We start from the raw sequence: 72,089 nt of genomic DNA, 5'->3' as shown, positions 1-72,089 counted from the left end.
CTGAAGAGACTGTCTTTATTCCATTGTATATTCTTGCCTCCTTTGTCGAAGATTGTTGACCAAAAGTTTGTGGGTTCATTTCTGGGCTCTCTATTCTGTTCCATTGGTCCATATGTCTGTTTTTGTACCAATACCATGCTGTTTTGATGACTGTAGCTCTATAGTATTGTCTGAAGTCTGGGAGAGTTATTCCTCCAGCCTCTTTCTTTTTCTTCAGTAATTTTTGGCAATTCTAGGTTCTTTTGTGGTTCCTTATAAATTTTATTATGATTAGTTCTACTTCTGTGAAGTATGTCCTGGGTAATTCGATAGGGATTGCATTAAATCTGTAGATTGCCTTGGGCAGTGTGACCATTTTAACAATATTGATTCTTCCAATCCAGGAGCATGCGATATCTTTCCATTTTTTTAAGTCTTCTTTAATTTCCTTAATCAGTGTTTCATAGTTTTCTGTTTATAAGTCTTTCACCTCCTTGGTTAGATTTATTCCCAGGTATTTTATTACTTTGGGTGCTATTTTAAAGGGGATTGTTTCTTTACTTTCTTTTTCTGTTGATTCATCATTAGTGTAAAGAAATGCAACTGTATAGCACAGGGAAATACATACAACTTCTTGTGGTAGCTCACAGCAAAAAAAAATGTGACAATGAATATACATACGTTCATGTATAACTGAAAAATTGTGCTCTACGCTGGAATTTGACACAACATTGTAAAATGACTAAAACTCAATAAAAAATGTTTTAAAACATGTTTAAAAGATTAAAAATAAAATGTCCAAACAAATACTTATAATAACCTTCAAAAGAACAAAAATGAAATTATAAAATATATTTGATTACTCCAAAATAAGACAGGAAAGGGAAAAAGTCAAGAAAAAACAGATCCGACAAGTAGGAAACCAACACCAAAATGATTAAGTCAAATCTTAGCATATCAACAATCACATTAAATGTAGATGATCTCAACACCCCAATTAAAAGTTAGAGATTGTCAGACTGAATGAACAAGTAAGACCACTGTATTCTGCCTACGAGAAACGCACTTTAAATATAAAGACACAAGTAAAAGGATTTGGGGATGGGTATAGCTCAGTGGTAGAGTGCATGCTTAGCAGGCACAAGGTCCTGGGTTCAACCCCCAGTACTTTCCATTTAAAAAAAAAAAGAATTAAAAGTAAAAGGATAGGAAATATGTATTAATACTAATAAAAAGGAAGGTGAGGTAGCTATATTAGAATCAAGGTAGTTTTCAGAACAAAGAATATAATTAGGGACAAAAAATGTAATTTCATAATGACAAAAGGGGTAATTCATCAAGGTGACATAATAATCCTAACTGATTTTGCACTTAAGTGTTTATGTACCTAATATCAGACATTCAAAATTGGTAAAGCAAAAAGTAGAACTGCAAAAAGAACTAAATAAATTCAATAATTATAGTCAGATTTTAATACCCCACTTTCAATAACTGACAGGAAAAGTAGACAGACCATCAGTAAGGAGAACCCTATTGACTAATTTAACCTCAATAACATTCACATAATACTCCACACAACAAAACATATATTGCTTTCAAGTTCTCACAAAACAGTTATTAAGATAGACCAACTTCTAGACCAAAACTCCAATCTCAATATATTTAAAAGAACTCAAGTCATGTGAAATACGTTCTTTAACCATAATGAAATTGTATTAGAAATTAATAGCAAAAAGATCTCTGGAAATTCCTAAATACTTGGAAACTAACACTTCAAAAAAGGGGGGGGGAAAAGTCCATGAGTCAAAGAAAAGGTTAAAAGGCAATACAGAAAATACTTTGAACTAAATAAAAATAAAAGCACAACATATATGAATTTGTGAGATGCCACTAAAATACTACTGGGGCGGGGGCAAGGGGGAAATTATAGCAGTAGCCTACATTAGGAAAAAAGAAAGTTCTCATAGAAACTATCTTAAGTAATCAGAAAAGGTAGAGCAAATTAAACCCAAAGTAAGCAGAAGAAAGAAAATAATAAAAATCACAGTGGAAAGCAATGGAATATAAGACAGAAAGAAATACCAATAGGCAATGGAAACAATTTTACTGAGAAGACCAGTAAAATAAACCTCTAGCCAGACTGACCTGTAAAAAAAGAAAAAGGACACAAATTACCAATATCAGAAAGGGGAGATAATTTCATTACTCATCATACAAATAACAAGAAGATCTGAAGTGAATGTTAACAACAACTTTATGCCCGTAAATATCGAATCTTGAATGAAATGGACACATTTCTAGAAATACACACACTACCAAATATTATTCAAGAAATAAATAACCTAGATAGATCTGAATCTAACTAAGAAATTGGATTTGTAGTAAAAACATTTCCATAAAGAGAAATCTAGGCCAGAATAGCTTCACCAGTGATTCCACCAAATACTTAAGTGAGAAATACAGTTGTCCACTTAAAACCGGTTATTTTTCAACAGTAAATATTATAGTACTACACAGTCCATGGGTGGGTGAATCAGAAGGCTGACTATTAAGTAATCCGTGGATTAACCCTCACATTATTCGAAAGTCAACACTAATATCAATTTTACACATTCTTTCAGGAGGTTGACAAGGTGGAAACATGCCACCAATCATTCTATGAGGACAGCGTTAACTAGGTAGTAATATCAGACTAAGACATTACAACAAAGGAAAACCACATACCAATATACCCCGTGAACACAGATGCAAACATTCTGAACAAAACTTTAGCAAGTAAAATTCAACTCCATGTAAAAAGTGTAATATATCATGACAAAGTAAGACTTATCCGGAGAATGCAGAATTTGTTTAACATTAAAAAGTCAATGTATTGCAATATACTAACAACTTAGAAAAAAATCATCTCAATATGTACAGAAAAGTCATTCAACAAAATCCAGTACTCATTTTTGATTAAAAAAAAAAACTCAGCTACCTATGAACAGAAGGTAATTTCCTTAACCTGATAAATGGTATCTATCAAAAAACAAAAACAAACAAAATCTACAGCTAACATCATACTTTAATGGTGAAAAGCTGAAAGATTTTCCCCAAGACTAAGGTAAAGGCAAGGATATCTCCTCTCACCACTGCTGTTTTCAACACTGCACTCCAAGTGCTGGCCAGTGCAAAGAGGCCAGAAAAATAAATAATACTCAGATTATACATACTGAGATAAAACTGTCTTTGTTCACAAATGACATTGTCATCTACACAGAAAGTCAGCTGGAATCCACAAAAACTACCATAACTAAAAAATTAACTTAGCAAGATTCAAGAGTAATTCACAAAAATCAATTATATTTCTATATATTAGCACAAATTGAAATTATAAAATAAAGCATCAAAAAATATAAAATACTTGGGTAATAAATCTGACAATAAGATGTGAAAGACCTGTGTGTTAAAAACTACAAAACACTGCTGAGAGAAATTAAAGATGACCTCAATAAATGGGGTTATACATGGAGAGAAAATGTTGTCAAGACGTCAATTCCCCCCAAATTGATCTATCAATTCAATGAAATCCCAATTAAAATCTGGCAGAATTTTCTTCGTAAAAATTGTTAAATTTTTAAAATTACACGGAAATAGAAAAAAATACCAGAGACAGTTTTGCAAATTTTTTAAAAAGAATTTAATTGAAAGACTAGTGCTACCTGATTTTAATACTTATAAATCTAGAGTAATCAAAAGAACGTGGTATCTGTGTAAAGATAAATGTTTAAATGGAATAAAGGGTCCAGAAATAGTCTTATGAATATGCAGGAAAGTGATTTTTAACAAATATTTAAAGTTATTTCAGCAGATAGTCTTTTCAATCAATGAATGATACAGGAAAATTTGGTAAGAGGAAGAAAGAAAGAAAAGAAAGAAAAGAAGAAAGAAAGAAAGAAAGAAAAAGAAAGAAAGAAAGGAAGGAAGGAAGAAAGAAAGAGAGAGAAAGAAAAAGAGAAAGAAAGAAAGAGAAAGAAAGAGAGAAAGAAAGAAAGAAAGAAAGAAAGAGAAAGAAAGAAAGAAAGAGAAAGAAAGAAAGAAAGAAAGAGAGAAAGAGAGAAAGAAAGAAAGAAAGAGAGAAAAAGAGAGAAAGAGAGAGAAAGAAAGAAAGACAAAAAAGGAACTATTTATATACTTCACACTATATGGAAAGATTACCTCAAAATGAATCACAGTTCTAAATCCTAAAATCATAAAACTTATAGTAGAACGCACTGGAGAAAATCTCTCTGATCTTGGCCTAGGTTAAGACATCTTAAATATAACATCAGAGGCACAATCTATAAAGATTAAGTTGGTAAACTGGAGTTTCATTTTTAAACTTCCTGCTTTCAAAAGACAATGTTAAGAAAATAAAAAGACAAGCTACAGGCTAGAAGATGGTATTTGCACATCACCTATCTGGCAAAGGACTTGTAACCATAGCATAAAAAGAATTCTCAAGATCCAGTAATTACAAAATAACCTAATTAAAAAATGAGCAAAATATTTGAATAGGTATGTGAGCTGGCCTTGAGACGAGTTAAGGCCATGGGGCCCAAGGCCATGGCCAGAGCCTTGAGATAAGTTAAGGCCGTGGGACCCAAGGCTGCGACTACAGAGCATGTTTGTAGTATGCAGTAAATAACTGCTCCACACATGCATCAATTATATAAGATTTAGAACAAAGAAAATAGAAGTAGCATGTGCTAGAGATATTCTGTAAGCCTAATGAACAAAGAAACTCAGACTGCGCATGTGCTGACAGAAAAACAGATAAAAGCAGGACAGGTTCATCATAGGCGCGCACCTCCCTGTGGCAATAAAGTGTTGTTAACCCCATGGTGTCTCTGGCTGAAGTCTGTCCGGCAGTATGTCAACTCCTCGTGCATTTTTTCGTTTGGGCCACTCACCTCCTAGAACCCCACGTCAGCCTCCCTCGGCTGACAAGGTATTTCATACATGCATACCCAAATATAAATGGCAAGTAAGTACATGAAAACATGCTCAACTTCATCACCAATTAACAAAATGCAAATTAAAACTACAGTGAGATACCACTACACGTGGTTGTGTGCAGAATGGTGAAAATTTTCAAGACTGCCCAAGCCAAGTGCTGGGAAGCATGCAGAGGGACTGAAGCTCTCACACTGCTGGTGGGAAGAGAAAAATGGCTCCACTACTCGGAAAAGAGTTAAATAGTTTCTTACCAAGTTAAACATACACCTACTACATAGTCCAATCATCCCCTCTGAAGAATTTCTCTAAAAATAAAGAAAAAGTCTGCCCATCCAAAGTCTTGTATATGGAAACTCACTGCACCATTATTTGTAATAGCCCCAAACTGGAAACATCCCAAACGTACATCAAACGGTGAATCAATCAACAAGTCTCAGCATATCCATACAATGGATTATTACTCAGCAATGAGAAAGAATAAACTACAATATTTGCAACAACAGGGATGAATCTCAAAGTGCTTAAGCTGAATGAAAGAAACCAGAGCATCTTTGCTTTTTTAAGGGTGTACCCTATGGTTCCATTTATACAAAACTCTAGAATAAAGGTTAATACACTTCCTTGGTAAAGACCCCGATAGCAAATACTGGAAGGTCATAGAGTCTGTGTTGCAAATACTCAGCTCTGATACTGTACAGCAAAAGCAGCTTTAGACAAAGTGTAAATGAATGAGCAGGACTGGGCACCAATAAAACTTTATTCACAAGAACAAGTAATTGACTCACAGGCCATGTGGTTTGCCAACACCTGCTCTAGAGAATGTGAACTGATCTGTAGTGACAGAAAGCAGAGCCGTGCTGGCCAGGGAAGGGGCGAGCACTGAAGAGAAAGAAGAATGGATTCCAAGGGGATAGGAGGAAACGTTTTAGAGTGATTCGTGTATTCACTCTTAAAGGTGGTGCTCGTTTTTGCAGGTGTAAACACATGGCAAACATATCAAATTATACATTTTAAATATGTGCGATTCATCGTATGCCAATTACACCTCAATTAAGTTGTTAACAAAAAGCAACGGACAAAAATCTAAGACCTTTTCACATCCTTTAAAAGGTTTCCAACAGTTGACATTTTTAGTTCAAGAAGCTAACAGCTCTTGTTATTTTTACATTATCCAATGTAACGTTGAAATGAATTCCAAATCCAATCACAGTTCTTCATACCAAGGTTTTGGCTTTTTGAGTTTTTAATGAAGCTCTCATCTGCAGTATGTTAGAGTCATCACCCTGCCACTTGATACATGTAGCACAATGCAACACAATGCCCGGCAAACTGAAGCCCTCTTCTAAAGCTTTGGTCCAGGAAAAGTTCGGCACAAAAAATACATTACTGACTCTTGCTGCATTGGCTGCCTCGGGGATTGTTTTTGCAAAATTCTCCCTAAAACGATTTCATTGTACTTGATTGAGGAGAGCTGTGAGAAACAGAGAGCTCCCTTTTAAATACATGCCAGAGTATATTGTATCAAAGTTTTCAAGAATCTGTGTGATTTGGTAGTTAAAACCATTGCCTGGGGCCCCAAAATAGATCTGGTTTGGAATCCGAGTTCTGCTATTTGCCAGCTGTGTGACCGTAAGCAATTTACTTAACTTCTCTGGGCCTCAATTTTCCCACCTTCAAAATGAGAATAACTCCCAACTGTCTATGAAGACTAAGTGGAGTAATAGAAGCCAAGTACTGAATTAAATGCTAGTGATTAATACTATTATAAGTTATGAGGGCCCCTTGGAAAAATTCATTTCTCATCCCAGTATTGGTAGCAATCAAGATTTTCAAAAGTTTCTTTTTATGTTTTACTTTATGGACTCTATGAATCTTATAATTTGTTTTATTTCCTCCTTCACACTGGTTGCTAATTTGGCTGATTTATAACAGATATGCTTATCTATTTGCTGTTATTTTGTGCATTGTCTTTTCTTTGGCTTCTCTCATGTTCCTAACATATGATCACTTTCCCTCACTTTCTTTCTTTTAAATTTGTTTTATTTGCTGTGTAGTATCTATTTCTGCCAGCAACCTTAAATCTCTCTTGTTTGGTTGCAGCTGTTGTTACTGTTCTGTGGTAGCGGCTGGGGTCTATGTGAACAAACTGAAATAGTGGTTTCTGTAATCAAACGTAAGAACGTCAGTTTAACCTGTCTTTATCTTTACAACGCTTTCTCATCTTTAAAACTGAAATAATGGTTATCACCCACATCATATGACAACTACAAGGGCTAAATACGACCCATGGAGCACTGGGCTGCCTGGCATACGTTGCCTAGCTGTCAGTTAATATCAGCTATTGTTATTATCCTAAAGTATATCCTACATTTTTCTGACTCCATTGTTTATTTTTTCCCACTGAGTTGTCTAAGTCACACACCTCCCAGTAGTCCAAGATCCTCATGACAGCGCCCAGTATCTTAATTTGTGACACCCTTCTTCTTTTTACTCGTCTCTAAGTTACAGATTTCATTTAAAGCAAATGAAGATGATAACTTACTGCAAGCATAAATTCGTCAGAGCCAAACAAATATATTTCATGATGAAAACCCCCAACCTCTTACACATCCCCAGGCATACTGTGAATTAGTTTGAATGTGGGGAGTAAAAACACAATACTGAATAGTATACATTTGTCCTTCATTGATAGGGAGAGATAGTGTTCAAAACATAGTAAGGGATATCTGGGCATCAGGAGATGGGCAATGTATCACTATAACAAACCGGAAAGAAATATGCAATGGAAAAACCCAGGCTGTCCCTCTCATTTCCCTCCCCTTAACTTTGCTCATTAATCCAGGTGTTTCACCTCTCTCAAGACTTGGTTTCTTTGTATGTAAATTGGAGGTTGGCCGACCTCTAAGGTTACTTTTACAAACTCAAAAATCTCTGGATTTCCTGGAGCAGAGCTTCTAAACCTTCAGTGTGTAGAAGAATACACGAGGAGCTTGTTAAAACAGACCCGTGGGCACTGGACCCATATATTCCCTTTTAGCGGGTGTGAAACACGCCACTGAAACTTGCCTTTACAGCAAGCTCTCTGGCGATGCGAGTGCTGCCTGTCCAAGAACCGCACTTTGAGCAGCCCTGTCCTACAGCTGACGCCTCCCACTGCTCCATCTCCCCTTGCTGGAACTTCTCTTCTCTCCATGTTGGTTTCCAGAGGGAAACCACCAATACAATTCTCCCCTCTTAATTATCGTCTTCTTACTCAGGCAGTAACACAAATAACTTATGCAGTGGATTGAAGGAAAAAACCTCCTTTATTGCCATTTTAATCACATTTAGAAGGAAGGTTTACATGTTCTGTTTCTCTTTAACGTCGAGTAAGCCTGCTTTACTTCCAGATGGATGTGTCGGGATTGGGACAACTATGGTTCCCAACTTGCCCATAGTGCTGATTTATGCCTGGTGTCTCAGTGCAAGTATGAATAGTTTTTACTTCCATTCTCCAAAGTCTCCTGGCTTGGATGATCAATTACATGGTCACCCTAACCATAAAGGACCACAGAAACTTATTAGGATACTAGCTCACCAGTTCTTATGCATTTAGAAATTGGGCTGAAACACTTTTGTCAAATCCTATGTCTTAGTACCTACTGATCAAACCCTGAAAGCTAAGTGTCATTATGACCATTTTCACATGAGGAAACATTTTGAGAGCTGACAGTAACTGCAAAGCTAGGTCTCTCCGACACCAAACCCCATCAGTGTATCTCGTGCATTAGAGTTAGAATGTGGTAAACAAGTATTTCCACCTATTAACTGACTTGACTTTAAGAAAATATCAAGGTTCATGATTGACAATGAAAAAGGAAGAGGTCTGGGAATAAGCTGACTGTGGAAAAAAATGAAAGTCTTAATGACTTTTTGTATTTATTATGGACACTGAACTTTAGATGCCATCAATTTCAGCATTCTTCTGTTTATTTCTAAATTCTCAATACTGAAGTAGATATTCAAGAACTGTTCCTAAGTTTGCTATGACAGGAAATCACCTTGAGTTTACTGTACTGGCTCTACATTGATCTTCCCAATACATTTTATTTGTTAAGAGAAAAAAGATTAAGTAACGTAACCATAAAGAGATGAAAATACCGTATTATTGGGTTAAAAGCCTCCCTGTTAATTACCAGGATAGTTTCCCACTGCTTTTATTGTGCATTTTTCCTTCTGTGCTTCACTCATTCCAAAACCATTATTGAGTGTCTATTATATACCAGGTAAAGTACTTCTTAAAGCACTTAACAGGGTGTAAGCCTTTCCATTAACATTGCTGCTACTATTAAAATCTACCCAGTTCTAGGTCAGAGATGGCTCTCCTTCACAATAGAGAAATCTGGAGTCATTTTGAAGGTGGAAAAGCTGTTTCCAATTTTCTTCAGAAACACCAGTACCATCCTTAATAAAATGTATGCTAAGACAAAAGATAAAATTCAGTAATATTTGGGCCAATATTTAACTGTTTCCTATCATCAGAAGTATTTTGGAGAAGGACCATGTTTCTCACTGCATAACACACAAAACGTCACCAAAAGAGAAGATGGCGTTGGCCAGCACAAATTTAGATTCTAGGTAAAAAGGCAGTTCTGTGAGCATCCCTCTGCTAACACCGATTCCCTTAAAACATCTAGCTACTTCTTTTTAATTGAAAGTTGTAACAGAAAATGATATCTGATTTACATTTCAAATTTCCATGTAACTATAAACTTTTACAGTGGTAACAGATGTTGATGTGAATTTTACAAAGCTGAGAAATACTTTTCCAATTCGTGTCAGAACAATGTCAAATTGAAACCAGGAAAAGAAATACTGAAACATGGGCAAAACCGTGATGTTTACCAGGATTTGCTTAGTATGACGTGTCTTTTTGCAACTCAAATCCTAAGTGAATGATAGTTCAAAGAAGTCTTCAAGACTGTAAACCCAAGTTTACAGATACAAGCTTGGAACCAAGCTTGTAGCTGTACAATTAGTAAGCACACACATGCATTTACACACACACATAAATCAAGACAATTCCTTGTACACACACGTTTTTGAAATTCAAAAAAAAATTTAAGTGTTAATTACAAAGTTGTCATGGATCGAGCTTTAATAAATCTTGACAACCTTGAGAGCAATTTTTCAAAAAGAAACCAGCAGCAACTAGCCTGTTCCAGAACAAACACTGCCGGATCTCGCCTCTTGATCAGATATATCTGATCAAGTTAAAAAAAAAAAATGTGGACACGATAGAGCTGCTGTGAACTCAGAATTGACCTCTCAGACTCCTTCCCACCCCTCTGGCTGCATTCATTTGAATTAATTTTAAATTCATAAGAGACAACTCTTAAGAAGATAGGAGCCGGGTAAAGAGATAAACAAGGAGTCTATCTGAAGAGCATTCTATAAATAGAAGAATAGTCTCTGCTAAAACTGCCAAGGCTTTAAAGTCATTTTACAGGCTGTGTTCAACACACCAAAAGGAAATTGAGGACAAAAGCAGCACCCAGTTTCCTGAACTTCCTTTAAGATGATGAATATATTAGCCCTTGACCTCTGAAGTCTGAGAACGTTCACTTGGATAACAGACCAAATTCAGAATTTTCTGCTATTTCTTCCAAAGCTCAGATTTACTCTGCTGTATTAGGTAGGAGTATACTGCTGATATTTAAAGAAACAGATAAGGACACAGGATATTGCCTGCAGAATATCATCCGTTAATTCATAGATCAGTAAGATCTAGTAACAGGCTAGACTCAATTATGTCCGTCACAGTCTGGTAAGACATGTTTTGTACCAAAATGTTTCCTACAGAGGAGCAGAAACATTCACAGGGGTCCTCGCTGAGGGCTGGATCTTCCACCTCAAATCTCCACAGAAAAATTCCTAATAAGCGAAATAATTAAGTCAGGCTTGAACCAACTTCACACTTTAATGCCATTTTGTTGGGCGTTCTGTTTTATTTCCACTTGTGGTTTAATCATTTCCTGTTCTCTCCGCTCACATCCAGAGAATCATCTCCAGTATTCACCGGGCACTCACTGGTCCTGAAGGGTTGCCATAGTCCTGACACGCAAGTCATAAAGCATCTATGCGGAAGCAAATGGGACTCCAACTGCTGCTATTTTACATACAGCAAGAATCGCCCAAGGGGCTTAGAACAAACACAGCATTGTGCACCGCAGGGCAGCTGGTTGGCTAAATGTGGCCCCCAGCTGTCAATGAGACAACTGATGATAATTAATTACTAGAGATTCAGAAAGAATCTGCCTGTGTTTAAGTCCTTGGTCCTACGACATGCTCTCTAGGAAGGTCTGTTTTCATTTCTTGAGACCACCAGGGGAAGTTCTGGGCACAGAGGCAAAACAGCAGGCGCATCAGTAATTCATATTTATCTAAATCTGGTGGTAAAATAAAGCTGTAAAAAGTGAATTACAGATTTCTTTACATTTAGAAAGAGTTCCTTTTTTCCTAATGGAGACCTGAGTGAACTCATTTGTCGAAGCTGATGTTTAACTATATTCATTTCCCATGCATAGACTTGCTTTTATAAAAGTTTCTAAGCCCAAGAAGTTGCTCATGGAATGTGGGGGAAATTGTGGTTAGTTTCTAAAGCAGTTGTGTAATAATGAAAAATTCCTGGAAAGAAACTTAGCAAGTCTCCAACAGTAGGTAAAAATTTATACCACTCTCAGCAGGAAACTGTAATAGTGTGTGTCTAAAGAATGGCTTCTCCTTTGTGAGAGAGAGTTCTGCCCTGTATTGACTTTGAGACGCTGCACTTTTCTATCTCGCGGCCAAGGTTTTTCGTTTCCTGTGGCCTGTCCAGGAATCTATGACACCTCTGGGAACTTTTAAATAGGGCTGCAGGACCGCTGAGACTGTCACTGGGATTTTGAGCCATCATTTGTAAACGATGCAGGGAAGTATTCTTTTCAGTGATCTATTTGACATGTGTATTGTGTGTGCGCATGTGTGCTCTGGGTACCCTTCCTATGTGAATTATTCCTGGCCTCAGCACAGATAACGCAAGCCCATTTTTCAATTTATAGGAAGCATGCTTGCCCCAAGTGCTTTGACACATGACTACGTATCATCTTGTAAGCCAAATTATATTGATTGTGGGCATCTTTTGATTACCAGCCTCAACTGTAAGAAACAAGCCCTTTGCAAATGAATGATTAATTAGAATCTAATAATATTAAAAGAAAAAGAATAACCTCTAATTTTTTCAACCACATAACAAAAATGGGTTAGACTTTTGTTCTATTTTGCTTCGCTTCTGAGCTTACCTAGCTAGGATTTTGTCAAGTCAGAACAGGAAAGAAAAAAATCAGAAGGAACAAGTCTTTATAGCTGACTCCCACGTTATTGTAAACTGTGTTGAGCACATATTCTATCTCCCCCTTCTCATCTCTCTCACTATGCCCTATATAAAATTGGCTGTGAAATATCAGACTAAGTACAGAACAATCTCTTTATGAAAGTTTCTATAAATTCAGGAAAGGCTAAATATCCTGCAGACACAGTCAATGCTCTCACTCCACCACCAAAAGCACCATCACAGGTATCACCCCAGCAGTGTTATTTGGTTCAGTTCCTACTTCCCTTCCTCATTTAGAAAGAGTAGGCAAAATCATTTATACTTGTGTTTTGTTCTGAAGTTTGCCTTGCCTTATACTATGTTCATTTTGTTTGTTTTTCTTTCAAGATACATCTGTCTTTACCATACCTTAGCAGAGAGGCACACTGATATGAAACCATTTAGGAATTGAAAAGCCAATTGGGTTTTGTTGGCAACTAAGATGCTACTTGCAGATAAAACAGTATTCTTATTTCTTTGTTAAATGGGCATTATATATAAAAAAAAAAAATAGGCCCAGTGCTAATCAAAGAAGAGTCTTAGGATGTAATCCTTACCAAAATAACCAACATTCAAATGAGGTTGAAAAGAAAAAAAAGGTAAGGCATTCAGTTTTATTTAGATTTGCTGGAAAACCAGAAAGCTTAATTTTTCAGGACAATTTTACATTGGTATCAGAAAACATAGAGAATTCATATTCCTTCAGTTTCCAACAAATTAACTGAGATCCATGACATTTTGGAATTACTTGAGGGAAATTTTTGCCTGGAGTGGAGATTTCATAAAGATTTTTTTTTCCACAATATAAAAAAGTACCCTTAGAAATGTTTTGTTGGAAGAATTTCTTTTCGTATTTGCTGTGAGATAAAGATCCATCAAAGTAGGTGCTCCTGAGAGCTTCTGCGCTAACTTGTTTTGTTCGGATTCTGTTTCTAGAAAGAGCCTCAGCAATACTTATTTTGTACTTAGAGTGATCACGATATAGCCTAGACAAAGAAAGCATAGAGATTCTAGTAACTTTCATTCCTGTCTATGTCTTAGGGACTGGTAAAAACCTGTATAGTCCAATAGAGTTCAATGATAATAGTATTTAACTCAAGAAACGGGGATGGATGCTACCAAGGGAGAAGTGTGATGGGATAAGGACAAAAAGAAAGCCACAAGGGGGTAAAAAGGAAAAAGAAGAATTAGAGGGAGAAAGGTGGAGGAGGAAAGAAGAGAGACAAGTCAGGAGATGCTGGAGCCAAATTCAAAACTTGTGGAGTTGTACTTCATCAATTAGGAAGATCAAACAGCCCAAGGAGTGGCCCTAAACATCTGAAGCAAAGCAGAGCACAAATACACACCTGCACACACACGTACGTAGAGACCTTCCTGGAATCAGGATGGGAACTTGGGTGTGGAGGATGCTGTACTGCCGCTGCCTGCCTTCCTAATGGGTTTGAAATATTTTATTTCAATGTGATCACAAGGAATTTTACTGAACGACTTCCCCAAATTCAGCCTTTCACTTTCATTGCATGGCCTGGTGGCAGGGTGAGGATGATACTTTTCCAGTTAAATCTTAGTGCATTTTGTCTGTAGATTCCTATCCCTGGGCTCTGAATTGTTACGTACATGAAGATATACCCTGCACCAGGATATATGGCAAAAATTCTATTTACATTTAAAAACCAACATACAGTTGAGAGAAATGAGATCTCTCGTGCTTCCCAAATGCAGGGAGCACTTGTGAGGGAGGTCTTTGAAAGGATCAAAGGATTGGTCGGATGGAATAGCAAAGGGCATAGGAAACAGCAGGTAGGAATGTGCAGAGGGAAAATCATCTCATAATCATCTCTGCGTTACTGACTAGAGCAGAAGGCCCAGGGAGGGTAATAATGTGAAAACGACAGTGGACATCTGTTGTTTGTGACTGTCCAGGATTCCATTTCTCTTCTTTTCTAATAGCATCCTGATTCTCCTTTAGACAAATACCCTTCCTTCCACTTATAATGGACATGGTTTGGATGAAGCTAAGGCTCCAAAATTTGGCATGTGACTCAGACCTGGCCAGGAAGGACAACACCCCCCCTCCACCACCCCTGAGCTTAGTTCAGGGATGAGTACGTGACTGAAACCAACCTCTAAGAGTAATACTAGGAAGACCTGGGCAGCTCTGGGGTACACGCACTCTGTCACCTGGGTCTTCTAAGCTAGTACAGCATAAAGCTGGAGCTACCAGAGGTGATCTCTGTCCCTACACAGGGTCAGTCGGCCCCAAAAAGAGGTCAGTACAAATCACAATAATGACCATGCTTCGAAAGAGACAGTTTCCTGACAACTTTCTTTGAACACTCTGGATTCGACCATGCCTGAATTCCAATATCCCGCAGATCTTTCAATTATGTGAGCCAATAAACTGCCTCTTCTGCTTAAGCCAATTTGAATTGAGTGTCTGTTACTTCCAACCCAAAGAATTTTGACTGATACAATGAAATACATGAGATGGGGGAAAACTGATGGCAGAGGACTCTGAGCTCTCATCTGAGGCACTGGGCCATAAAACCCATGAATGTAGAAAAAGCTCACATGCTGGTAGGAATTGGATCAACCTAGGGATTTGCAAATACAAGGTTTTGGGGGGGAAAAATGCATTCTAATTCTGGAGCAAATAATTCAACTTTTGAAGGCCTCAATGTTCTCATCTGTAAGTAAGACAGATAGTACAGACTGACTATGACTACAGAATGAGATAATACGTATAGAAGCACATTAGGTACTCAGCAAAAAGTGTTTCCCTTTCTCATTCCCTATTGGAAATGTCATTGCCCGTATCCTGGCACAGTCTCTGGAAATTCAAGTTAAATTCTCAACATCCCAGCACAGCCCATCCTGCGACGCTCAAGCTCAAAAAATATACCCTTCCCATCACAACTTTCCCTGTCCCTTCTCAATACAGTTCTATTCACAGCAAGACATCACATCTACCATGGAAGGTTGTATTTTAAGGAGGGTCACTTGAAATAGAAGTATTTAAACCTGTAAGAATGATTTCCTCAAGTTGACATTTTAAGCATAACTGAGGGAAGTCTGCTGAGACAGGGAAATAAGCTCACTTAGATGCTAAGACAGAAAAGAAGAGAAATAAGTCACAAACTAAGCCACATACACATAATAACTTCAGGTTTAGAGAAAAATCATGAGCAGGAAATAATTCGGCTGGATGAAATCACTAAAGCTGCAGGTCATGGAATTACGGAATAGAATACGTTGTACACTCAGACACAAAAGGAGCGCCAAGAAAGTGAATGTGTGCTAAAACACTAAGGTGAATAGTGAAAAGAACTAATCCTTTGGAAATGGTATCTCCTGCCTCACCTTTCCCTCACCCTCTCAACACAAGAGTGACCACCCTTGGCAGAGGTAACCACACTGAAGTGATCTAACTTGCCTAACCAACCAATCTGGAGTGGCTACATCACTCACTACTCCCATCCTGCAACTGGATCCATCCCCTGTTCCTCTGTTTCACTCCTGCCTGGTTCTCTTCCTTGCTCCCGGTCTTAATTGCTCTATCTTCTTGAATACCTTGAGTATTACAAGAGCTAATTGATCTCATGCGTTCAGTTGCTAGCTAATTGCTAATAAATCCCAAGTCATTATGCCCAGCTTAAGATTTTGGAATGGAGTCAGGGCAGCTCCACCTGGATTTCCTATAGATGTTTTAAAAGCAGACTCCTCTGACCCTGCTCTTTCTGCTTCATTCTTTGGTGACTGGCACTTCCATCCACTATGCACTCTAGCCAGACACTCAGGAGTCATTCTAGACTTCCTCTTTCTCAGCCTAACAGCCAAGCGGACAGTGAACACATCTTATAAATTCTACCTCTCAACATTTTTCATACCTAGCCTCAAACCTCCATTCCTGGGCATGCTTTTTATTTTTAATAGAGGCCATTAGCTCTTACCAAGAAAGGGACTCTAACATGATCTACTGCCTCTAATCTCATATTCCTCCAACTCATTCTGTCACTGCCATGGTATTTTGTTTTTCTAAAATGCAAAGAGGTTCATGTCCCCTATGTCCACCTGTTTCATGTCACCGTGATTTTTTTCCCCTGTATCTCAAATACCCTTCCACATGTTAGCCATTGAATACTCTCACTTATTTCCAAGCCTCATCTCCTGTCATTTCCACTGTTAACCTTTTGGTGACCACACCCCCTGCTTGATTTGGTACCAAACCACCCGGAAATGACTGTGATTGCTTGCCCTAAAGAATACGGCAGAGGTGATGCTGGGCCGATTCTGGGTATAGCCCTTAACTGGCCTGGAAATTCCTGCTTCCTGCTTCTCAGAAGCTAGCTACCTTGCATTAAGTACATTCACTAGACCACCATCTTTAAAAAGCCCAATACGCATGAAGAGGAAATAAATAGTGTGAAGGCAAGGAGCACCGAGGCCCTGGACGTGTGAATAAAGGAGTCATCTTAGACACCAGTCCAGTTGAACTACCAGACAGATGAAGCCCTGGGTACCGTCTACCTAGGCAGCATGAACGATCCCAAGTGATAATGGCCCACCAGTGCCCAGTCAACCCCCTGCACCAAAGAAAGACTAAGAATTTATCATTCAAGTACGTGCATTTGGGGGGTGGGGGTGGTATATCCCAATAGGTAACTGAAATACTTAACTCGGTTTTCAATTTTCCCCAACATTGTTAGAATTTCTAAATCTGATAAATAATCATAGAGGCTACCTTTCATGTACTAAGCCATCTACCAACTTCATGAAAATAAAACAAGAATGCAAAGGCAACAGCAATAAAAGTAGAGGAATATCTAAAGATCTTTTTAACTGAAAATACTGTTTTAAATAACAAAAACATGGAAAAAATCAATATCCACTTATGCTGAACTGGTCAAAATAAAATTACAATATATCCCCCCAGTGGAACATTATATACTATAGAAGGAATGTTTTAGCTTCTATAAATTGATTTGAAATGATGCCAATGTAATAAATTAAATTGCAAAACAGTATGCACAATACAGGTCTCATTTTTTTAAGGAATATGTGTTTATAAATTCAGAGAAAAAGTCTAAACATGTTCCTAACAAGGACAGGTTACCTCTAAGAAATTGATTGAATAAACTTAAAATGAACATGTATCGTAACTTTTGTAAGAAAAATTCGAATCTGGAAAAAAAAAAGTAGATGTTTAATAAATTTCTGACTTTATCTCTTTCTACCCTCCCCTCATTATGGCCGCTATCTTTAAAGCAACTTATGGACACTTTTGTTCACCTTCAGATTAACAAGACCATAGCATTCCAGAGTCTACACTATGTTTTTATTATTAGGAGTCAAATTATTTAGCAAATTCAAACTTCTTAACCTGGAGCTAGAGCTAGCCACAGTTTTATTACAAACTATCAACACATATTTTTCCCAGTTTCTTATACACTTGATTCCAACTGAGCAAAACTGTATCTGTTCCCAAAACTGTAGCCTATTTTTTTCAGCATCTGGACACCTCATGCTGTTCTCTTCACAAATGCTTTTCCTCCAGCATCCCTCCCACCCCCCCGCACACCACCCATCCTTCAAGGCTAATGACACTGCCATGTTTTCTTTCACCAAGAATCATACAATACTTTGTCTCCTTTCTTCTTGACATTTGGCACTTTCTGCTCAGTATTCTTTGGAATTACTTTAATAGTAACTAACATTTTGAACAACTCATTCACGGAGCTCAAAGTTGAAATGTACTTTTAAAGATACAATGAACAATCTCTCCCTCTGGCCACCTGCTCCTCATTCCTCCATCAACCAATAAATGTTTTCTTATGATCTCTTTTGGGAATGTTTTAAGTACATACAAGGACATCATGATTACTTTCCCCACCTTTCACACCAATAATGATATACTGTACACACTGCTCTGATTTGTGTTTTTTACTTAATACATCTACCCCTCAACTACAAATCCTGACGGAGCACACACAGTTTATCAGGAACTGTTCTAGGCACTGGAGAAACCAGTGAAAAGAGTTCCACTCTCATGGAGGTAATATTCTAATGAGGGAGACAAGGAACAAGACATGTACAATGTACACTATGTGAGATAACTGCTGACTGTAACCCAACAGTAGAAATAAAGCAGGTAAGAAAATGCAAGTATTATACGAATAACATTTTACATGAGGTGACAAATAAAGGCCTCACAGAAAAGGTACATTTTAAATAACATCCTAGAGGCAGTTAGGGTATCAAGGATGTGCTCTCTGGGGAAACAGCAATTCAGATGGAGGGAACACGTGCAAAGGGTCCAAAGTACGACTGTGTCTGGTCGGTTCTCGGAATACCCAAGAGCTTGCTGCAGTTGCTGCAGAGTAAACAAGTAACCTCCTAGTATTTAAACTACTTTTTTCCACATGTTGCTTATTTTCAAGACCAAAAGTTCACATCATTCAGTAAGATTAATATGCATGGTCCACCTTAGTTTCTTCTAGAACTTAAATCTTTACAAATAATCAAGCACTCAAAAGGTGCCTAAAGATAAGTGGATATGTGAATGAACGAATGAATGAATAAATGATGCATCATATAAGGCTGAGGATGTTCACTAGATCCAGGGCCTTTGCACTTGCCACTTTCTCAGCCTGGAATGCTGTTCTACATACACACGTGATCAGTGCCCTGAGGTGCTTAAGGTTCTCACTCACTCATCACATCTCAATGGGGCCTCACTGAATATCTTATCTATAATTAACCAAGTAACAGAAGTAAGCAAAGGAAGACCATAAGGCTGACTCATAGCTCTACTGATGCTTCTGAACCAGAGAACCTTGACATTGCTGCACTACTGTCTACCAAGCTCATGTGGAGGAAGAAGGAACAGGAGAAAACTGACACGGCACAAACAATCCCGTCGTTCCACCATGAAGGTCATGTAGATGTGCCTCACAGATATGAGGATTTAGAATATTTATCAGATGGTGGGTTTATGTCTGTAATACATGGACAGGCATGATCCAATTTTCTCAAATGCAAACCTGTCATCTCATGACAAATCAATAGGCTTGGGGTATTTTTCGTGGTGACTTCACAAAATCTAAAGACAAAATTTTCCATTTGTCTCTTACAGGCCACGTCCATTTATCTTCAGCCTCTTTAATGAGACTTGTATCTATTAAATTGAGATCAAGTAGGCCTCTCTCTACATGAAATTTCAGAAAGAGCAACAACTCCTGGATTTAACAACCAACAAGATGATGGGCAACGAATGTAAAATTCTTAGTAAGACATCAATTCCAGTGTTCCTCTGCTAGCTTCTTGTTGAAAGCAAAGTTAGCTCTGGTTTGCTGAATCACCACCAAATCTGACTGTTTTTCTCTCATTGGAATGGATGCTTCCTGACAGAAAGATCTAAATTCTGAAAATTGTTTTCCTTGCAGCGTGCATTAAGGAAACTTGTTTCATAAGCACATCTGGTCCCATCTCAGCACGCAGTGAGGAGAGTCTATACATTATCTCAATGCCCCAACATTAAAACCTCTAAGATGCTCTTGCTTCGCTCAACACATTCAAGGACAGCTCATGTCAAGATTTCTAAACCCTTTAAACCATCATGCTGTCCTAGCAAGTACATTAGATTGTTGTTCTTGTGGTTTCTCATCAAAGCATGCAAGAAGGTAGAAACACTGATCCACTCTCTTCTTATGTCTCAAGGAGAGCAGACCACTACATTAACAGATGCTACAGAAGCATTCATTGATGGCTAAGGTATTTAATCCACAGTGCAAAGCCAAAGTGTTGCCTGCACTTAGAGACTTTTAAAGCCCGAATTGACATAGTTGTTTACAGGTTCCTCCATTTCACTGCCCTGAAAGGTGTATTTCTCAACTGGAAATCTACAAGAAAAGTCACAGGGTAGAAACTTACACATAACAGTTCTCTATACAGTCTAATACTGTAGCATATTCCTGCCTTTTTGCCATCTTTTTTGTGGCTGAAAGTTATTTCCAATTTCTTCTGTATTTATGTTAAGATAAATATACACAGCATGTGCTAAAATTATATACCTTTTATTTTTATTCATTGCAAATATTAAGTCCTAAAAGACTCAACGAAGTGTTGTAAATGTGAAAGAACTATCTTAAGTGACTTTATAGGTGTACAAGTTATTTAAAACAGATAATTTCTCTTGGAAAGAACGCTGAAATGATCAGACACATAAGGAAATGAAATCTATGACTTTATGGAGGGATAAATTAAAATTTTTGAAAAGAGGCAACTAGAATTTTAGACTCACTGGATAGATAATTAAAAGTTATAATAGCAAGAAACATTAAAAAGTATTTAAAATTCTTTCTACATGTTCATTTAGCTACACTTTTGAAAATATTTCTACATCTTTCCTCCTTATTCTTCAAACTTTAGAAGAAGTTTCAGTTATCAAAACTGATTTTGTCAATTATTTATCATGTAATTATCAAATATTCATTCAGAATGCAAAAATAATAATTGAATCACATGGGACTCTTCATAACATTTCTCCTAATACATCCAGTTGCAGAATGTGGTTTTCTGATACACTCTCTTTTTATAAAACATCATTAAAATGTGAATTACTAAATGAAATACAACTTAGTAAACTTAGGGTAAGTAGTCTATGTTCGATTTCTTCAGAATAAAGGAAGTGCATTTTTTCCAATTACAGTACAAGACTGTACCCTCATGAAGATTCAGGTTGAAATAACTTAGTTATTTACAATCTAAAGCTACTTCACATGAGCTTCTCCACTGCACATCAACCAGCATCATTCAATACACAGGGGTTTAACCCAGGTTTAAGGACCTGAGCAACTTTCTTCTCTTTTCACTCATTTGAGTGATGTTCTTTAAATACCTCTCAGCACCAGTCACTGTGCTGGCTCTACGAGGTAGCAGTCAACAACACGGACAAGGCCGCCTCTCGCCAAGAGTTTACCTGCTAGTGAGGAAGGGAAGAGAATCAACAAGGACATACATAAAGAAACGAGGTAATTGCAGGTGGTAGTAAAGGCCATAAAGAAATAAAACAGTATACTGAAGTAGAGACTTAACTAGAACAGATAAAGGACTTCAAAAAACAAATGGAAATTAGTTTTTTTTAAAAGAAACAAATATAAATTCTAAAACTGACATTTTAAGGAGTAAATTCACTTCAGAGCAGATGAAGACGCCAGAAGAAAGGATCAGTGAACTTGAAGCCAGATCAATAAAGTACAGAAAGAGATTTCAAAAAAAAAAATGTGCAGAGTGTCAGTGTCATGAAGAACATCAAGTAGTTTAACACATGAAATTGGGATCCTGAAGGAGAGAGAAGAAAATGAAGTAGAAAAAAGTTTGAGGAAAAAAAAATCAAAAAACATTCTCAAATATGATTTTTAAAAACAACAATGCAGATATACAAGAAGCCCAATAAATCCACAACACACACATACACAGAAAACCATATGGAACTGCTTAATTTGCTGTTGCATAATTTCAATTTTTTTTATTTTTGGTTGCTGGATTTTCTTGTATTACTTTAATTAGTGTTAGAGTTTTTCTGAGAGGCAGTTGCTTGAAATAATTTGGATCCTTTCTAGGCTTCCTTTTATTCTTTGTTTTGAGAGGACCTGGGGCAGTCTGTTGTCTAGAGCTAATACACTCCTCTTTGTTAGAATTAGTCTCTGACACATGTTTAAATAATGAAGGTTAACTGTTGTTACATCACTAATTATTCCTTCAAATTAAAATGGTATGGTCCTTAGAAATTCCCTACTCAAATTCAAATAAAGTTCATTATCTGCTTCTGACACACTAAGAGATAATAGGCTATAGTCACATTTTCGAGATGTGCAGGGATAAGGCTGAAGTCCTAAAGAGAATGTGAGAAAAATTTAAAAGCACATTATAAATAAGTTCATTTGTCTTTTTTTTTTTTTAATTCCACATATAAGTGATACCATATGGTATTTTTCATTCTCGTTCTGGCTTACTTCACTCATAATGACAATCAGTAACCTACGGTGAAAAAGAATATGAAAATGAATATATGTATGTTCACATATGACTGAAGCATGCTGTACACCAGAAATTGACACAACATTGTAAACTGGCTATACTTCAATTAAAAAATATACATATAAAAAAGCATATTAGAACTTCAGCTGAAATTTAAAATTTTATATTTAGAACAAATGTTCTTCAAGTGTTTAGTCTGCTTGCATTCTATAAAGTATTGTTAATTGATTTATGATTTAAACCCCCAATGAATTCCAAAAATATATAGCTACTTATAGTTTCAAAGTGCATAACAAACTGGACAGTAAAAGCTCAACTATGTGCATAAAATCTGTAGACTTGTATAAAAATCTCTTAAAATCTATCATTGTCATAGGTTTAGTTTTTTTTTTTTTTTGGTAGTTAGAAAATAGACTAAAACTGTTTTGAATAAAAATTAATATATGCTGATTACATTCAGAAAATTCAGAAAAGAATTTTGAAATACAGCTCACCCTTGAACAAAACAGGTTTTAACTGCATAAGTCCACTTACATGTGGATTTTTTTGAACGGTAAACACTTCAGTACTACAGGACCCACAGTTGACTGAATCCACAGAAGCAGAGATGCAATCTGACTGTACATTACATATGGACTGTTAACTAGGCAGAGGAGACCCTAACCATCCCCCACTGTTGAAGCCTCAGCTGTCCATCTACCCAAGTGTTTTTCTTCTTTTGTCTGTCTCTGTCTTTCCCTCATCTCCCACCCTTATTCTCTCTTTTCCCTCTATGTGTACTTCTAAAACTAAATTTGGACTATGCTGCACAGAATCAATCTTTTTTCTTTTAAGTTAAGCCAAGCTCTGCGGAATTAATAAAGCCTCAATAATGAAACTCTGCCATGAGCAGATAAATGGATAAACAAATTGTGGTATATCCATGAAATGGAGTATTACTTAACTGTGAAAAGAAATGAAGTACTGATATATGCTATACATGGATGAACCTTGAAAATGTTATCCTAAGAGAAAGAAGCCAGACAGAAAGGTCACATATATGATTCCTTTTATATGAAATATCTAGAATAAGCAAATGCACGGAGACAGAAGGCAAATTAGTGTTGTCAGGAGCTGGGGAGGAGGGACATAGGGATTAATTACTCAAAGGGTAGGAGGTGTGTTCTGTGGTGATGAAAAGCTTTGCAACTAGAGAGAGGTGGTAGTCACACAACACAGCAAAGGTACTAAATGCCACTGAACCACACACTTTAAAATGGTTAACTGTATGTTATTTGAATTGCACCTCAATTAAAGAAAATGAATCTATCACAGCTATGGTTATTCTCCAGTACTACTATAACACATTAATGAATAGAGGTGTATTTTCAAAAAAAAATGGAGCTGTGCACAGTCACTGAGAATTAAGTCAATGAGAATTAAATCCTTAATCCTGGTCATCTCACTGGGCAATTTCAGTTCCCACGAGTTGACTGTTGCACCTGCAGCAGCCTCAATGAACTATAGAGCTTCCAAAAGGGATGTTGTCGCTCACGAGGTATACAGACCAGTTTGAGGTTTTTAATACAACAAAAGGCAACGTCTAAAACATTCATCTGAAAATATTTACTGTTAATGTTGGAGACTGTTTTATTTTCAGGATTTATTTGAAAATTGCTTTTGATGTGGTAACTTTTTTTTACCACTATTTCACTCTTGAGAAACTAACTCAACCCAGTAGAGTCAGACCTTTTTTACATCCTTAGTATTCCAGTGCCAGACCTCCCAGGGCTGGCCAGTTCCTGAGATGTACTTGCGGATCTTAACATGCCCTGTCACATGTAATATGAGATCAGTGGGCATACTGGTTTATTAGACCTGAAACAAATTTAATGCTAGGCCTGCTAATTGAATCACATTCTGTTTTTGGTTTTCTCTTCCTCTATTTACACATATCCGGACCCATTCAGAGGTTTTCAGAGCATTTATTTCCATTAGCACCTTGCTCAGTGCTAAAGACCTAATAGTTTCTTAATTAAAAAAAAAACCTAATAATTAATTGTTGATGACACTGGTTCCACGTGCAATAAAAATCAAGTTCGTGTTGCACATCTAGTTTTTTAATTCCTTCAAATACATGATTCTATGGGTTTTTCTTAGAGAAAATGTTCAGATTGGCACAAAAAAATGTGAAGAGAGTAAAACTACAAATACAGACATCTTGGATTTAGTATCTTTGTGGTAACTTTTATCCAGATGTTAAATTAGATCATAATTCTGAAAGGAATCAGATCATTTCCCAAAAGAAACCTCTGAACTGTACCCAAGTATGAACACAGAAAAACCCTACTGACTTTCTACTAGATGTATAGGACAAAAGGACTATTCTCCAGAGGTATGTCTAATTACTTTTTTTTAAAAGGCAAAACCCATAGAAACGTAACACAGCCCTCAGTTTCCTCCTCCCATATTTGTAGGACTGTGTTGGGGCACATAGCCGGACTACATTTCCCAGTGTCCCTTGCAGTAAGGTGGGTCAAAATGACTTTGTTTTCTTCCAAGGGAAAGTAAGCGTGAATGATGAGCACAGCTTCTGGGTAAGGGCATTTAAGAGTGAAATCACTATGCTGTACACCAGAAATTAACACAACATTGCCAGTCAGCTTCAATTAAAAAAATACAGATTAAGAAGTCGTGTGAAAGGACTTTTCAACTAGTTGCCTACTTTAATCAGGCTCATGCAGGCGACAGTTGGAAGAAACTGAGATTCTTAAGTCATCTACTAACTAACCAGCAACACCAGCCTTGGACAGGACCAAGAATGAAACTTCTACTGTGCTGAGCCAGTATATAGTTGGGGATGTATTTGTTATAGCAGTTTAGCTGGCAAGATTTTTTTTTTAATAGCTAAGAAGCAGTAACAGCAGGAATGACAAATTAGAGCAATTGGGACAGACCTAAAAACTTGAGTCAACACGCAAGCCATTACAAAATACCATTCAGTAATAAAAATTACAACTCCGTGGTTTCCTCCGGCCTGAACAATGAACTAACAGTTCAGAAAAGCGGATTTATCATTCCGTTAGCAGCAATACTGGGGACCCGGCTTCTGCCGGCTTGGCGTGCGTGTTCACGCTACAGCACACATGACTGCGGTGTCTCGCTGCCCAGCGCTGAAGTGTTCTTGACTCGGGGCAAGTAAACACCGTAAAATAAAGCACGCTGTTCTTGTTAACTTACATGTGGTGATTTTCTTTCCTTAACTGCTTTGCGAAAACACTGAAGTTTTATTTTCCGTTCCCTTAATAAGAAAAGATAGACAAAACAAATCTGTTTTCAGCAAGTGCCCATTCAGAGGCAAAGTTATTCATTCTGATGAAATCTACATTTATCTGAAGTGATCTTCATGGGAAGAGAAAATTCTAGGAAGACCTTTTGAGTAGCCCAAGCTTCGTCTCAAGTAGTGCCACTTTAGTTAAGTGATGTGCTTTGATAACTCACTAGTCCTCATTTCCTTCTTTGCCCTTTTCCTTCTCGTGTCTCTCCTTGTAGCTATCAGTTCTTCCCTTTTTTACTCCCTTCTGTCTGCTTGCTGAGCACTTAATTGGGTGCAAATGTTAAGTACCAAGACACAGGAAAGTACTCAGACCTCGCACATTCTCCAGAGAAAAACGAGTAAAGACGCTAAAACTGCAGTCTGCCAAAACAAGGGACAGGCAGAGGGGAAGCATGGCTTCTACAGTATTCTGCCATTGTCAAGGCTATTGTATCTGGAGTTAGCGAACTGGGGGGATATTGGGCAGGAAGCCTATTATGACGCTCCAAACTCTAGGCTAACAAACTCAGAGAAGCAGAATTGTTGTGTCCATTAAAGAAAAAGGGTTTTCAGTTGTAAAGAAGTTAAGTTTTTCTGGACTGGAAGAAACAGTTAAAGACCCTGGAATTAAGAAGAGAAGATGTATTTTTAAAAAACTGCTCTGGGAGGGGTAGTAATTTGCAGAGACACCAGAAGTAGAATGAGCAGGAGTAAGAGAATTAACAGGAAATACGTGTTAGTAAGTATGAAAGCACAAGCTCATTAAAATAAAGTAAAGACCACCGTCACCAGGAGGGGATCCTGGTTTATGATAACAAAAGACAGCAGAAAGGAGAGAGATGGATATTGAAGGGGATGGGAAAGTCTTGAAGGAAAGGGTGAGGTTGGAGGAGGTCAGACAGGGATTAAGTTATCTTCAGAGAAAAGCAACCCGCAGATAAGAGATTTTAGTATTTCTGTTTCAGATCTTATAAGAACAGGCAAGTAATCTATGTCAGAATAATTCACAGGCTAAGTATATGCTTGAGGACCCCCAAGGGCAGATAATGATGCCCACATCTGCCACCTGCGGAGAAACAAGAAAACCAGGAAAACTACAACAGAAAGCACAGGGGGGAAAAAAATCTAGGAGGAAGTCGTACCAGAAACACTTCTTCGCTACCTTTAGTGACTAGGTTGTTTCAGTGACTGGAATGTTGCCAGCAAGAGGCTTTTTCAGCTTCCGTATGTCATAACCTGACTTAAAATTGTGCATTATTTTATGATAATTTTTCCCAGTTAATCTTTTGGTGAGAGATCTAAAAAAATTCTGCAGACCTTGTCTTCTCCATGTTGTCATACTGTCCCAAGATTGCTTGGGTATAGCAGAGGGTGAGGGTTAGAGGTTTTGAAAAGCCATCCCACCAAAAATAGTGCCTGGTGCCTATCACTATTGCTATGGTCATTACATTGTTGTAACCAGGTTTTCTTTGGCTTTTGGTTCTTAAGTATTTCTTGTTCTCCTACTAGACTCTGAGCTCCGTGAGGTCGGGAAGGCATCTCATTTACTCTCACTCTGTCACCTAGCCTGATGCCTGGAACAGACTCGCAACTCCTTCAATGCTTGTTAATTGGTGAATGAAGAAATCAAGGTAATGACCTGAGGCTCTTACAGAAAGTTGAACTAGCATTTGTGTTAAAGGTGTAAGAGGATTTTCACTCCTAGTAAAATGGAGTAGATGTGTTTTCCCCTATGCCTCTCACCAAGCACACCTAGAATACCTAAGCCTTTGTTGGAGAACAAACACTGGAAAAGGTTTTCTTCCCCTGCAGATATTTCAGACTTGAAGCTGATGAAGCCAGGCGGCTGGTAAGCGCAGCAGGCACAGACTAAACAAGTCCCCACAGAAGCTTGCCCTTTACACGCCAAGGACCAGGAAGGGACAGCCTAGCAACAGAGAAAACGTTTAGACAGTACCAGCCCTCCCCGAGTCGTGCACCACAGGAACCCTTGTCCTGATCCACACCCAGACCAGAGAAGGCTGCGTGGGGCGCTCAGAGTCCACTCTGGCCAGGTTATAATTAAAACCGTGCCCCACTGACTTAACAGAAGCTGATGGCTCACAGGAATTCTTTGAATTTGTCTTGCGGAGCAACAGATAGCTTGTTAAACCCCTCTGATTGAAAACTGCCTTCATTGATTACACTCCCTCTAGTTTTTTCTTTTTTTTCCTTCTTCAGTGGTATACCTTCCTAGCTTCATGTAGCCCAATTATTTAACAGGAACTTACAGCCAACTCTTGTTCGGAGCAAGCTGGCTAAAGCTGGTTGGGGCCACCAACCTTCAAATGGGGCTGACGCAGGGGTCTGACAAACAGCCTGCTGATGCTGAAGGGCCAGAAAACTCCACCCTCAGATCATGCTAAATGCCTCCATTTTTTAATATGCAGAAGCATGTAACCCAGATGTGCCTATGCAGAACACCAATTACCTTACCTCTTCCCCCCGCAGCCTCCAATGACCGTTCCTCACACCTAAGACCACTTTCCCTCCTTATCCCATAAGTAGCCCAACAGCCTCAACTTCAGGGAGGCAGATCCAAGGCTTATTCTCCCCTCTTCACTTGGCTGCCTTGGGAATAAACTTCTGGGTTACCAGCCTAGACATCTTAGCATGTGGCTTTGCTGTGCATGGGGTAAATGGAGCTGGTTTGGTAACATAATGAAGCACTCACTCCCCTGGCCAGAGTGGTATTAAGGTTGCGTAGAGAGCCTGGACTTCCATCCCCTCCCAGCAGCAATGAAGTGTCCTCCTCTCTCCCCGCGTGCATGGTATCAGAGAAGAATAAGGATTTTCATCACAGTCTAGTAGTAATGAGGTCACCTTCACCCCACTGCTGCCCCCTGTGGTCAGTGGAGGCCATGTGGGGAGCTTTAACAAGGCACTCCTGGCCCTACCTGCAAGGAGTCTACGCTCCTAACTCCACCCAGAAGTTAAGAGAAAGCGGGCCACTCAGATATTGCTGGTGGGCTGTAAAATGGTACAGCCACTGTGGAGAAGAGCTTGACTGTTTCTTTAAAAACTAAACATGCAGCTATCATACGATGAAGCAATGGCACTCCTGGTTATTTAGCTCACAGAAATTAAAGCTTATATGCACACAGATTTTTTAATTTTTTGAGTATTTTAGCAGGTTCCTACCATAGCTAAAAACCTGAAAACCATCCAGATATCCTTTGGTCGGTGAACTAAACATTGTGGATTATGTCCATACCATGGAATAGGACAGTAATAAAAGAGAATTAATTATTGATGCAGAGAACAACCTGGGTGAGTTTCCAAAAAAAAAAAAAAAAAAAGCGTTTAGTAAGAAAAGCCTATTCCAAAAAGTTATCTATTGCATGATTCCATTTACAAAGCATTCTTGAAATGACAAAGTTATAGAAATAGACAAAGATTAGTGATTTCTTGTGGTTAAGGAGGGGTGAGGGCAAGAGGAAAATTGGTATGTCTAAATGAGGGCAATGTGAGGGGTCTGTAAGGTGGTGACGGTTTGTATTTTAAATGGCTCCAAGTTACCATCTGATCGTGATATTGTGCTACAGGTTTACAAGATGTCTCAGGGTGGGAAACTGGGAAAAAGACACACACGAGCTCTTTGTATTATTTCTTACACCTGTACATGAATCTACGATTATCTCAATGCAAAAACTATACTTTCCTATATAGCAGAAACATTACATAAGGCTAAGTTAACTAGAAATGTCATGGTCAGTTTTTCATAGAGTCACATACTTTTTTATATTCAGTGTGACTTGCACGAATCTGGGGATTTCTCCTAATACTGTTTTGTCCTTCACCACACAGGATATGTCATTAGGATCACTTTTGATATTTTTGCTTTACAGAAACTTCAGTATTAGTTTTAATATGTTCTCATTTTTCAGAAGAAAGAAGATGAAGATTCCATGTACAAAGTCCATATTAACTGGAAATGGAGCTATGATCGAGATTTACAGCTGTGTCAGTAGAGAAAAGTGACAAACAGTAGGATATAAAATGCCAAAAATCTCTTGCTGGGAGCATTAAAATCTACTGTAAATCAATTTTTCAATCCAGGATACAACAGTTTTCAACTATCAAAATCTCTGGTCTATACCGCTGTTAAATGGTCTTCTGAATGAGAACTAGAGTCTCTATTGAATTCTCTCATTGAGTTCAGAGGGTCATGCGAATATTTTTGACAGCTGAAGCCCTGGTTTGGGAAGTAAAAGTTGCTGCAATTTCTACTCTAAGATCTGAGTCAGACTTGATGGCTAACTTGGAACAAGATACAGTACCTCTTTAGGATTTACTTTTCCCGCCAGGTTTATAAGCATCACATGTGCAAAGTTTCCTTCGTGTCTCTTTTTATCTTTTCGCCCTCCTCTTGGCCAGTCTTACGAAGAACAAAACTGGGGGACAAAAGCCAAAACCGAGAGCTTGGATGATGCAGCAAACAGCACAACACACGCCCACTGGGAAAATCAAGCCACAGCCACTATTCCAATGGAGGATACCTGCCTCCCTTCTGTAAAATCAACTTCAGTTTCTCCCGTCTCCCCTTCCTCCAGCTTCCCTCACTTACAAGCAGCTCCTGAGGACTGTGAGGTCCCAGAGAACCTGTTCACACAAAAGGACGGACAGTGCTCATTTCTGCTGGCACTTTAGAAGGACATACAAGATGTCCCTGGACTAACCGCTTCATCAGTTTACTTTCTCTTTGACAAGAGGAATGAAGAGAAACAGGGACAGGAAAGGCCTCTCAAGTATCTACTTTAACCCACTGTTCGCTGTCTGACAAGAACATTGCTAAGATCATCAGAACAGGAACTGCATACTCAGTGAAGACATGTTCCACCTTACAAATCTCAAGAAGTCTCAGACAACTGCCTGTCCGGGACTGTTAGGAACCAGTTTCGCAGCTCCCTGGGAGCTACAGATGTGTATTTAGGACTTTCCATGTTCACGCCACACTTGGCTGAAGGAAGCGTCAGAATATTTCTGACCGTGAACGACCCAAGGCTCTGGTAATCATGGCCTCAGCTTGGCTTTCCTTCTGCAGTTCCAGGAAGCAGAACTTCCAAATGTTGGGCGCTCAAGGTTCTACCTGGATGCCTACAAAGGTAGTCATTTTTAAAATTAGGAGGCTTAATTTACAGTCAGGTCAAAGAACCAAACTAGACTTGGTAAGAAATAAAGCTTGTAAGGAAATCGACCCACAGTTTGCAGGGGCTTACCAGCTCCAGAAGGTCACCATGCATCACTGTCTACGGGACGGGACGAGGTCACTCCACCTCACATGCGCTACTCCTGGGATGGACACTGGCTACATTAATGAGACTATAAAAGGGGCTAAAGTCCTTTAATGTCTACATTTGTTCCTTCAGTGGGCATATACATACATATATGAGGGGCTGGCTAGAGAGCACACACCTGGCATGTGTCTTTACATTTAGTCAGGAAAATTGCAGTGCAAATTATCATTGTCTTAGAAGGGTGTTTCTAAAGAGTATTCAAGGAATAATCCCATCAAAATCGCCTGGGAGACAGATTAGACGTCTAAGTTCCTGGGCCCCAGCCCAGGTTTACTGAATAAGAGCCCCTGAGACCAAAACCCAGAAATCTGCACTTTAGAGAAGCTGCTGCAGTGCTAGCCACGTGCACTAAAGCTTGACAAACAATGTCTGCGAGGTTTTCCCTTTTTTTTATTGATTGCACTCAAGTCTCATCTGTCAATCTTTGAAGGTAAATGTCGTCTCTGCCATCTACGGAGACAGAACTCTTCACTCACATTCCTCTACTAATACTGATTTCAAGAATATTTAAAACCAGTAGACCTACATTAAAATATATTAAATTACATGATTCATACTCAGATCTTCCATAGCCCGCTGCATGATTACTGAGAAAGCTTTGATGAAAATCTGGCAGAAAATTCCACTTTCTAGAGAACATTTGTCTATAAACATCCTTTAAAGAAAACTCGGTTTTCCCTTCACCTATGCTTTGTGAGCTACACTAACGGTCTAGTTGAAGTTGAAAAGTGGTATACCAATTTGTTTCTTTCAATCACAAGACTTCTCAGACAACCTGACCATGTGTAGCTAGCCAAAGTCTTCATACATGGAATAAGGAAGCACATTTGGGTCAGGACATTTTAGGAGACCCAGGTTTGGTGGGGGGCAGGGGGGGACAGTACTTTTGTGAACACCACACTGTTCCTTCCACAGCTTATAATTAAGACAGGTGGCAATGCCACAGACACACAACATGCAGGTTAAGTTTCTCTTTAAATCAACAGGATTTCTAATGACAAAAAGGCCACGCGGGGATTATAGGACCTCGTGTGCCCTACACAACCTGCAACAGTTTAAGTTGTTTGTGTTTACACTATAGTAGAAGTTCAAATTTTTAACATTCAGTCTTCATCAGTCTTCTGTTTGGAGAGAAAGGAGGGCACTCTTGAAAATCTCTCACTAGTGGCAGAGATTAAGCAGAGACAACACCTCTGCTAACATCTTAGATGAGAAAAATCAAAGATACAAATCACCAATGAACCCATAAGGATTTGCATCTAAAGGATTTAAATCCAAAGTTTTGCATCTCGGAAATTGTTCTCATCTAAAATGTTAGTAGGGGTATGGTAGGTTCTGTAAAATAAGAAATCTATAAAATTAAAAAAACCCTATGCACACAATAAGCAAGCAGAGGTGAGAAAACAGGTAAGGGGGCACTCTGGGATCATGAAGATCCTCTCTGCTCTTGGAAGACAGAGGCATGTAGGCATTTGTCCCATTTCTGATAAACAGTGCAGAGGTTACATTTTCCCCTGAACAATGTCTAGCTCTTCGCCACAAAGAGTAAATAACTCAGTTTTGAAAACAAGTTGAATTTATAGCCCAGTCAGGCTGTCTTTATGAGTGTAAGAAAGTTTTCAAGCTCCAGAAATTAATGACAGACTGAACTGTGGCTTCTGTAAACATAAAAATGCCTTTTTCATGAGTGACGCTGTGAAGGCAGTTGCTGCATATATGTGAGGTGGTCTGATTTACTCCCTGTGTCACTCTACAAAGGAGCTTGGTAGACTTTTGCTTTTCAGCTTCATCAGTTAGGAACAGAGCAAGTAAACCTCAGTTACTGAGTCTTGAGTAAGTGAGAATTTCACCCATGATCACCAAAAGTTATTTCAATAATTATATTCAGACGAGAAAAGACAAACTTAAATGTCACAAATACAAAGTAATTACCTTCTTAACCACAGCCAACCAAGTAAAGCTGCCAATCCTTGTAGATAATATCTTTTCTCTCATCACTTAACATGATGAACAAAGAATTTCATTTTTATAAACAAATGGGGCCATCATGAGAAAGATCCATATCATTCCAGGGCCTTCAATAGTGAAAAAAAAAAAAACAAAAACAAAAGCCCTCCCATGGCTGGTGAGTGTTGTAAAAGCCGCCCAGAGGCTGAGTGAAGTCTGACCCACTTTCTAGGGCAGTCGCAATGCTACTGTCCAGCATTTAGTAAGATAGTGATTGTGGGTCCATCAGTGGTCAAGTGATTTGCACAGTCAGTCAATTTTAACCCTGAGAATCTGTTGTGGTTTTCAATTTGCCAACACGCTCTCTCACGGGTTTCTGATTTCACTTCTCCCCCAGGGAGCTTATAAGCAGAGCAGTATGTATGCAGAAGAATTCAGGAGTGAAGCTTCTAGGGAATGAAATATACACACTGGCCAGTGAAAAGGAAACTGTCTTCCAAAGACTCATGAATAATCTTTGTTTACCCCCATAATTGCTATGAATTTATCAAATGCAAGTGCACGCACACACACACACACACACACACACACCAGAATTTGCAGAGATCATGACTGAGGAACCCAGGACTGCCATCTTGCTGGAAAAATTAAATAAATATGATTTGTGTTTCGAAACACTGTTTGATAGCCTAGAATTATCAAAATTAAGCATGGTAATAATCTGGTAATTAACAGCAATTTCTTTTATCACCGCGGAAATGGCATGATACAAACAGCAGTGACCTATAATTTCTCTCACATGAGCTTCGCATATATTATCACTGCATTTGTAATTACCCCAGCAGTCACCCAAAATATCGCTTTATCGTTTGCTCATAAGATGTCAGGGACGTTCAAGTCGACTGGATCCCTTTACTTTCCAGAGCTATTGAACAAAAGGTCACTGCAAAAGGGAAAGCCACACATGATGTGACAAGTGCAGCAAAAAGGTAATTAGTGCCATTATCTCTTTCTCACTAACTCTTGGGTAACAGAAAAGTGTGCGCGTTTATCTATGTATACGCATATAATTTTTAAAAGCTAATTTATTTTGCCTTTTGTTGTTTCTACTGTAATTAAAACTGGAATTAAATAGCAGAGGGTTAAGAAGTTACACAAAATCAACAGTAATTGAGTTCTAAAGGAGGTTGATTCCTCTCTGGATCTAAGCCTGAATCTTCCATCAGTGTGGAGGCGATTTGGGAATGAAGACCTTGTTGCCGGGGAACTCGTTATTTGAGCCTCCAGCAGTCAGATTTCTAACTCTTCTAAGGACCCTGCATTCCCTGGTTTCCTGTTAAGTAGCCATTCAATCTCTCTTCCTATGGAATAACCAAGCACAGGGCTATGGTATCTTGAGGCACAAGTCCACATCCATATTCCATGCACATCTCTAGAGCATCCATTCTACTGCCCTTAATGGAGTATCAGGACCACCTCCCTCAGTCGAAACTGAACACCACGGCGTGTAAAGCCCCTTCCCGTATCTTATCACATTTAACAAGATAGCACACCTGAATCCAGCAAGGGAGCATGGCTGTCACCTGCCCACTGTGGGGGCAAGAGAGCCTGAATCTCAACCTCCATGATTAGCCCAACCTAACAGAGCCAGCAAGGGGCGGGCCTTGGACACAAGTGGCCTCACTGGGTCTCCGTAACAGCTACTTGCACCGCATCATGGTCTTGCTTTGTCTATAGCATTTGCTATCAGACAACTGAGGGTAAAGGAAGGAAAAAAAAAAAAAAAGAAATTCAATTGGATAAGATTTGTTCTCATGATGAAGATAATATGACTTCCCGCACAATAAAAACACACATATCACTATTTACAGAAAGTTAATGAAAGACAAGTTTTCAAAAACCAAGGTGTTATTTACCTTAATTTTGTTTGCTCATATGCCTAAGGTAATAAATGTAGAACATAATCTGTTTCTTTGATTGCCTGGTTGGTTCACGTTCTTAAAAAGAAATATTTTACATGGCAAAACAAATCAAACAAGATGAAAAAGCAAAACAAAGGAAAGTAAGTCTATGCTCATGCCACTGTCATTAAAGCACCTCCTCTCACTAGTTACTTACGTATGCCTGCAGCATGAGACTACGCACACATCCTTCCTGCATGCGTGGACGGCATGATTTTATTTCAAACAAAAGGTAGCACACTACACAGTATTTTCTTCACCTTGTTTTTCACAAAGCAATACAGCCCTGATAGTTTTCATTTTAGGACGTAAGCTGCTTCTTTCTCTTAAGCTCTACAAGGTTTCTATTTTATGTCTGTACCATGCTTTATTTAACCTGTACCTAACAAAGGAACATATGTGATATTTCTGCAGTTGTGCTACTACAAATAATTTATCAGTAAATATCTTTATGTAGACATCTTTTTGTAAATATGCAGATACCTTGGAATTACGGTTAATTTATTTATTTTTTTAAATCAGGATTCATAAAGATATAAACTCAAAAAATTCTGACCCTGAAATATAGCCTTTCTTCATTGAGACTTCTTGAAATTGATAGGAAATGTAATATAAAAGAAAAAAAGGTTAAATTCATAGAAACAGAAAGTAGAATAGGTAGATGCCAGGTGCTGGAGATGAGGGAATCAGGAGATACTGGTCAAAGGTCTTAAGTATTCAGTTATAAGATGAGAAAGTTGTGGGGATCTAATGTACAACATGGTGACTACAGTTAATAATACCCTATTGTTCACTTCAAATTTGCTAAGAGAGTAGATCTTACGGGTTCCCACCACACACACAAAAAAACACAGTAACCACGTGAGGTGACGGATGTGTTAATTAACTTCATGGTGGTAATCATTTCACAATGTATACTATATGTATGTCAGACCATCACGTTGTACACCTGAAATGTATACAATTTTATGTGTCAATTATATAGCAATAAAGCTGGAAAATAAGAGAAAGGGAAAAAAAATTCTCAGGGAGTAATGAGATTAAGGGTTTTAATAGTTTAAGTGTAACCTGTCATTTTCTAATTTCAGTGTTTACTTTCTTCCTATCTCTATTTAATATGAGAAAAGCAATAATGTTGGAGAAGAAGTTTTTAATTGGTTGTTTCATATACATATAAAATTTTTTATTGTTTGTTAAATATTAAGAAATACAAATTAAAGCTACCACATTTTCATTAAACTTTGCTTTGATGTAAAAAATGTGTATTTGATTAGTAAATCCAATTTTTAAAATAAAGTAAAACCCTCCTCTCCCACAGACACAGCCCTATAGGACTTTCTCAAAAAAAACAAAACAAAACATTCAACAAAACAAACAAAAATAATAGAATTAACTGAAAGAATCTTACAGTGCTAAGTAAATTGGGGCCAAATACACATAGATAAATAATCTATGTGTGTATGTATATGTGTATTTTCACACACACATAAAACATATATATATTATTCACTACTTTCAGTACCTTATGTTTTTGTTTAATAATGTACTTTGAAGATATTTACATACCAACACTACCTACTTCCTGTTTAAAAGTATCTGGTCTACCTTTACATGAACAGTAAAGCATAATTCATTCATCCAGTTTCTACTGAAGGACATTTTAAATGTTCTCTGTCTCCTTGATACTCTAAACAATTCAGTGAGCACTGTTCACTGGGATAATTTGTGCAAGTATATCTACAGGGTAAATTCCTAACAATTGTACCAAAATGTTTTGTTATTTAACAAAAATAAAAAATATTTTTACCAATGTATACTCCTGACAGTGAATTGTGAACATGTTCATTTCTCCAAATACTCCCTAGTACTTGGTATCATCAAATTTTGTGTTATTTGCAATTAATTATGAAAGAGTTTGAGATTAATCTGCCCCCCCCCCCCCCACACCACCAAATTGCCAGTTCAAACCTCTCACCATTTTCTATTGGGTTGAATTTGATATCATGCTTAGAAAGTTCCTTGCCCCTTCTTCCTTCTAGAAATTCATCTTTTCAAACTTCTTCCCATTTGGAATTTGTTAGTACAGGTCTGAGGCAGGAATGCTGTTTGATTTCCCTCCTCCCACACCAGCACTTAATGCTTTCCAAACAAACCATTTAGTAATATCCTTCTTCCCTGAAGATGTAAAGTGGCAGCTATTTGCAAACTGTATTCCCATTAAGTATCTGGAACTATTTCTGGCTCTCCATCATAGACATTTCTAGTATTTCCTGGGTGCATAGAAGCCAGTGTTTCTCAACTCCTTGTAGTTAGGCCAGGTCATGTCTGACCCACAGACTACATTCCCAGGCTGAGACGGCGTAGTAACAATGTGTCATGCTTCAGATCTTATGCTGCTATGGAGACTGCAGACAAGTTCTGTGTTGCCAAGGATGCTACTAGAACCTGCAGAAGTGACGTGTGATTGGGTCTCTGAGAGATGACCTAGCTCTGAGCCACGTACCACTCCACTGACCCACAATAAGGTTGGATCATGCACAAGAAAGAAACCTCACTGCATTAAGTCCCTAGGATTACAGGGTTATTTTGTTACTACCTAGCCTGTTCCAGTTAATACACTGATTTTCTGTGATCTGTTTGTTTCTTCCACACATTGAAATATATTGGTAGTCACTACTTCTTACAGTATCTTTTAGGGTTATTCTCCTCTGACTGTTTTTTTCTCTCTGAATTTTTTCTTGCTGGTCTTCATATTATACTTTTCACGATTAATTTTAGCACTGTTTCAGCTTCTGGAAAAAAAACTGTAGGTATTGTCATAGGGATTGGATGAATGTATAAATTAATTTAGACAAAGTTGATATTCTTAATGGAGTTTAAAGCAGTTCTTCCACATAGTTCTTCACAATTTTTAAGTTTAAATCATAATATTTTAACTTTTAGGTTGCTTTTAGAAATGAAATTTTTCTTTGTTTTATTTCCTATTGTTTATATGTAGGAAAGCTACTGATTTTACAGATTGATTTTCGTAACTGCTAATTTACTGAATTCTCTTAATCTTTTAAATTGTTCCCTACTCAATTATTTGGAGTGTTCTATGGAAAAATACTATCTCTGCAAATAATCATTTCTTTTCATTATAAATATTTTACAACCTATTTCTTTGCCTTCTCTAACAATATTAGCTACTATTTTCCAGAACAGTGGTGAAAAATAGTGTCACTGGAAATAAACTCAAAGGAAAGACACACAAAATTGGGAAACAGGGAAAGAAGCAACAAAGGAAATCCACAAACAAAAAATGTTAGCATGGAAATCTGTAGCAGAGACAAGGATTTGATTTAAAACTGGAAGGAAACAGCCTTCAGGACCATGAATTCTTCAGATAATAGTTGACTTTTAATTGATGCACAATGAAAAAGAAGAGGTAAAAAGGTACCAAAAGCTACAGTCAGTATAAAGCAAAAGGGTAAAAATCAGTGCTAATACTGTTAAAGCATTGCTAAGAAATCTTTTATTTTTTCTGTTTAACTCATGTGACCCTAGTTATTTAATAACGTCTGTGACTTCTCTCCTTAGCTCCCGAATCTCCTGGCCTGTGTCCCCTTCCTTCTCTGTCCATCTCCCTCTCCTTTTGCTTTGTCTATGAATTTTGGTGCTATTTCTACTTGCCTCCAATGAGCAGCTGGCACTTTAACATTATGCTTTTTGGGGGTGGGGCAAAAGGAGCCCATGCTTTTATTTTTTTTCTAATGCTTCCATTTTGAAACTTCCAATAATGTGGTTTTCGGCTGACTATACTCCCAGGTTTGCCCTTGCATCGTGATAGAGAGCATTTCAGACCCAGCCAGTGGTGTGCCCATGGAAACTGGGAGTCATTGTATCCTAGGAAACTATGGCAACCAACAGAGACAAACTGAAAACAGGCCCATTGTCATCATTTTTAATGAGTAAAAGATGTGAGTATCCTCTACAATGAATCCAACTGTCAGTTGCCAAAAAGAAGATGCTGTTCAAGTCAGCCCCAATAATTAGAACAAGTATTTGAAAGCACACATATATGATTTTATCCCTAATGCTTTATAATAATCCGCACGTCTTAAGTTAGTTCCTAAAATAACCAAGAAAATTACATAGATATGATCAGCTGTTATGAGCAACGTCTAACGCCGTATTATTAAACACATTGTACCCTCCGATGTTTTAGCAATTTTTCGACATACATAGATAAGTGGTTGTTATTGTAGCACAAAGATGCCCAGGGATAATTCTCATTTCTTCTGTGGCTCTACACATCTGAAATTATTTGAATAGTGAATTTACATTCTTACCACTCAGTTTTGGTCTCTTCACATTGCATACAACAGTTAGCCCCCTATTTTATTTATAATCTTCCTCAGACTTGACTCAATAGTTTAGCTGTCCAATCAAACCAGGTTAATGAGAAGCCATATAGGTCATCGACGTAGACATAGCATCTATTATTTTGACAAATGAGTTTACAGCATGAAAGCAGAACTCCCACTGCATTGCAGCTTGTTTGAGTTCATTTATTTTGCATATCACACAAAGTTCGCCTCCAAAACTTTCCTCCCCAAGAAAATCTGGGTCATAGCTTTCATTTTTCCTTACAGAGCTGGGAAAAATAACGCTTGCAAGAAGCCTCCCTCTGTGTGTGTGTGTGTGTGTGTGTGTGTGTGTGTGTGTGTGTGTGTGTGTGTGTGTGTACACATGTGTAGTTATCATTTTACCCTAACCTTTTTTTCTTTACAGCATGTCATATGACATTTAAGATCTAGTAGCTCAAAAAAAAAAACCAAAAACAAAAACAAAGGGGAGAGAAGACAGTAGAATATTGGTGGCAGCGCTGTGTAAAATGAAGGGTACACCTCCACGAGCAGTGCCTCAGAGAGGGGAAAAACAGTGAGATCCTTAGTACAAGCCATGAACAGGAAACAGCTATGATGTGCACAAGCTCATGGATTTGATAAAATCTGGTCTATTCCTTGGTTAAAGCAGAAAATCAGAAACATTGAACATATGAGCATTTTAACTTAAACATTAAAAAAAAACCAGTAATTCACAAATAATGATACAAGACCAAGGCCTTTCCTTTGATAATAAGCCTGAATTAGACTTTTCTATTTTCTTTCTCAGAATAATTACACTATCATCTCAAGTTTTAGTTCCTTAAGGAACACTGAAAAACTTAATGTCCTTGTAAAACAATCTAAGTATAAAATCTTTATAGATTTTCACTGGTTTCAACCTTTCACAATTTTCTTGCCAATACCTATTTTAGCAGCATTATTTATTAGCAATTTACCTTTTCAAGAACATTTTTCATAGAAAATATTTTATTTCCAAACATATGTATTAGGTTTATGTAATGTTCCATTAGATTACATAAGTTTAATCATAAACAAGAACAAACAGGCATGGGAAAACTGCAAAACTGATTATTAGTAAGTATAATTAGCAGGAGGAAGGAGAATTATGCAAGCTAGGAGGTAGCCTATTGTCCAAAAACACTCAGGGTGGAATGAATTAAAAACCAAATGAATGAGAAACAGTGTTTATGTTTCAGAGTTTAAATCAAAGGTGAGTTGTGTTGACACAAATAAAAAGAATTTCTACTGCACTCACCCAATTTTGGAGTGGGAGGCTAGATAGGTGGTACCCAGGTTCCCATGTAAACGCAGGGACGGGACCAGAAGTTGTGCACATCAAACTGTCCTCCAATTAATGCCTAGTAAGTTTAGGAGACCATCGTAAACAGAAGGTAGGTAGTTTACACATGCTGCGTGTTGACAAACATCAAGATCTACATTTTGTTCAAGTGTAGATAAAGGAAGACAAAGAATTAGATCCAAATACAGTACAAGCCACAAAAGAGGAAATAATATGCTGGTGATCAGAAGAAGTTATCTTTGGAAAATGGTTGGCAGCATGGAGATAAAAATTTCAAGAAACCTGATGTGCTCACAATAATGCAAAATAAATAAAATAAATCTGAGGATAAAACTGTAAGAAATGTAACAGATAAATGACGAAAGAATGCTTTCCTAAGGAACTGATGTCTTAAGAGAAAAATATTAAAATTCATTTTGGCATTAAACAGAAAAATAACATGTAAAAAATCCAACCCAAGCATAAAGGGACAACTCCAAGTGTATTTCCCAAATGCAGAAGAAAATAATGAGAAAAGAAGTTTATAGATATGAAAGAGCAATAAAATTAACTGTATAATTTGGGTTCCTGGAGAAGGGAACAGGTAGAGTAAAAACAATATTCATAGATATAATGGAAGACAATTTCCTGAGCTGACTAAAAGACTTGTATGTGTAGAGTGAATGCCTCACTACATCTTTGGGGAAGTTTATGTTAATACATACTGGTTTTTTCCTTCTCCGCTTTATTCTATTCCTTTAAGGCTAGGATTGTTTCATACTCCACTGTTCATACTCTTTTGTGAAAATGTTTACTGATAATACTCCTTACCTCATTCCAGTCAGACTTAATTATTCTCTCACCTATCAGAATCTAAAATCCTCTCCTCAGCTTTAGGGAATAGGGACATTTTCAATTATTCATTTGTTATTATCAATATATATGATACTTGATACCATTCAAACAGAGAGTAAAGATTTTTTTCCATCATCTTAAGATAGAACAAGATAAAAACCTCACTGAATCCCTGGCAGCAAAAATAGAATAAATGATATGCAAAAAAATAAAATGCAATAAAATTTGAATAACCAAGAAAATCATGTTAAATGGATTCAGAACTATGATGAAACTCAAATCTCTCAAAACCATTATTTCAAATAATTATTAAGCCAGAAAGTAAATTAAAGCTTTAATTACATACTGTTCAAAAACTTTCACATTAATCCTCAAAGATAAACTTAAGGGATGGGTGAACTCAGAAAAAAAATAAACAGCTTTAAATTAGCATGAATCTCAAGGTTCTTGAAGAATTGTAATAGAAATCCAAGAAAAGAGGAAAAGGGCAATTAATATGTTTAAAACAAATTCTAATAATAATCATTGGTATTTTTTGAGTGCTAACCATGAGACCAACACTGAGCAAAGCTACTTGTATTTACTGTCTCATCCAAACCTCAAGACAATATTGTGAGGTCAATGCTATTACCTTCAACTTAAGGCTAAGAAAGCCAAGACTCAGTAAAGTTACAACAGTGAAATTAATAAATAAAATTCAGTGTTAGATCTTTGAAAAATGTATACTTGAAAAAGACAAATTTTAGCAAGATTTATCAAGGGAAATTAGAGAAATGAGAAAATGTCACCAGAGAAGTACAGAAGATTTTTAAATTCTATGGAGATTTTATAAAATTGAAAATTAAATATCAGTATATCTGAAAAGGTTAATAATTTATCATAATTTATACTTCCAGGAAAATCACATTTAACCCAAGAAGAATTTGAATATCTGAGTATATATATATAATAAACTTTCAAGAAGTTGAGAACCGTGACAGAGAGCTATTCCTCAGTGGACTCCCAGTCTTAGTATTTCTGACAGATAATATCTATAGTAACTAATTAGTTCCAGAACAGAAAAAATTGTGTACAACTTTTCAATGTATTTTAAAATGCAGAATAACTGACACTAAGCCTGCCACATTAGCAAAAATGACACAAATTATATTCACCTATGAATCAGAGTGGAAATGAAACTAAAAAGAAGTATCAAGTCCAACAGTAAACTTTTTTAAATGGAGGTTAACCAAATGGAATTATTAACAAGATGCAAATTTTTTTCAATATTAAGAAATCCAGTGTAGTATTATTTTTTAAAAAATCTCAAAAAAGAAAGAATATTATTTAGTAGACACAAGATTAGTGTCTTATCCTTAAATTTAAGATCCACTCTTGATTTCTCAAAAATCATGATAAATTAAAATATATTTTTAAAAATACATTGAAAACCAATAACTAGTATTATATATAATGATGAAATGCTAAGAACATGGACAAAAAGAAAAAAAGCAACACTGCCTATTATTACTACTATTATTTTATGTGATGCTGAAAGTACTACCAGCCAATGAAAGTAGGAACTAAGGTAGAGAATTGTAACATTCATAATAATAGCATAAAATTAGTGTCACGTTACGTATCCTTGAAAAACTCAGAAAATTAACCACCATCATCGTAGTAAAATATTAGAACAAGTGAGTGATTAAAAATGTAACAGTAAAGTCAGACTGCTTTTTCAAATCCAAAGACTCATTTCCTTATCTCTAACATCAGACAATTTAATCTTTTTAAACTCTGGTTTCTTCATATGTAAAGTAGATTTAATATGTAAAATAGATTTAAACTTGCACCTAACCCAAAAGAATATTGACAGAATTAAATGATAGAATTGTGCAAAATTCCTTGTCGTAGGTCTTGGCATTTGAGTAGAGTTAAATATGTTAGCTCATATTAATATTAGTAATTTCTAACATAGCAACAATAATTAAGTGGAAAATATGAGGGAATTTAATTTATAAGGAAGAAAAAATTACATATATAGAAATATTAACAAAATTTTGCTCAATATCATAAAAGAAAGTGGAATAAATGTACCACATTCCAGAATAGAAAGATAGTGTTTTAAGTGTTTGTTCTTCCTTAAACTGCCCTAAAGTTTAACGAAATCACAATCAAAATTCCAATGGACACGTCAAAAACTTCAAAGATTTTTCTAGATGATTATCTAGAAAAAAGATGTCAAAGAATAAATCAGATCTTTTTTTAAAAGATGAGAAATGAGGGGGAAATTATCACATCAGTTAACACATTATAAAGCTACAGTAATTAAAACTTAGGGACACAGTGAAAAAATACATCAATAGATTGGAATGGAAAACCAATAAACAAACAAAAGTACGTATGTGACAAAGGTACTATTTCAAGTTAAAAAAAAAAAAAGAAGAAATAGATGGGTTATTTAATAAATTATGTTACAAAAAAAATTCTAATCATTTGTGGAGGTAAAGGGGAATTACCCACTTTAAATTTTATCCTAGAGTAAATTCTAGATACATTAAATATCTAAACATGAAAAGAAAAACAACTATTTTAAAACATATAGACAAATATTTGTGTAACATTTGGTGAGAATTTCCTTTCCTAAAAATGTGACCATAAGCAGAAAGCTTAGGGAAAAAAAAGGATTGATTTGACTATTTACAAACTATACACACACACATACAGAGTTCTATTTCCACTTATAATGTAGAAAGCTGTATGTGACCATCACTCCCCACCTAACAATTAAAAAAAAAAGACACATAATCTACAAAATCCTAACTTTTCTGGAGCTGAACATGCTAAGAAAACAAGGGAACAAAATTTCCAAAGAGTGACAAGCCCTTCCAAGGAGACACAAGACGTAACTTTCAGCTGTGACAAAACATGGGAGGAAGAAGTAGCCACCATACAAGCCGGTAAGAAGACATCAGCTGAAATTTTTCAAAGTTCATAAAGGTCAAGGATAGGGAAGAGTTCAGTGTGAAAGAGTCACAAACTGCAGACTCATGGGAAGTATGCACCCCCTGGCTGGCTCCTTGCCCACAAGAAAGCCTGGAGGCAGGGCAGGGCGGGGCGGACAAAAGAACTCCCACCACCATGACAAGGCCAGCCTATAGGAGGTGATCAACAGCTGCTGGAGGGAAGGCATGAAACATGCCCACTTCCCCAGACCCTACTCTCCTGTGAACTGAGTGCTGGCAGAGGGCACAGAGCCTCCTCACCCACCTCTGCTCAGGGCCCAGGCAATCAGTCATCCATGGAGGAGTAGAAGACACACTGGAGAAAGGGTAGGAAGCCCTCCTTCCCACAGGATAGAGCCAAGGATCTACTGCCGCTGGACAAGGGGTCAAACTAAAATGCTCTGACCCGAGGCAGGCACAGAAAACTCAACTCTCTCCCTACCATTTTCACATATACCCACCATGACTCATTATGTTTACATAACATACATTGGGATGTACACAATCCGGTGGCATTTAGGACACTGACAATGTTCTGCAATAATACCCTTATCTAGTTTCAAAATATTTTCATCAAAAGAAAGCTCCAAGGAAAGCTCTATGCCCATTAAGCAGTCAGTCTCCATCACCCATATTCTGGGTATTCTACATGAATGGAATCATACAATACATAGTCTTTTGTGTCTGTCTCCTTTTACTTAGACTCATGTTTTCAAGGGTCAACCATACTGCAGCATATAACAGGACTTCATTTCTTTTTCACGGCTGAATAATATTCCACTGTAGGGATATACCACATTCTGTTTATCCATTCATCAACTTATGAACAAATGGGTTGCTTCCACCATTTAGCTATTGCATGCGAATAGTGCCACTATGAACGCTGACCTCAGCCACTTAGCCCTAGCTGTTCCCCCCATCTGGAACACTCATCTCCAAGATCACTGCAAGGTCAGCACCTTGTCATTCAGGTCTCATCCTAAATGTTCTCTCCTCAAATGGGCCTTTCATGACCACCTTTCCAATGCAGCTTCCCGATCACCTGCTGCCCAATGTCAACATAGCACTTCTCATTATTTAAGATGACTCTGGATGCATTTTGGTTCCCCCCTCCCACTAGAATCCTACCTTTCCTCACTCGAAGGGAACTTTTGTCTGTGTTGTCTTACTCTGTACCCCTCCAGCATCCCTTGAACAGTTTCTGGTACATAGTAAGCATCTGATAAGTATCTATTAAATGAGTGAATACATAAACACAATAAAATACACAATGTGTTTTTGCCTGTCAGCTTAACAAAAATTTAAAAGCACTCTATTAATCTAAAGATCTACATGGAACATAAAGGAAAGAGTAGTACCATATACTGCTGGAGACAAATTAAAATGACCAATTTCTTGTGGGCAATTTGGCAGTAGATATCTAAAAGCTGAAAACTCCGTGCTAGCTGTCTACTTCTATTTATATTAAAGAACAAGATTGCAAAGGTGTAGGCTGAAGTATACTTTTTCAGCATTTTAAAAATAACAAAAAGTTGAGTATCTACAATATCCAATCATAGGAAACTAGTCTTGTTACAGGGCATTAATACAAGAATCCTACTGGCCATTAAAAGAGATGACATGTGTACATATTTATTGGTGTGAAAATATATTGATTGTTGTCAATTTTCAAAGAGGGCTACAAAAAAAGTATACACATAAGCATCTAATTTTGGTAAAAATGATGTATATGGTGATGAGTAAGGGAGACCAAAGTGATAACAAAAACTATCATTAGGTGAGGTGACAATACATATTTTTAAAATTTTTGCTCATAGCTTTTGTTGTTAAGTCTTCTAAAAGGTCTATTTTATTATAATTGTAAAAACCAAATGGAAATAAATGGAAATAACCTCAGGTTTGTAATATGGTTCTCTTGAAGACATGAAGCAGGAATAATGCATTTATTTGGGCAGGTATGTAATTTAAGCATATACCAAATTGTATAGGAATTTTCTGAATTTCAGAATACTTACAGAGTTTCTGTATTGACTCACCATTATTAGCACCCTAAGCAAGACCGATAATGGTTTTCCTCTCAAAATTTTTCAACACTAACAACAGCACATTACAGCAGATTTTCCCAGATTATACAAAATTCCCTTACTGTAGAAGATTTTTGAACGTTATCAAGTCTGCTAATGACTTGACATCTCAGGGATCCGTTTGGAATCGGTCACTAAGTCAGAGATACACAGGGCATCTTCAAGGCAATCTGTCTATCTTGTCTCTAGGCCAAACTAAATTTAAAACTTCTTAGGGAGACGATAGACTTACCTTCTGCTAAAGGCTATACAGGAGGAAAGTACGTGAATACCCTTGGAAACTAAACTCTAGAAGCCTGAGAGAGTTAAGTGGCTTGCAAAGACTCATGTTCAAATCAGGACGCAGCTTCAAAGGAAGCAGAGCAGCTCCAAACACTGTGTCCCACCTGACCAAGTTTAGACAAGACTTGATATTCACAAGTTCAAAGAGTTTTTACAAGGTGAGATGTGTGGGGGTGGGGTGGGTGGCAGCAGGTCAAGGTACCTAAGGATCTAGGTGATTCTGAGCCACCAGGTGATTCATTAGGACACTGGGAAAAAACCAAGATGGAAGACACAGGTACCAAGTGCAAATCAACACACTGGGACAGGAAAGGTCTGTGGCCTGGGACTCACCTGAGGCTCACTACCTGCCTGATGGAGGAGAGTTTAATTTGTAGCCCTGACTCAGGTAGGCCTGTAGGTGATGCCCTGCTCCAGATTAGCAAGGAGGGGGATGGGCTTGATCTTTGGTCAACAGAGGGAGGCGGGCCTAAGTGATTCTCAAGGTTGCGGGGTGGGGAGCAAAGGAAGGCAAACGCTGATACTGTAAATGATATAAAGGTGGACATAACATCCCTGACAAGGTCATCACAACCTAACTGGGAAAGAATGACACACAGAGCAGAAATGTAAAACCTTACATGTAGTGAAGACAGGGTGACATGCACTTTGATTTGGAGATGAGGAATAGTTAGGGCAAGTCTGGAAGGTCTGAAGGCACTGTTCACAGTTCATCCTGTGCCTGCGGGCAGCCACGACAGTTTCTGAGCAAGGGAGTGACTTCACAAATGGGATGTCTTAAAGGGATGGATCTGACTGCACTGAGTATGGAGAGAGGAACCTGTTTTCTCAAAGACACATTTTTCAAGCCTATTTTCCCTTCTCCATTTTGGGGTTTTTCTATCTTTCCCTTGGTGTTTTCTGTGAGAGTCTAGGCTCTGCCCTGTCATATGCACTGTAGGACCTTGATGTTCCAGAAAGGAAAACAGTAACAAGAGCTTGCAGTCTGATGACAGCAGTTACGATAACTCTTTTTGTAGCCAAGTAGAGCCATGGTTGAAAACAAAGTTCAAATTTATTGAGGGGTTTTATTTTACTAGAGGTAGACAGAATCTGTCATTCTTCCTATATTCAGGGACCCTACCACTAATAAGCCAATACCCAGAAGTGACTTTAAAACATTTTATCCCTTGTTGTAAGAACAAGAGATAAATTTGGGAGTTTGAGATTTGCAAATGTCAGCCACTATATATATATATATATAAATAGATTAAAAAAACCAAATTTATTCTGTATAGCACAGGGAACTATATTTAATATCTTATAATAACCCTTAATGAAAAATATGAAAATATATGTATATGTATGCATGACTGGGACATTGTGCTGTACACCAGAAATTGACACACTGTAACTGACTATACTTAAAATAAAAAAAAAAAAAAAAAAAAAGGAAGTCAGAGGCCCAGGAGAAAGATTCTCTGCAGTGAAGCTAACCCAAGTATGAGTTAATTACATCTCACTAGGTTTATTCCCTAAGAGAACCAAGCAAGAGACCTCACAAAACAGAACTGTCATTGGCCACACACTTTCCCACCTGAGTCTCCTGAGAGTTTTTTGCTTTTAAAGATCCGCTTCCTCCCCTCTGCACTGTATGGTGCAGCTGAGGATCACCAGCTGGAATCCCCACCCAGTCCTGATGTCTTTCTCTCACTTGAGGATTATGTCCATCTTCTCTTTTCTTTGAAATATCTTAGATTCCTAGGCTTGTTCTGTCCTATGCCTATGATACTTGAGGGTCTCAATGTTCTATAAGTAGTAACAATACTGTCAGGATGACAAAAGAAACAGTCATCAGTCATGACAACATTCTAGACCCATTCTATCACTCCATCACTAATTGCAACATGACTGCAAAGCTCTGGGGCTTGAAGGAGAAGAGCGATGATGAGGTCATCCGGGCAGTCCTCCATCTCTTTAATTGCTAGCATGCAGTTCCAAGGCTTCCAACAGACACCCTATTTTCAGGATTTTATAACTTAGCACTTGTGAGCTACTGTCAACTTAAAACTTGACATGAAAGGCCCCAGGCATAGGAACATAATCAGCTTATTCTGAGTTATATACCAAAAAGAAAAAAGAAAAGAAAGAGAAGCAACAAACATAAACTCCAATCACTCACACGTGGCTCTGTCTAAAACTGACATTTTACAAGTGGCCATTCCTCAGGTGACCATTCTGCCATCAGTGTCACAGCCATCACTATCCATCACCCACAGAGAATTCTGGGAGGCAGAAGACACACACACTGTCCAATAACCTCTTGGGTCATTGGGGAGGATAGTACTTTAGGCCAGATCTCTGTCTATTGTTTCAAGCACATGAAAATTGTCTACGTATGAAGGAGTTTATTACTATTTAATTTTTCAAACTGTGTATTTGCACCAGAAATCTGATTTAAAATCCATTTTGCTGTGGTTTCAGCACTTTTCTTCCCTCAATAGCGCTGGTCTCCTGGTGATGACTGGAGGCCACAATTAACCAACCAGCTGCCCTTGGCTCGCCTCTGCTCCGGGGATTCAAAGCCCATCAGATGATTCTCCACATGTCATTATTATTGCTAAGCAACAGCTGACTAGAACAGACCCTGCCTGAGTGAAGCAAATCGCATGTCAGAAATTTCAGAAGAGGACTGTTGTGCAAAGACCTAGCTGACCACCTGAGGAAAGGAAAGAATAATAAAGCAAGGCTGATGAAAATAATAATGACAGTGGGCTTTATTTTAGGATGTACATATGAAAAGGCAAGTCTGCAACTCCCCCCCTACCATGTGCCAGTCAAGCTGCCATGGACAGATTTTCTTAGGCTACATAAGTTTCTTTGTCATTTTACACACATTCAGAATTGTGAAAAGTCAGGACAGAATTTCCATCTCAAGGAGTTTGTGATGGAGTTTGTGATGTAGTTATCCTACTATGCAGGAAGCCATCTGCAGGAAACACTGAGTCAGCTATTAAACGTTAATTCGAGAGAGTAGAGAGAAGATGGGTGAGGCTGGAACACCGAGGGAGGCCTCTGTGAACAGTGGGGTTCTGATCCTGGGAGAGAGGAGGAGACACATGTCACATGAGAGTATCTGTGTTAGGTAAGGTAAGAGACTTATAGGGAGGCAGTGGGCAGGGAGGGTGTTACATCTTCCAGTCTAAGCAGCATCTCAGTGAAGCACCTGGATGTTACTGTCACTACAAAGGGCTGCTACATTCTAACATCTGAAATGGAGACTCTTGGACCCCGTCCCAGACCTCATAAATCAGAATCTGCATTTTCACAAAATCCGCAAGGCCTTCTTACATGCATTCAAGTCTGCTAAGGGCCACTACAGACCATTAAAAATGACTTGGGGAGGGGAGAGAAAAGCTTCCTTCACCTCCCAGTTCATTCCCGTATTTGCAAAGAGAACTTGGCAAGTATTTAATCTGATAGGGTTTCAGTATCCTCATCTATAGAGGAAGACAGACTAGAAATGTTCATCAAAAGTCCCCAACAGAAGAAGGCTTACTGTCAATCAGAATTTTACATGAATCCTGAATACTTAAGAAAAAGATCCAAGTTAAGGGCCCATTCATCCCTTATGAAACGCATCATAAGGCCAAAAGGAAAGGGCTGTGTACTATGCTGGAAAGTACTATTCTTGCAGATTTGGGGGAAGCCATCTTAGAATTCCTTCGTTAGCCAGAGAGAAGCAGACGTACGAGAAAATAGTAGGGGAGATGCCAGGAGCTACCCCTCTTCTCTGGGTATTAGGGTCCCTCCAGCCCCAGTTTCCACCTAAGGGTGGACATCAGCTTCATTATCCACTGCAGAGCAACAAATGTGTATTGAGTTTTCATTCTGCCTCGAGCAAACCCATGTCCCAGAAGGGAGTTAACATAAATATCAAATGCAGATATACACACAAACACACCTATGTATGTCCCAGAATGACAGGGGAGAAGGACATTAGGAAGCCCACATATTTGAGCATGTCAAGTACCAGGTCTGGTGCTTAGCACTTCTCATGAATTGTTTCATTTAGTTCATCGGCAACCGTATAGGGAAGAGCTATTATCATCATTTTCAAAGTAAGACACCAAAGCACAGAGGTTGCTTTTCCCAAAATCAGAGACAGAGTGATGGAGACAGCTTTGGATCTTAAGTCTCCCTCCCTAAGCCTTCTGCTTAGTTTCCAACACATGCTGATGTCAATATACCTCACCATGCAAGGGGAGAGGATTACAAATTTCCCCACCAACAGGGCAGAATCATTGCCTCCAAGAATTCTTTCTAAATCAGTGGCTCTCAAATCTGGCTGTACCTAAGAACTACTTGGGGAGCCTTTTAAAATCTAGGTGGCTGGACTAAACCCCAGACCAATTAAATAGAACTCCTCCTTCCTTCGTCTGTTTGAATGGAGCCCAGGTTTAGCTCTCCAAGCCCCAGGTGAAGGGATGTGGAAACTGAGGATCGAAAAGATCAGCTTACATTCTAACTAGGAAAACTTCCGTAGGAAAAGCTCTACCAGGGTCAGTGGCTACAAAGACAATTACATATGCCTCGGGGACGAGGCATGCTAGGAAAGCCCTCCCTTTTAAATCTATTTCTTCAGATCAAAACATCCCATGTTAAAACATTTCTTAAGAGTTTCTAATTCAAGTATAAATTTCTTGTACTTTTAACTAACCAAAGGAAAACACATGAATAGGTCTGCAGTGCTGTTTGGCTGAGCCTCACTTGAAAAGCTGTTTCAAAATGAATGAAGTCCATTCCAGCTGTTGTCACATCTGCTATGTCCTGTTTACTTCCCTTGGCAGCTGCCACCAATACACACATTCTGGGTCTGAGATCAAGAGGACGCCCTCTGGCTTCTGAAATACCAAGAGGAGGAATGAGAAGATGGAGAGCAGAGAAGATGATACACTGTAAACCTGAGCACCTTCAAAGTATGATCTCTGTTTATCCATCAATGCCGAATGATGCTGTAATTGGGACAAAGAAAATGTCAGACTGAGACTGTGGGCAACCCTGCAAAATAGGCATTTATCCTACTGCTTTGGGTTCCGTTAAAAGCACTGGTTCCACCTCCACCACAATGAGACGTGGGGTTGCCAAGTCAGCCTGGGGGTTCTCCTGAGCTGCTCTGATCACCACTCATTAAGCAGCCTTTTTTCCAATTCCAAGTTCTTAATTTAGGGTTATAGATCCGGTTTATTTTTATACAGCATTTCGTCATCAGTTGTATCTACATTTTCAACAATAGTTCTAAGATTTCTCACTGAATTCTGTGGTTAGATGCACAATGTTTAATTCTCTCCATTTCCACTGGTCTCAGTGGGCCCTGCTAGGCTTTGCAACTGTACACTTCTTGTGTGCTTGTGTATTCCTTTTCTTTTGGTCATTCCCAGGGTTAGGGCTGAGGACTGAGTACCAACACACTCAAGAACTGACCTTGAATGTCAGTGGCACGACCTGGAAAACAACTCACTTAGTACTCGAATCAGGCCTGATGTGAGCAGCCAGGTCAGGTGCATCTCAGTGCCCTGATGCTGGAGACCGTCAGAAGAATGGGCACTTTAGGTGAGAGGCTAATACAGCTGGAGTTCAGCGATTATAAAGGTAGTAACCCTCAAGGATGGAAGTCACAGCCCTTAACACTGTGCTTCAGACAACTGACATGACTCCACCTACAGGATAGCAGGACTAAGTAAATTCCTAATAATTCAGGTTCGGCAGGATCTTGGGTCCAAACTCCTAACAGAAGCTCTAGGTACTACTCTAGAAAATCTGTGTACTGTACAGATCCAAGAGGCTGGGACGTGTAGCAGAACACATGGTTTTCAAAGATTTGCTTCTCTTTCTGGGAAGGTCGTGTCAAAAATTGAACAATTCAAACAAAGGGTCTGTATGTGCTCCTCCAAGGTATGATCAAAAATGTCATCAGCACAGTCTGATTTGCAGGTGTGGCATTTCATGAGGGAGATCCTCTTTCAAGTCCCCTTCCAGGGAAGGACATGCCGTGCTGCCTCCTTTGACCCCTGTCTGACTGAGAGGCACACCACCCCCCATCTAGATTCTAGGCAGCCTAGTCTTTAGGTTCTCCCAGCCCCTTGCTAGACTTATTCAAGCAGCATCAGACACTAACTTCAAAAACACTTACCAATTCCCAACAAGAGGCTCCAGAGCAGGGGAGGGAAAAGTACATCTCAGGTGAACTCTGAGGGTGGCATTGCCCCATTCAGAGCGAAGGGAAATTTTCCCAACATCAGACAAGAGAATGGGCACTGTGTCCTCAGAGAGTCACCGATTACTCCTCTTAGAACCCCACCAGTTCAAGTCCTCGCTCCAACACTTACCAATGACACGGCCCTTGCAAGTTAACAGTCTCTGAACCTTTGTTTAAGATGGGGTTGCAGTAGTTCCGACCTCATAGGGTTGATATGAGGTAATGCTTACAACAGGGCCTGGCATATAGGACATTCCAGGTAAATTGGAGCTTATTAGCCATCAGTATGCCCCAGCTAGCTCATCTCTGAGTCTAATTGATGTAAATATGAGAAGTTAAAGTACAGCTGGTCTACATGTTCCCGATTGTCCTTGGATGCTAATGAGGCAGTCATTTTCTTTAGAACACTAAAAAAAAAATCTTAAAATAAAACTTGGAAAGCCAGTTGTGTGTGCATAGGTCTCTGGGACAGCCTCTAATGTGTGTTCCTACACAAGCACAAGGAATCTCGAGCAAGCCTCACTCCTGCCACTGGTCTATGCTCTCCCCTCACCCTCCCCACTGAAAGCTGCATTCTCCAGGCCGAACTGCCCAACTTGATGGGTATATTCAAACATGAGCATCAAGGAAAGGTTAAAACCCAGCACAGATATGTTTTCAACCAGCAGCATTCATGCATTTGAGCCTTCAGAGCTTAATTAAAAAGAAATTTTTTAATAATAAGTGTTTGATGAAAAAATGGACACAGGTGCTGGGTCAGATGCCCCCAGTGATAAAGCAAAGCCCCGATTCTGTTTTGCTTATCCAAGTATTCACAGCAATGAAAATCAATTTACTTGCTGCATTGAAGTATGAGGTAATAATGGTATAAAAATAGCCGAATAGACTGACTGATAAATATTTTGCCCAAGTAACATTTTTGTCATTGTTTTTCAAGAGCACTCACAGGTAATATACCAAGGAAGCAACAGTGGGTGTAATCTTTTATAAAACACTTAGATAAACCCATTGCATTTTAATGAGAGGCAGTAATACACTGGTTAGCCATCGTGATCTGGGTTCAAATCCTGGCACTTCCACTCACTGCTATGTGGCCTTAGGCAAGGTCATGGCTCTCGCTGGGGCTTCTCTCTAAAACTGGAATAATGATACTATTACTACCACATAGAATCATTTTAATATTAAGTAAATTATCTTTAAATGAATTAATAGATTTGAAGCTCTCCAACTGGTACTTGTTAATATTATTTTCTTTCTCTTTCGGGCTTACTTCACTTTGAATGATGATCTCTAGGTCTATCCATGTTGCTGCAAATGGCATTATTTTATTCTTTTTTATGGCTGAGTAGTTTTCCATTGTATAAATATACCACAACTTCTTTATCCAGTCCTCATATACACTTATTTTTAAAACAGTTTACGCTGTAACTGAAATACTTAAACTCTTTCACTATAAGCTCCTTTATTTAATACTGTAAGCACCTAGTACTGTGCTGGGTGCAAATTAGATACCAAGCACATGTAAATTAATGAAATTAACAAACCTGGGAGAAACATTTTAGAAGAGAGATTCAGCATTCAGAAATCTTCAGAGATTGGTATAGACCAAAACTTATTTTAAATTATAGTTCTAGAAAACTGTGTGCAGTTCTGGTAACAATGAAGTGTTGAAGACCTGTGGTAGACAAATATAAATAGAAGTATTTATAAAAGTTATTTATTTATATACATCATGGAGAAATACCACTGACTACTTTCCCTCTCAGATACCACATTTAATGTGTTCAATGCATTTCCCTCAATTTCTCCTGACCCATATAACATTTCTATGCTTGCCTGACCAGACATTCAACAGTCAGCCTCTCCATCTCTAAAGCAGGGTGGTACCTAAGGACTGCCAGTGCAAGGTAGTCCTTGCCAGTGACTGACAGTGATATAAATACCCCAGCCTCTTTTCTCCTTGCCAGGGTAATTCTGTGTTTCACACTATTTTCCAGCATTTCTCAATGCAGTTAAGTTACCCCACTATGGGAGATGGTTTAATCCTCCATATGTATTTTCTGTCTTTCCTTCCCTGCATCAATTCCCCTTCCCCATGCCAGTGCTTTTTGACCTCCCCATCATTTCTTAACCTCACATCATTCACTCAGTTCTGCTCTAAGAAAACTGAAACTGAGATAACCAGTGAATAAACTCTTCAGAAAGCAACATGTATTATCTGGGACCAAAATCTTAAAATCTCAGTAAGATGTTAAGCTTAATATGACCCAAGTCTGTCCCTGTGATAGATTTAGAAACAAAATATCCTACAAATAGGGCACTACTTGTTACTTACTAGTGTCAATATTTAGAAGTAACAAGAATTTTTACCCTGTCATTGAATCTTGCAGGCACACAGGCTGGAGTAATCACCTGAAAATCAACATAGACGAACCCAGGACAAAAGTTTTTGTCTATTTCTTAATATTACAAAATCAAGTACTTGAAAATGGCCCCTTGGGGCTCCTAGTGTTCCCTTTACTGTCTCTACTAAGACAGCATCACGTGGACCTGCCCAAGACAATGTATCCGTATGGGACGGTCAGGGACCCTCCGAAGATGGTCAGACTTAATGAACAGTGTTAAACCGGTTGATTTATACACACCAAGCAGTCAGTTTAGTCAGTTCTCAGGTCTGTAAGGGTATCAGGACTGAAAACTCAGAATAGAGCAGTGAGTCTATCAGACGGGATCTGTTTCTTTAGCTAGTTCAAGGTGACAGTCCTGTTTTCTTCCGTCTCAGACTTCCTGGAGAAAGGCTGGATGTTCTGGTTTCAAGTGGAAGAGGAGAATGAACATGAGGGTCAGGATGGGGCCTTGTACGCCTACTGGCCTCCTCAGCACTCCACGTGCCTGCAGCCAGGCCACTCGGCCTCTTCAGGCAACTGTCCTCCACCTCCAGCTTGACCTCCTGTATTCAGGATGCTCCATGGGCAAGATGAGGAGCAAGGGGAACCGTGGAAGAGACCATCCTACCTGGCTTTGCCCTGCCCTAGACCCCAAGTGACCTGGCTAGCAAAGGGCCTCATCCCATCTTCCACCCACACTGGGCCTGTCACCAGCCCTAGAACTGACCCTCAACGCCTGACGGCCACCATTTCTATTTTCTGCCCCTTACTCCCTGAGGACCAGGTGTGCTGGCACAGCCAGGTGATCAAGAGGGTGGTTAGTTCAAAGGCCAAAGAACCTAGTGGAAGCTCCTTGTCTCTTTGTTCCTGGCAGTATCACCTTAACCCTGTCACTTAGTTACTTTGTGGCTCAAGTTCTACCAAGTTTTATATTTAAGTCAATGCATACTTAGCTTGATGCCAGGCACTGAGTAAGCATTTGATAAACGGTAAATAGCATCTTTTCCTGAAGTGCTCAATAGGCTTTCTCAAGACTCAGCTAGGCCTGGTTATATACTTTCGAGCTAGCTGTGTCCTGTTATCAGGTGAGCACACCACCTCTCTTCCCACACATGAAGGGCCCTAAAATAACTGCTATTTTATGTAAAATGATTAATCATCTTTTATATTGCTCTGAGGTGTAGAAATTACAGGTATGCAGATTTAATCTCAAAGACTGCTAATAATTTCCCCACAGAGAAGGATCCTCTGAAACATAATGAGTTTCTAATCACTGTGAATGTGGAAGGGAGACCCAGTGATTATCTTCAGGAAGAGATTAGACTCATGATCTCAAAGGCTGCTTTCCAATCTAAGATATTATGAATTAGGATTAAGTCTTTTGCATTTATTCCCTTTTGGAATGGAAAGCCCCCCTCCCACCACGCACCATGGTCAAAGGAATACTTTCAAATGAAGCAGAGGGTTTCCAAAAGCCATTTGAAATAATTGAATAATAAGTAGAACAAAAGTAAAAAGTGTTTCTTTAGCTTGACTTTAGTACTCAGATTCCCAAGAGTTGGTTGAAAATAATAAATGGCCCGATGGGGCTTTTTCTGTGGACCTGCATCGTTGGGTGCACCTTACAAGTAACTATCTGGCTTCTTTTACTCACAGAACTCCATGTCAGGTCTGTGGGGAAGAACTACAAGACAGCGCTGCTAAATCAACTACGAAAACCTTGACGGTCAAACTTTTTTATCTTACATATTGGCATATCCCATGTATCAGTACTGTTCTAGGGTGTGATAAGCTTAGGGGCAAATATGATTTAAATTAATTCATGTTTAGAGACTGTCTAAAACTCAGAACCAGGCAGGTCCATCTTCCCTGACTCCAAATATGTAACAGTCCTCAAGTAAACTGCTTGAGGAACTTGGATCCCAAAGATTCCAGGTGAGCAGTTTTTGCAATGTATCCGTGTTCCACTGGAGATCAAAGAAGCCCAACTAGAATTATGAACTGACATGGCAACTGTTGATTGAGCAAAAATTCTTTTTGAAAGGGCTGCCTTGGAGATTATGACTCAAACATTGGAGGAACGAAGGTGATGGGCAGCGGAAGGAATCAGAACATGTGAAACTCTTGAAAAAATGTATCGACTTAAATAATTTTGCCTATGTTACACAGTAATACAATTTTTTAAAAACCTTTACAAAAAAATAAATGATACATTCTTGTTTTAAAAAGATCAGCCTTATCTCTATGCCCGGGCTGTACAGTTGTGGATTTTATGGAAACATGTGGCCACAAAAATCCTCTGCAACCTTGTCTTTGTGAGCTAATTCTCGTATCACAGACTTAACTGATAGCATCTTTCTATTCAGAAGCTCACACAAAGTAGACAAATGCAGGGTCAAAACCCTAGATTCACAGGAAGTTATTTAGAGGGAGAGGATTAGGAAGTCCCTGTCAGATTTCATTCAATTCAGAGAAGCCTTCATTTCCAGTTCTTCCAAGGGAAGTAAGTCAGATGCTTTTCATTATTTATTACTGTGCAAAAAAAAACGCTAGATATCCGATATGATTCCTACCAAAGTAGCTCTCCAACGTGGTATGTTAGATGCCAAAACGTTTTTAGTAAGTTCCCCTCGGAGGTCACTTTGCTACCCAGGGGCATTTTGGGTCATGTCTCCATTGGAAGGAGCATCATTCTTGTCATCAATAGCCAATCACTATTTTATTCCTCTTTGATAAAGAGAAAATAAAATATTTCCAAAATAAACAACCACTACTCTGAAAGCTTGATGCTAAGATACAAAACAATCATTTGCAGTCTCAAGAAAACACTTCAAAAGCATCACAAATGACATGCACTGAGTTTCTTCCCGTGCATTTGACTTTATACTTAGAGAAAAAGATAAACATGAAATGCATTTTCTCTCTTCCAGAGGCCTAGCTTTACTTATTCATGTGGATTAACTTTGATGAATGGATTAAATTCTTCTCTGAGTTGTAGCTTGTCTCTTATTTTTGCTTAGCGCTTACTTCAGTCCAAGAGTTTAGAGACAGAGATTCTGATCATCCTCAGCACCAGAACAAATTATATTAGCTACTTATGAATAGTCAGAGAAATCACAGAAACCTGGCTTTTCACTGTTCATTTGCTGTTCCCTCATCCACTCTGTTATGAGTGTGTCGGTCTGGTTTTTGCCCTTTCTGTAGCAATTTTATAGGAAGCCCTCCTCATTGTGATTAAACCTCTTTGGCAATGTATACGTATAAGAAAAAACGCAGCATCAGACTTCTGTTATTAACTAGAACAGATTTAAATACCATTACAAGGAAGACAATGACATCAACACACCATTTGATTGAGGTAATTGTGTGAATGTACCTGAAATAGTTACTCTTCAGAAAATAAATCTCTCCCTCAGACTGGAGTCCAGTATCTTGTTACGGATGGTTGGTGTTCATGCGTCAAGGAGAGCTGATCACAGGCCTACGTGAGGGTAAGTTTGATGAATGAATCACTGACCGCATTCTCCAGAGAAGCAACAAACTGCAGATGATTCAGACAAGCTGTAGATGATTCCCACATAGAAACCTAGGTTTCAACTTTCTTTTGCAATCCTGAAGGCACCACTCATTGGTACAGAAGATAAGACTCTTTAAACAACTGATGTTTAATGATTTTATCTAATATATAGAATCTGGGATAAATGCACATTCAACTCAAAACACTTGTCAGTTATCGATACCCCTTCCAATTTTCTGATGTTAACACCTAAAAATAAAATCACTGAAAGAGATAAAACTCTTAACACTGGGTGGGGGGAAAACAGTAAAAATTAGAGGAGGAGCTACAAATTCTATGGAGTGAATTTAGATTAATTATTGGTAATGGGCTTCACCAGCAGAAAGCAGATTGATCCACCATCCTGAAAGAAGCCAGGGAGACCCTTGGTTGGGCTACTCTTTTGCCTGTCCCCTAACTCAGTAACCAGCTCTCTACCAGCCAGCCAGGTTAGTCACAGCCCCACTGCTAAGAGGCAGATGGAGGAATACAGTTTCAACAACCCAGGAATAATAAAATAGGAAGCAGAGGGCGGAAGGGGTCATGTCCTCTTATATGTAAGTTTAATTCCTATATAGTAGTCAAAAAATTGGAAAAGGAAGAAGTTTCTTAAAAGCCTCAAAGCAGTACATTCTCGAGATTATCTACCTTCATATGTTCTGCTGGAGTAGACTGCCAAAGAACTGATACTAACATGGAAGGAAAGTTTTCGCTATGTCCATTGGCAAACACGGGGTCTGCCAAGAGTGTCCCTCATTTCCGATTCAATGAGTCAGAAAACAGCAAAAACAAAAAGCAAGGTATTTGCGCAAATTACATCAGGGCCATGAGGCAACTCGGAAGAAGATTTTAATGGTTGTTTACTGGGTTTGCCTACAGAAGATCTAATTCCCCTTCCTAACAGCTCCTCTTAATAGTTGAGTTAATACTTTCCGAGCAGAAAAGATGTCTGGGGGCCCTGTTGGTCCCTAAGCAAGAGGCAAGTTATCTGACACAATTAAGATAAGTAAGATCCTCCTGCCTGGTGTTTCGATCGTTAAGGGTGGTTGAAATTTCCATCCCTGCCACCAGCCTATTACTGTGACTCCCTCCAGTCCCGTCGCTTCTGTGAGCCACTTGTAGTGTTGGCTGTGTCCCTCCTTCCTTGATTTAGCAAGAACTTATCTCTGTTGAGAGCATCAAAAGAACCCACTGACACAAAGAACATTCTGAAAACCGTTTCTGAGGGCAAGCAGAATCAAAGGTTATCAGTCTTATTTACAAGCACAGAAAGTAACCTTCATACATTGCTGGTGGGGGTTTTAAATTGCTGCGAAAACTTTAAAATAATCTTTGGCCGGTTTTTACAAAGTTAACATTTTTCTGTAACTATTAATTTCACTCCTAGGTATTGACCCAAGAGAAATGAAAACTCATGTCCATAAAAATGTTTGTGTGAGAATGTTCACAACAGTTTTTTTGTGGGTAATAGCAAAAAATCCGGCAATAATCCAAATGCCTATAAATAGGCCACGGGATAAGCACTTTGTGCTACATTCATATAAAGGAATACAACTCAGCAATAAAAAGGCTACTTACACACAACACAGGATAGATGATTCTTAAAGACTGAGCCAAAAAAATAGCTATAACAAAAAAATACTTACTGCATAATTCTACTTTAGAGGTTCAAAAAAAAAAAAAAAGAGGAAACTAATTTATGGTGATAGAAATAAGGAGTAGTTGACTATGAAAGTGAAGATCATCTGAAAGACAGAATAAAGAAACTCTTTGGGATGATTAAAATGCTCTTTCCCTTGATAGAGGTGGTAGTTACATAGGTATATACATCTATGAAGATCTTTTCCAAAAAAGCCATGAAAATTCATATTCAAATTAACCTCAAAATAGAAGAACAAAGTCAGAGAAAGAATCTTTAGCAGATCCTTATACACATTTAATTTGACAGCGCCCGTAGATAGTAATCTTGTATGAACTTGAATAATGTGATTCATTTTAAGTAATATGTTAGACACTTAGATTACCGAAAGAACAAGCAAATATTTAAAACAAGCATGAATTAGTCTTAAATATTATTTAAAAAGAATTCAATAAAAGTGATATCAACATCACATCAAAGGCACATTCTGTGCAAGAAAAAAATAAATTGTACTTAACTAAAATTAAAAAAAAAATCTTGCTCTGAGAAAGACTCCATTAAGAGGATGAAAAGATTAGCCATAGACTTGGAGAGAGTATTTGCATATCATATATCTGATAAAATACTTGTATCAGAATAAAAGACTGTCTAAATTCAACAGCAAGGAAGAAAAAATAGAAAATGAACTAAAAATTTGAAGACATTTCACAAAGTAGAATATATAAATGGAAAATAAGCATATGAAAAGATATTCAATATCATTAGCCGTAAGGCATATGCAAATTAAAGTGGAGATACTAATACACACCCATGAGAATGCCTAAAATTAAAAAATACTGACCATACCATATACTGTCAAAAATGTGGAGCAATCAGACCTCTAGTACATTGTTGGCAGGAATATCAAATGGTACAGTTACTTGGGAAGACAGTTGTGCAGTTTCTCACCACATACACTCACAGTTATGACAGAGAAATTGCTCTCCTGTGTGATTACACCAGAGAAATGAAAACCTGGGCTGGAGAGGCTGACACACAATCTTGCCATAAACCCCACCCTCAGCACAGCAACCCACAATCAGAACTCACAACTATGAGCTTCTCCTGGGGGAGCTAAGAATATGAACCCCTCATCTAGCACCCCAGCTTGTAAAATTTATACCTGATAGACAAGCTGCCAAGACATCTGGCTTTGAAAGCCAGAGCTTGTGTTCACAAGACCCACAAAGGTGTAGTGAACTGAGAAGTGAGTTCTTAAGGAGCTTGCATGGACTCACCTGGCTATCCTTAGGGCCCAGCACAGAGGCAGCCAACTGAAATGTGCCCCATCTTCCTGTGAAAGAGGCCTATTTGCTTACTTAAAGCTTCAGCCCAAGCGGCAGGCATCCAATTTAACACACAACTAGGAGCCTACTAAAAAGTGCTGAAGATAGCAGGTACCACATTACACCCTTCCTCTGCCTTACCCCGGTCACCAGTATCTCCAAGAAAGGAGCCTGTTCACATATCTGTCATCCTGGCTTTCGTGGCTGCTGTCCAAAGGACATACCCCTTGACAATCTGGCTCTGGGGGCCAGCAGACCTTGTGTTCATGGGTTCAATGGAATGAGAACAAACAAGGAAACATTTCTTAACCAGCTATCAGCCCAGAGCTCAGTGGAGAAGGAACAGACAGAAATACCCATCTCCCAGTCTTGCCCTGAAATAAATATATTTGCATACTTTTAAGCTGTTGCCTGAGGATGCACAACTAATTAGCCTGAATCTAGATGCTTATTGAGATCCTCCCCTGAGGAACACTGATAGGTCCCGGTACACCCTCAACTACTAGCAACAAAGTAGGCTGCTTGCCTCACCACAAATGTTGGAGACACAACCAACATCTAAGCAGGGTTCAACAAAAAGATTCAGTTCTTTAATTTTTGAATCCTCAGCTCAACGATACATTAAAAGAATCACACACCATGATTAAGTGGGTTTACTCCAGGAATGCAAGGATGGTTGAACACTCACTTATCAATGAGGTATGTCACAGTAACGAAATTAAAGTTAAAAATCATACAATCATCTCATAGGTGCAGAAAAACTGTATGACAGAATTCAACATTCACCATGATAAAAACTCTCAAAGTGGGTACAAAGAGAACATACCTTAACATAATGAAAGCCATATATGACAAGCCCACAGCTAACATCACTCCCAAAGGGAAAAGGTGAGCTTTTCCTCTAAGATGAGAGATAAGACAAAGATGTCCACTCCTGCCACTTGTATTTAACATGGTATTGGAAGTCCTAACAACTAATTAGGCAAGAAAAAGAAATAATCATTTAAGTTGGAAAGAAAGAAGTAAAACTGTATTTGCAGATAGTATTATCTTATATAGAGAAAACCCTAAAGACTCCATCAAAAAAACTCTTTTAAACTCTGTAAGGTTGCAAGATACAAAAACAACATACAAAAATCAGGTATTTCTATACACTAACAATAAACTATATAAAACAGAAATTAAGGAAACAAATTTACAATAGCATCAAAAATTAAATACTTAGGAATACTTAAAAAATAAAATAGGAATACAAAAAATATAGTAAAATACTTAGGTACATGAAAAGGCATTCAGTATCATTAATCATCAGAGCAAAACTAATCAAAACCACAACGAGTTATCACCTCACACCTGCTGTCTTTTTAATAATAGCCTTTCTAACAAGTGTTGCTCAGGATGTGGAGCAACCAGACCTCTTTACAATGCAAATGCAAATTGGTACAACCACTATGGACAATAATATGGAGGTTCTTCAAAATAAATATAGAATTGCAGACAATCCAGTAATTCCATTTCTAGTCATTTATCCAAAAGAAACAAAAACACTAATGCAAAAAGGTATCTGTACCCCAATGTTAACTGCAGCATTATTTACAATAGCCACAACATGGAAAAAAACTAAGTATCCATCGATGGACGAATGAATAAAGAAGTTGTTGTATATATAATGGAGTATTATTCAATCATGAGGAAAAAAAATCCTGCTATTTGTGACAGTATGAATGGACCCTGAGGGCATTATTCTAAGTGAAATGAGGCAAAACTGAAAGATAAATACCATATTGTCTCATTTATATGTGAACTCTAACTCATAGAAATAGAATAGAAAGTTGGTTACCAGGGGCTGAGAGGTGGGGGAAATGGTGTGGTATGAGTCAAAGGGTACAAATTTTACATTAGAAAATAAGTAAATTCTGGGGGTCTAATAAACAGCATGGTGACTACAGTTAACAATATTGTATCGTATATTTGAAAGTTGCTAACAGACCCAAATTTATCAAGTTCTCATGACAAAAAATTCTGAACTATGTATGGTGATGGATGTTAACTAAACTTACTGTGGTGATCATTTCACAATATATGCATATATCAAATCATTGTTGTACATCTGAAACTAATGTGATGGTGTATGTCAGTTATACCTCATTAAGAAAGGACACAAAGGGGCTGAGTAACACAAGATGTAGGTTATCCATGCTTCTGAGATGAAAAGGAGAACAGGTTCTGATGGGGAGCGGCATACAGGAAACAAGACAGATAATGACGTTCTTTCTCTTAAATGGCATGGTGGGTATCATTCTTTATAGTTAATATTATAGTTACCAAGGAGTATTTATTGTTTTATAAAGATCTTTTAAAAAGGGGAGATGCTATCAATTTACTTGTAAAACTATAAAAATACCAAATGGTGATTCCATACCCAAGATTTTCTACAAGTCCAAATTTAAATAGTCTCTCAGAGAACTTACAAATCTACTCACAGTTTAAACAATGTAAAACATACATTATTACCTACTTTTTTTTTTTTTTTTTCGTTGGTTGAGAAAATATGCTCACCTCTCTCACTGTGTGTATGCTTAAATTTGCTTTGGGAAACCGGCTGATTTTTATCTTAAGTAAATAACATCTGTGGAAAAATTAAATTCTACTTAGCTTGTTTGTTCATTTTTTTTTGAAACTTATGCTCATGAGTTCATTCTCTGCTAGTAAGTAAATCACATGATTTATGAAAATTTTTAAAGTTTGTAATAAGGAAATATATTCATAAGCTAATATACCATGACTGGCTGATTAAGACACTAAAGCAAAATTGTTCCCAAAAGGCCCCTGGATAGGCTACCACTATGTCCAGGTTCTAAACACACACAAAGTACTTATGGAGATTTTAAATGGGAAATACACAACTGTGCAGTTAACCTCTTAGCCACCCTGCACAGTAAAATGACAAACCAGAAATCTCATCAATTGTGTCCAGAATACAAAGTATTAGTTTTGTTGGTTATAGTTACAGAAAAAGGACTTACTTCAACACTGTTTTTATGCTAATTAAACTGAAAAAAATATTGCTTTGTCATATACATTTATAAATAAAAATTAGTGTGAATTAACACTCATGTATTTTGTAGGACTAGTCATCTGCTTAAGGAATATTTCATCAGTTAAATGACTCAAAAATAGCGACCAGACTTTTCTGTGAGGAGCCAGAGAGCAAATATTCAGGCTTTGCAGGTAAAAGGGAGTCTGCAGCAACCACTCAGCTTCGCCTTTTTCATGCAAAGTCACCACAGACACAAATGAACGGGAGGATGTGTGTTTAGATTCCAATAAAATGACTGCAAAAACAGGCTGCAAGCCAGACTTGGCCCAAGAATCATCATTTCCCTATTCCTGCTCTGAAATATGTTTTCAGCAGTTGGTATATGTGCATTAACACATACGTGTATATGACGACCTATATGCACACAGTAGCATGTACCTCTGCATGTCTCGCAGAACCCGAATTGCTCAGTATGAATTTACTTTCCTCTGAAGACGCTGCTTAGTTGCTAACAAATGTGAAGATTTATCTCAAGGGACACAGAACATATCACATATTAGTGACACACCCCTAAATATAAATGGGTAGTAATGATGAACAAGACCATGACAGTTGTGAATCAGGAAAGACACCTTCAGTAGGTAATTACTGTATCTGTTTTGCATAAAGCAAAGTATTTTTCTCACCTTTTTCCTGCCTAGAACTAGATCTCACAATCCAGTTTTTCCTATCTCTGTTTTCCTATTTCCTGTACTTCCTAGAACATGCACAATACATGTCGACCAAGGAAGCTTGGTTAAGCAGATAATTTAGCTATGATTGTGTTTATTAAGTACTGAAGTAGTACTCCAAAGACTGTTTCTCAGATGATTTTTTAAAAATAATTTTCTCTTTTAATTACATATTTACAGTATATAAAATGGGCTTGTTTTCTCAACTTCATACATCCTACAAATTGTTTGCTCTTTTCCTCAGTTTAAGCGCAATCACAAAGTTTTTCTCATTAAACTAAGGCTGAAAAGTGCTACCGTTTATTTTGATCATATTGAATTTTTCCTACAAATTTTAAACCAAGTGAACAACTGACTCAAACAGAGGTGAGAGAGGAGACAGGGCCAGCTTCATGGCAGGCTCAGTGGGGTCCTATATTTGATTTAATGCTCTGCCATCGCCATCTTGAAATTCCTCATTTTGAACACGGGCTCCAAATCTTCGTTTTGCACTGAGCCTTGAAAATTACACAGCTGGTCCTCCAGGGCAAGATAAGAACTCAAAGGTAGAAAGGCTTTCCCAGTAATGAAGTTTAAGCCAGTTCATACTCTGCAATCTCAAGGATTCATTTACTTGACTTCAAAGGAAGTTCCCTGCTAGTACCAATTCTTCAGAAGGTGGAGAAGCCAAGAAAGGCAACAGAATAAATGGAAAAGTCTTTTTATTTCTGAAAAACAGGTAACTTAGTTCTTTCGTTTCTGCTAAAAATGTCAGAAATAGCCAGCTTGATTATGTAAGATAGACTCTTCTTCCTCTACTGTGAATTATTTTCCTAATAAGGTGAATGGAGGGTAAGTAGGCAGCATGCTTAATGTAAATCCTAATGATCAAGAGGGAAGAAGGTTGCCCTTTTCTTTTGCAAGGCTTTGGAGTAATGATAATAATGCAAGTAACACATGACAATATTATATCAACCTCACAGCTGGGAATTTCTTTACGTGCTAAATATCCCCAATCCTGAGCCCTTAGCAAGTGTTACCTCAATTCTAATGATTTAAATAGGAATCCTAACTTCAGGAGCATGGTTCCATCCTAAAACAGCGGTTTGCGGAGGAGCAGAACCGAAGGGTAGAATCAGGGAGATTTGACGTCAGATCAGCAGAGTGGGTGTGAATCAAAACAGCAATAAGCTACCCTACTGAAAACTGCAACTCATACTCCCCACCCCTTCTCCTGCTCCACAGCACTTTGCCTTTTGAACATACTTCCAAAGACTCAAAAAAGACAGGAATCCTTATTCACTGATATAGCCTAAGCTCCTAGAACCATGCTTGGCACATCCTTGCTTGACTGAATGACCAAATCACTGGGAGGATTTTTTGGTTTTTTTTGAAGTATAGTCAGTTGCAATGTGTCAATTTCTGGTGCACAGCACAATATCCCAGTCATGCAATATATATACATATATTCGTTTTCGTATTTTTTTCATTGCTCCTGCTGGGAGAAAGCAGCTACAAATCTTAAGCTTAGAGAGGAAAAACAGACTGTAGCAGAAAGTAGTGACTAATAATTCTATTGCTAAAAAAAAAAAAGAATTTGAGCTAGGTTTGAAAATGACTATGACAGAAATCGCAGGAGTCTTCTGAAAGTCATCATTTGTGCTTCCAAACTCTTTGAAATGTTAAAACCTGAAACATGCAACCACAAAGCCTGCTTTCCATTTAGAGTTAACTGGTATAGGTCAATGCCTGAGTTCAAGTAAAACTGTCTTATAAAAGCCAAATACTTCTAAGCTAACAGGTTAGCTAATGGTACTTAATCCTTGCTGGATGCCTCGGGCTTACTTACGGCTTTGTCGGCTTATTTGTGACTGCTCCTCACATCAGGTGCCCAATTACATCTTTAGTGCTCCCTGTCATCCTTTTCGGGGCTGACGGGTCTTAATAGCTCTCAGCCTGGGCCATTCCCCGTCCTGCTTCAACTCCCTCCTTCTTGCTGTCTGGCCTGAATGTAGTCACAAAATACACTGGTCCCATTACACCTCCTGCTCAGAACCTTCTACTTTGAAGCAGCTTTCATCACCCAGACCCTGCTGGGGTTGTTTACTTCTGCTTTGAGTGTCTGTTTTATAAAACAGGATAGTACTGAGCAGAAAGCACTGGGAAACCAGAGCGTATTCTAAGTTCAGTATCTTTCTATTTCCAGCTGGGGTCAAAGCTCCTGTGCCTCGAAGGTCATCTTCCTGAGTAACGTTGAAATGGGATAATGTGGTTAAAAACCCGCTGTGAGCCTCATTGCTCTCAGGCTTAACTGAGGAGGCCCCGGGATGGGTCTGCTCATGACGTAGGACTCCTTCATGGCAAATAGTATTACCCAATCAAGCTTAGGTAAGCAAAAAAAAAAAAAAATGCGAACTTGTTACAATCATGATTGGGAACATACAGCCAAAACGCAGGCCCCAGGAAGGACCAGAAAGTCGACAGCCTTGGGGACATGCTTCAGTCTCCGATCTGTGGTTCCACTTTATTTTTTAATCTGCAGACACTTCCTTTCCTCCTCAGTTTACTCCATGAAATGTGGTCCTACCCACTTCAGCATTTACAGCGGAGCACTTCATCTGCCGCCTGCCCTGGATTCCAACACCACCATCTCAGTCTGATGGCTACGTCAGAGCCAGGTGTCTACCTCTGCACTCCTCTGTTCGGGGTGGGGGGGTCAGTGACCATGGCTGCTAGGGAGACACCTCCAGTACTGACACCCAGGGTCCCTCACAGGTTTTAGGGAAGTCCCTGAGTGGAGAAACTCAAAAACGTGAGCCTAAAGCAAGAAAAAACTGAGGCCTATATGATGTTTCAGGGTCAAGGAGTCAACATTCAGCTGAGGACTGATTTTGCACCCATCAGACATAATGTCCTGAACCCAGCCTCCAGGAGTTAGGCCAGGAGGGGGAACCACGTCTGAAACGTCCATCTGTGCTACTCTCAGGGCTGCTTTAACAAATCTCCACACACTCGGCGGCTCAAAACAGAAACTGATTCTCTCAGCGGTGGAGGCCAGCAGTCTGAATTCAAGGTGTCCCCAGGGTCACACTCCCTCCAAAGACTCTGAGGGAGAGTCCTTCTCTGAACTCTTCCTGACTCCACCAGCTCCAGATGTCCCTTGTGTTGTGGCAGAAAAATTCCTATCTCTGCCCCTATCTTCACACGGCCTTCCTCTTTTGTCTTGTGTCTTTTCTCCTGTCTCTTAGAAGGATCCTGGTCAGTGGATTCAGGGCCCACTTGGACAATTTAGAACAGTCTCATCTCCAGACCGTTAACTTCAAGACTCTTTTCCTAGGTACGGTCCCATTCACAGGTGACAGGAGTCAGGATGTGGGTCTATCTTTTGGAAGGGCCACCATCCAGCTCACTGCAGCACTGTTTCACTGAGGAGCACCGTTCTGAAGCTCAGAATCTATATTCCTCTGTGAGGAAGCAGAGGACTCTTTAACTTGGGACTTGTGACTGGAACACGTGACAACAGGAACTGAAAACCTCTAGCATCAGAAAAAGATAAGGATATTGGGCCTTAGAGGACCTTACTGGCTCCAGAAAACAGCATGAACAGCCGGGCCAGCAGCAGGCCTGATGATCATGAGGACAAAGATAGGAAAGATTCCCCTGAGGAACCCCAAAATTATTGAACACAAAGTTGAGAAGGCCAAAAAGAAAATTAAGTTTTCTTACGATTGTTACTGATCTGTTATTAACGTCCATAGGCTGCTATGTTCTGAGCCACGTGGGTCTCAAATACGTACATGAAATTAACGTTTTTAGTTGCATTTTCTTCTCAATAGCTTAACATGAAACAACACCATAGTTTTGTAAAGGACATAAAGATTTTCCTGTAAAGGATACAATACATTAGTCCCCTAACACCTTCACGTATATTCTGTTCACTGGATGAATTTTTTCCCTGAATAGCAGTAAAAACAAAGCCACTACACAAGGGATGAGCAGGCTTCAACGGGACCATCATTTACTTGTCGCATTCCCGCTCTTTAAAATCCCCATGTAGGTGACTGGAGTACAAAGAACACATGTCCATGACCTTTGATCTACAGCATCTTCATCCCACAGAAACAGCTTGAGAATACCTGCATCTGAGGGGCTCGTGAACCTGTCAGCGTAGTTAAAAGCAGAGGAACAAGATGGCTACAACACAGATTTTGCCTCTTTCGCAATTCTGCTCACCATCAAATTTTACTTGATTATACTAATCAAAACATCGAACATCAACAATAGTATTTCCTGGTATGAGGAGAACAAGAGATCTAGAAAAACTATTTCACTCTAGGAGAAAGACTGAAAAAAAAAGGGGGGGGAAAAATCCTAAGAGATGACAGTAAAAGTAACTTTTCAGTTTAACATTTTTCTTCGCATGACCTTCATACAAGCAATTGTGGGCCGTTTTTTGCTTGCTTTTTTGGTGTTCCTATGTAAGTCCACTATATATACAAAAACACCTGGCTATCCAACTCAATGAAAACAGTCAAAACTTTTCATACATTTTCATCTTTGTCGGGGGTGACCAGACTGTAGCGAGACTGGCTTTGGGTTTCGCTGAAGGAGAAAATCTCCTTATTTTAGTTTTAACTCCATCTGTAATAGACATACTATTAAAAATAAAACCTCACATTTCTCTCACAGTGCATTCTCTCATTTCCAAAGTCTCATCTGACATAAGAAGGCATTTTCCAACATTCCTTCTCATCGGAACGCCTGGGCTTATAACTTGGGGGAGTCATGGTTCATTGTCTGAGATCGCAGACTGTAATCCTGGTGGAACGGTTTGAGCCCTTACAGCTGCCATATCTTGTCACACAGAGAACCAGAAAAGAGACTGTGTGAGTGATGGGGAAGGGTGGCTGGGATTTGGAATGGAGGTAGAGGAGACATCAGAGAAGCCATACAGGACATGGCTAGGAGTACTGTCAGACAGGCAGGTTCCCAGACAATATGATCCAGAGAGCCCGGGAGATCCCACAGACAATGGTCATCTAGAAGCTGGTGGCAGTCCACGACGCAGGAAGGCACATGGCATCTGCGCATATGCCTCCCTCACAATTTTGGTCACCATCATGTACCTGTTTTCTCATTTTAAGTGCTTATTATTTTCTTGAAATTGGTACGTTTTATATAAATAAATTTTAAAGAACTTTGTGTGTATGAGAAAACAGGATTACCTGCATGAATAGAAGTTAATCAACATAATAAAAACAACACTATTAAATGCTGGCCAACACTTTTTTTTTTTTCTGCACAAGGCTTTTAGCCTGCTCTAGAGACCACTAACAAAAAGGGGGTCTGCTCTTCTCATTAAAAGGAGATTATCAAGCGTTAGAGAGTGTGAAAGACATAAACTAGGGAGAAATATTCTCCTGGATTTATACGGAAATATTCAAAGACAAGTGAAACAGACCAGGCCCATCCTTGGACCATCAATAGCAGTGGCCAATCCACACTTGGGAAATTTCCAGACTTAGCATTAGGAAGTGTGTCAGAAAGTACCAAGTTTCATGCACTCCAGGTCAGTAGCAGGACTCCAGGCAGGAGGATAAGGAGGGCTCTAGAACAAAGGAGGGGCCTGGGTTGCAAGAAAATGGAAAGAAGGTGAGAAAACAGCAAATAGGAAGGGTTCCAATGATAAGTTAGAATATATACCAGATCTCTAGGATAACTGCATTATATACTATATATTACATGCTACATGCATTATGCATTATATACATTAATATGCCACCGTGTACAGATAATGCAACGTCACAGCGAAGCACCTGGATTCTAGAGTGTGCCGCTCAGGACTGAATGCCCCCTCTCCTACTTCCTAGCTCTGTGGACTTGGATGAGTTAACCTCTTTGAACCATAGGTTTCTCATCTAAAACTTCATCTGAAAATTGGTACAGTATTCGAATCTGTCTGAGAGGATTATTATGATATTTCAATGGAAGAAATGTATCTAAGGGACATGAAGAACCTGTTCGATACTAAGCAATATTGTAACGTTTGCTGAGTCTTGCAGGCAGAATGATGCCCCCGCCCAAAGCAATGCACACCCTAATCCCTGTAACTTGCGAATTTGTTACTTTGCACGGAAAAGGGGGTTGTGATGATGTCATTAACGTTAAGGATCTTGAGATGGGAAGGTTGTCCTAGGTTACCTCATCATGTGGATCCTTAAAAGAATCCTTCTTAGTTGAGGTGAGGGTGGGAAGATGTGACCATGGGAGAAGCATCAGAGGGACACAACATTGAATGTGAAGATGGAAGGGGCCTCCAGCTCAGGCTGGTCCTCCAGAAGCTGGAAAAAGGAAACTAGTTCTACCCGAGAACCCGCAGAAGAAAAAACACAACCC

The 72,089-nt window shown here is 38.5% G+C and overlaps 1 non-coding gene across 1 annotated transcript; it reads left to right on the top strand.

Annotated features, from left to right (window-relative positions):
• Nucleotides 1-56,990: 56,990 nt before the first annotated feature.
• On the top strand, nucleotides 56,991-57,120 carry LOC116662859. Its single transcript, XR_004318948.1, has one exon. It is a non-coding gene; the product is annotated as a small nucleolar RNA SNORA18 (small nucleolar RNA).
• The last annotated feature ends 14,969 nt before the right edge of the window (nucleotides 57,121-72,089 follow it).

The sequence above is a fragment of the Camelus ferus genome, chromosome 3 (assembly GCF_009834535.1).
Source record: "Camelus ferus isolate YT-003-E chromosome 3, BCGSAC_Cfer_1.0, whole genome shotgun sequence".
NCBI lineage: Eukaryota > Metazoa > Chordata > Mammalia > Artiodactyla > Camelidae > Camelus > Camelus ferus.
Note: the sequence above shows the minus strand (reverse complement) of the source record. Positions and strands in the feature narration are given on the sequence as shown.